Source organism: Lithobates pipiens, unplaced genomic scaffold (genome assembly GCF_037356315.1).
Source record: "Lithobates pipiens isolate NorthernLeopardFrog02 unplaced genomic scaffold, aLitPip1_a1.2 Scaffold_27, whole genome shotgun sequence".
NCBI classification, from domain to species: Eukaryota; Metazoa; Chordata; class Amphibia; order Anura; family Ranidae; genus Lithobates; species Lithobates pipiens.
Window position 1 is genome coordinate 114,650,976 of NW_027507788.1, and position 72,089 is coordinate 114,723,064.

Here is a 72,089-nt window from a genome sequence, read left to right on the forward strand (position 1 = left end):
AGGCATAAGGTACCATGTCACTGATGGCGCCATGGCTGCGACTGACCAGTTTGGTGATCTCCTCAAATGGCCGCAGAAGTCTGCATGTGTCGCGCATGAGCAGCCACTGGCGCGGTGAAAAAAAACCCAGCTCCCCAGAACCGTTTCTTTCGCAGAGTTCATACAGGTAGACGTTAACTGCACGTTTCTGCTGGAGCAGCCTATCAAGCATATAGAAGGTTGAGTTCCATCGCGTCGGGCAATCGCAAATAAGACGTCTGACCGGCAGATGGTGTCGCCGCTGAATGTCAGCAAGGCGAGCCATGGCCGTGTAAGATCTTCTGAAATGGGCCGAGATTTTCCTTGCCTGCCGCAAGATGTCCTGGACCCCAGGGTATTTGACAAGGAATCGCTGCACGACCAAGTTTAAGACGTGTGCCATGCACGGCACGTGCGTGATTTTGCCCTGTTTCAATGCGCTAAGCAGATTGGCACCGTTGTCACACACCACTTTACCAACTGTCAAATTGAGCGGTGTTAGCCACTCATCTGCCTGTGAACGCAAAGCTGAAAGGAGTGCCGGGCCAGTGTGGCTCTTTGCTTCCAGGCACAACAGACGCAGCACGGCATGGCAACGTCTCACCTGGCATGTGGAATAGGTTCTGGGGAGCTTGGGCGGTGCAGTGGAAGAGACGCTAGCAGCGGAAAAGGAGGAGGCAGCTGAGGAGGAGAGGGAGGAGGATGGAGTAGGAGGAGGAGAAGAAGAGTCAGGCCTGCATGCAATCCGTGGCGGTAAAACCAAATCTACACGGGTGCCACGGGTTACATGCTTGACGGCCGTCAGAAGGTTCACCCAGTGGGCAGTAAAACTGATATACCTTCCCTGCCCGTGTTTGCTAGACCACGTGTCTGTGGTCAGATGTATCTTGGCACCGACACTGTGTGCCAGAGATACATTCACTTGCCGCTGAACATGGCCATATAGCTCTGGGATGCCCTTCTCTGAGAAATACTTCCTTCCTGGGACCTTCCATTGTGGTGTTCCAATGGCCACAAATTTGCGAAAGGCCTCCGAGTCCACCAGTTTATATGGCAGTAGTTGGCGGGCTATGAGTTCTGACAAGCCAGCCGCCAACCGTTGGGCAAGAGGGTTATCCGGCGTCATCATTTTTTTACGCTCAAACATTAGGCCCACGGAAGCCTGCCTTTTTGCAGAAAAATGTGAGCTTGGCGTGATGGAAGGTGGAGTGGAGGACAATTGTGAGGAGAGAGGAGAAGGAGAAGTAGAAGACGAGGCTGGACGGTGAGAGCCTGCAGTGTGGCTTTGTGTGTTCCGTTGCTCCCACTGGGCTCGGTGATGGCTGCTCATGTGCCTTCTTAAGGCGGTCGTCCCTAGGTGAGTATTGGGCTTACCGCGACTAACGCGTTGACTGCAAAGATTGCAGATGGCAACGCTATTGTCAGCAGCGGACACGTTAAAAAAAGCCCACACTGCGGAGCCATGTGCCGGTGTCCTGGGAGCGCCAGATGTGACCGTACATGGTCGATGACTCGCTCCTGATACATTTGCAGTCTGCTTTGTCCCTGCTGTGCAATGTAAGTCATTGCTGCTTCTCCTCCCTATCTGCTGGTCCATATCTCCCTCTGAACTCCCCTCCTCTTCCTCTCTTGTGGGCACCCACGTGACATCACTAGACACGTCATCATCAACGTCACCTTCCCCACCGCTATAAGTAGAGATCTCGGAGTAGGCAGCAACACCGGGGACCAACCTCCTCCTTGGGCTGATCTGGGTACTGGCGTCAGACTGCTGAGTAGCGCTTGTTGCTACCTCCTCTTCCTGATCCAATACCAAGAGTGGCTGCGCATCAGAAATGTCCTCTTGATATGGATCGGAAAATAATTCCAGTGACTCAAGCGGAAGGTATGTGGTGGTGGTGGTGGTGGTCGTGTTGTTGGTGGTAGTGTCTTTGGGGGTGCACATAGCAGAGAGTGAAGAAGAGGGTGCAGATCGAGAGGATGAGGAGGGTGCAGAAGAGTAAGGCTGAGCGAGCCACTCAACCAAGTCTGGTGCATCCTTTAAAGTAATTGAACGCACCTTCTGCAACTTCCCACTTTGGCTCAAGCCTGTTGCTCCTGCCCTACCCCTACCACCCCTGCGGAAGGGCCTGCCTCTTCCTCTGCCTGTCATTTTTTAAATGACCCTGTGACAAAACTCTTAGTCCCTATACCGATGAAGGACTGCTGCAGTATAGGGCAGCGGTCAGCAGTGGTGCACGTCAACCCTATCTATTGTGGACCGATAGCGGTCCTTACAGAACAGCAGACTGTACCGCACTCAAGCCTATGTACCGTAGCACCCTATACCAAGTTACCAGTCCTTATAAGAACTTTTGTGGACCAAGCAGGTTGTGTATTAGTGTTTAGCAGACTGTACGTCAGTCCCTATACCGCTGAAGGACTGCTGCAGTATAGGGCAGCGGTCAGCAGTGGTGCACGTCAACCCTATCTATTGTGGACCGATAGCGGTCCTTACAGAACAGCAGACTGTACCGCACTCAAGCCTATGTACCGTAGCACCCTATACCAAGTTACCAGTCCTTATAAGAACTTTTGTGGACCAAGCAGGTTGTGTATTAGTGTTTAGCAGACTGTACGTCAGTCCCTATACCGCTGAAGGACTGCTGCAGTATAGGGCAGCGGTCAGCAGTGGTGCACGTCAACCCTATCTATTGTGGACCGATAGCGGTCCTTACAGAACAGCAGACTGTACCGCACTCAAGCCTATGTACCGTAGCACCCTATACCAAGTTACCAGTCCTTATAAGAACTTTTGTGGAACAAGCAGGTTGTGTGTTAGTGATTAGCAGACTGTACGTCAGTCCCTATACCGCTGAAGGACTGCTGCAGTATAGGTGAGCGGTCAGCAGTGGTGCACGTCAACCCTATCTATTGTGGACCTATAGCGGTCCTTACAGAACAGCAGACTGTACCGCACTCAAGCCTATGTACCGTAGCACCCTATACCAAGTTACCAGTCCTTATAAGAACTTTTGTGGACCAAGCAGGTTGTGTATTAGTGTTTAGCAGACTGTACGTCAGTCCCTATACCGCTGAAGGACTGCTGCAGTATAGGGCAGCGGTCAGCAGTGGTGCACGTCAACCCTATCTATTGTGGACCGATAGCGGTCCTTACAGAACAGCAGACTGTACCGCACTCAAGCCTATGTACCGTAGCACCCTATACCAAGTTACCAGTCCTTATAAGAACTTTTGTGGAACAAGCAGGTTGTGTGTTAGTGATTAGCAGACTGTACGTCAGTCCCTATACCGCTGAAGGACTGCTGCAGTATAGGGCAGCGGTCAGCAGTGGTGCACGTCAACCCTATCTATTGTGGACCGATAGCGGTCCTTACAGAACAGCAGACTGTACCGCACTCAAGCCTATGTACCGTAGCACCCTATACCAAGTTACCAGTCCTTATAAGAACTTTTGTGGACCAAGCAGGTTGTGTATTAGTGTTTAGCAGACTGTACGTCAGTCCCTATACCGCTGAAGGACTGCTGCAGTATAGGGCAGCGGTCAGCAGTGGTGCACGTCAACCCTATCTATTGTGGACCGATAGCGGTCCTTACAGAACAGCAGACTGTACCGCACTCAAGCCTATGTACCGTAGCACCCTATACCAAGTTACCAGTCCTTATAAGAACTTTTGTGGAACAAGCAGGTTGTGTGTTAGTGATTAGCAGACTGTACGTCAGTCCCTATACCGCTGAAGGACTGCTGCAGTATAGGGCAGCGGTCAGCAGTGGTGCACGTCAACCCTATCTATTGTGGACCGATAGCGGTCCTTACAGAACAGCAGACTGTACCGCACTCAAGCCTATGTACCGTAGCACCCTATACCAAGTTACCAGTCCTTATAAGAACTTTTGTGGACCAAGCAGGTTGTGTATTAGTGTTTAGCAGACTGTACGTCAGTCCCTATACCGCTGAAGGACTGCTGCAGTATAGGGCAGCGGTCAGCAGTGGTGCACGTCAACCCTATCTATTGTGGACCGATAGCGGTCCTTACAGAACAGCAGACTGTACCGCACTCAAGCCTATGTACCGTAGCACCCTATACCAAGTTACCAGTCCTTATAAGAACTTTTGTGGAACAAGCAGGTTGTGTGTTAGTGATTAGCAGACTGTACGTCAGTCCCTATACCGCTGAAGGACTGCTGCAGTATAGGGCAGCGGTCAGCAGTGGTGCACGTCAACCCTATCTATTGTGGACCGATAGCGGTCCTTACAGAACAGCAGACTGTACCGCACTCAAGCCTATGTACCGTAGCACCCTATACCAAGTTACCAGTCCTTATAAGAACTTTTGTGGAACAAGTGAGTTGTGAATGTTTAGCAGACTGCAGCAGAAGGGCAGCAGTCAAGTATAATATCCTTTCTATATTTGGAAGAAAGAATATTATACATGTACAAGCCTATTACTGTACCACTGATACCAGTCCTGAAAAGAACCTTTGTGGAACTAATAATAACAGCAAGTCTTTAAAATTACCCTCACTGCCTGACAACACTGCTTCCTTCCTGTCCCTATACAAATTGGCAAAAAAAGAGAACGATTAGTGGTTACTGGAACAGCTCTTTTGTGGACCTTGATAGTAACAGCTAATGATGATGATGATGATGATGATGATGAAAGACTAATCTGGCTGTCCCTGTAGCATACACCGTCCTTTCCCTTTCTCTAAACTAACAAAAGACACTCAGGCTGCTGCAAGAATCAGCAGCACAGCAAACCTATCAACACCTAACACCTATACCAGTCCTGAAAAGAACTTTTGTGTACCAAATAGCTAGTGGTTTATCTCTCCCTACTCCACACAGGAACCTGTCCCTATCGTAACAGAAGAAAGAATGTAAAATGGCCACCGGATCGGGTGTATTTATAGGTTAGGGGGAATGTACAAGTGTCCATGTGCTGTCATGTCTCAATTGGCTGTCCTGTATCACATGATAAACGTGTCACCAAAGGTTAAAGTTCTTGTATACATTAAACACGTAAGTCCGCCGCGGCGAACGACGGAAAAAGGCGTTCGAACGTGCGGACCGCGAATGTCGGAAATTCGCCGCGAAACGACCGCCGGGCGAAACGTTCGTCCATCACTACTCTTCAGCTCAACCACTTCTTTAATACGCTTCCAGCTCCGAGAAGGTTTACCAGACCTCTTACCATCTTTGAGAAATTTTGCTCAGAGGTTGGTGCAATGTCCCATACTTTATCAGCCAACTACGAACTATTAATGTTACCTAAGGAAGCAGAGTGTTTGAATTGTATCCGTGAATGGGAACAAGAGCTGGGTAAATCTTTTGATACAATACATTTACAACATATCCTTAAATTTACGCACAAATCTTCGATCCAATTTCAAAATTCTCACTAGGTGGTACAGAACACCAGTGAGATTGAAGAAAATCTTTCCTAACTCCTCCGATTTTTGCTGGAGGTGTCAGGAAGATAGAGGCACTATGCTACATATTTTTTGAAAATGCCCTAAACTAAAGAATTTCTAGACAGAGGTTAGACAAATTTCGCAATTTTTTTACGGCTTATACGATAGCAGAAGATCGGGCCTTTTTTCTTCTACATGCATCTTACATACCAGAAAAGCATATAAGGAATCTATTATTTGTCATCTTTTAGATGCTGCTAAGGCATGCGTTCCTTTGACATGGAAATTACTGTAAGCCCCAACAATAGGGATATGGTTGCGTAAGGTGAAGGACATTGCTAGACTAGAGGAACTGGTCCTCACTGCACAAAACCAGAAGGAGCGCTATACCAAAACTTAGTCTGGATGGAATGGCTTTCTGGCCACGGAGGGGACACCATGGTTTTCTTCCTAATTCCTTTTTTCCATTTGTTGGGCACACTTGGGGTGCATCTCCATGGGCAGACTGTTTTTTATTTTTTATTTTTTTGGGTAATATATAAGGGTATACAATTCTTTGGGATGGGTTCGGGACTATATGGGAGGCCGCATAGAGAGTTTTTTGCTAACTATATGGTAATGGTGTAGGAGGTAATATATGTTTTAAAATCTGAGATGATTAAATCTAATGATTTGTTATGTTTTTCTCCTGTATATGTTCTGGAAATGTCCTATGACTAAATAAATAATTAAATTAGGAAAAAAAAGAAATGTAATTTTGCTGTGGTACAGTTCTAAACACAGGAAAGATGCGCTACTAATATATTACTATATTAATAAGTAATTCTTAAAATCACTGCTCCTTCAAACTTTTTTTTGCATTGATACATGTTCTCTGGGGCGGGACCCGGGTCCCCAAACACTTTTTATGGCAATAAAATGCATATAAGCCTTTAAAATTAGCACTTTTAATTTTCACTTTCACAAATTTTTTGCCTGTTCGCAAGTTCTGGTGCAAACTGAACTATGGGATGTCCAGCTCATCCCTAATGTCTAACAACAGAAAAAAACATAGAACCTTTAGAAGCACATAATTAGGCTAGATCACATCTGTGCTGGATTCGGAATGCATGTAATCGCACGGATTTCTGCACCTGCATGCAGTCCAGTGGCGTACCTGGGGTATGGCAGCCATGTCAAGTGCCATAGGCGCCATGGGGGGGGTGGCAAAAAAGCCGGCCCCGCACAAAAAATAAAGTCTGACTGACCAACTCCTACCCTTCCTCTCGCGGCCACCTCCCGCACTAATCTAGCCCCCGGCACGGCGACTGGCTTGCTGGAGCGCGGCGCTGCCACAGCACACTTGCGACAGGCGCCCGGGCGTCCCCCATGATGGCCGATCACTTGGCTCTGGCCAGAGGGACCGCCCGGGTCGCCTACATCCCCATAGATTGACTAGCGGAGGTGGAGCCTAATGCTCCGCCTACCCTCCTCTGCATAGGGGCTTCAGCTTATCTTCTCGGGGGTCTTCCAGGTCTGTGTGACATGCTGGCACTGGTGCTGTGACGTGGAAGGAAGGAGAACATGGAGGCTGGAGACCAGGAGAAGAGAGAGGCATCAGTAGAGAGAAGAGAAACCATTGGAAACCCCCCCCAAGCAGCAGCAGCAGGTACTAGTACAGCAGCAGCACAATCTTGATCATCATCATGTGCATCATGTGTAAAGTCAGTGTACCAGTAACCAGCGCCAACTGCAAAGCAAATATAGTGCTCAATTTGGATTAAATAAATATGCTTATCTATAGATATCATAAAGTGTAATTAAGTGATGTGTGCAAGTAGTACCTGCTGTTGCACAACTCACTTTATTACACTGTATTTATGATATCTAGGGCTATGCATATTTATTTAATCCATATTGAGCACTATATTTTAATGGCTACTTGTTTCTGATTGGGCCTGGCACACACACACAATCGCACATGATGATGACTTAAACCTCTTTACCACCGAGCTGCCCCAGGCATCAGCGGTATTACCGTCATTTTAGCAGCACTATTCAGCCAAAAAGGGGTTAAAACCACCTGCAAAATGCCGACTTTTTGTGACACCCTGTCAGCGCAGCGCCCCACTGTGAAAGCACTAGGGTTTTCACACTAGCTTTGCAGCTGAGGCTTTTTTCCGGTGCTATGCTGGCACTATTTTTAGCGCTGTAGCGCCTGAAAAACACCTCCAGTGTGAAAGGGGTCTTAAAGTCATCATGTGCGATTCTGCATGTGTGCCAAGCAGACAGGGCTGACGCTACCACTAGGCAAACAAGGCAGCCTAGGGCACCCGGCCACTGGTGATCCTATTCCCTCTCTACCTCTGTACAGTGTCAGAGACGTTGGCGCAGCATTTACGGGTGCTATCTTTACTGCATTTATGGGTGCTGATGTTACTGTATTTATGGGTGCTGGCAAGGCCGCATTTATGGGTGCTGATGTTACCGCATTTATGGGGGCTGATATTACCGCATTTATGGGAGCTGATGTTACCGCATTCATGGGGGCTGTTACCGCATTTATGGGGGCTGATGTTACCGCATTTATGAGTGCTGATGTTACCACATTTATGGGGGCTGATGTTACCCCTTTTATGGGTGCTGATGTTACTGTATTTATGGGTGCTGATGTTACCGCATTTATGGGGGCTGATGTTACTGCATTTATGGGGTCTGATGTTACTGTATTTATGGATGCTGGTAAGGCTGCATTTATGGGTGCTGATGTTACCGCATTTATGGGGGCTGATGTTACTGTATTTATGGGTGCTGATGTTACTGTATTTGAGAGCCTCCATGGGTCAAGACAGACTCTGTGATCTTGCTCTGCTGATTGTAGAAAGAGAAGAAACAGAGAAACTGACTTTGAGCACATCATAGACCAGTTTGCATCAATGAAAGCGAGGAAGGTGCAGTTGTAAATTTTATGTAGTGCCAATCCATAATTTTTTAATTGGAAGATTAAAGAGTTTGACTTGTAGTTTTGTTAGTTTTTTTTTTTTATTAAGGTTATCTGAAAAATGGATTTCAAATGTTTTGACAGGGGCGCAGTTTCAGTTCTTGCCATGGGTGCCATTTTCACTAGATACGCCTCTGATGCAGTCGCACACACAACACTGTACAGAGAATGAGCGAGGGTGCTATTAACTCATAATACACCCAAACACACTGAAAGATGCAGCACGATTTTTCACACATAGAAAGGCATGGTGCAAAAGCACCATGCAATTTCCATGTGGCTGCATTTAAAAAAAGGTGCAGGTGCCGCATAGATGTGTACCTAGCCTTATGGACCATTCACAAATCAAGATTACATTTACTATGCTGAGTGTATAAAACACTGTTATTGTAATCATTAAAAATTATATCAATTTATCTGTCTATAATAATCCCCAAAAAGTTACAAACTATGACAGTTTAAAAGGACCTAGGGAATGACAATGGCACTAGATATTGCAGATTTAATTTTGCTATGAGCTTATATAAAGTTGAGCATAGACTATATACCAATATCTCATCCCTAATTAACACTCGGTTCACATATGAGCCACATGTGCCTCACAGTAGGGGTCCGGTGTGTGCTGGTTCATCGTTTCAGGTACGATTTCAGCACAAATTTTGGTCTGAATTCGGACCTAAAATGGACCAAAAGACGCACAAAGTTTTTGTGCAGAACGCACTGGGCTTGCTGTGGATATATGTGAACTGGCTCCATAGAGAGCCAGTCAAAATCTCCTGCTATTGAGAATTGGATGCAAGGATCCCCATCCAATTCGCAATAGTATGAACCCAGTCTTAAAGAATAAATATTAGAACTTTACTGGTACCAGAGGACAGTGAAACCAAAATTCATAAAAAAAAAATTTTATTATAAAAAATAAAAAAAAACATGTTGACTTATATTCATAAAATAATGAAATAGGTGCTTATTTGGCTGATACAGGCAATATATATAAAAAACTTCAACAATATTTATTTCCTAGTAATTCAAGAAGTCAATGAGTTTCACAAACATGGCTTCCTCAGGACCTCAATATATTGACTGCAAAGAAAAAATAGTTTAGCCAAGAGAAAAAAAGCATAGCAATCAGTTAAAAGTAAATAACATGCAACATTCTATACAACAAACATACTGTATCCATCTCGGACAACTTACATGCACCAATTAGAGCCCAGCAAAAGCTGGTGGTGTATCGACTAGTGCAAGGCTGCGGTATGCCACGTGGCGCACAACAACAGGGCCAAATACAAAATTGTGGGTAAATTGCACAAGAAGTTAGGTAACTGGCCTATCAATAAGGCTTAGCCTATATTCAAACAGAAAATAACAACAGAAGCTATGTCTCTTACTCAGTAAATAATCCCCAGAAAAAGGAGGAATCAGCATTAAGAGAGGATCACAGTACCAAGGTGTTCAATCCACTAAAAGCTGCTATGACCTGTGATACCAGACATATATAGAAAGTTTTTTTTTTTTTTTAAATCAGGTCCTTTATCAAGACTCCTATATAATAAAGGAGTAAATAGGTCTATACTAAGGGTTTATCAGTACCTGCAATTAATAATATGATTGATTCCAGATGACATAACAAGTGATATTGGTCTACCCCACAACATAGTTATTTCTATAGGTTCATATTCACAAATGTTTTGCAAGGATGAACACCATCTGGGGATAAAAACATATCCATTTGTGTCAATTAGCATCATATGGTCTGTAAGGGCCAGTCAACTCAATGGAAAGAAATGAACTATAATATACAAGCAAAACAGTGACTTTCCAATAAGGCCACACCAATAGATATCTAGCAACTGCATGGCAAATAGTGTGTAAGCGCCTCTTCATAGATTAAGCTGACTCACAGCCATAGATCACCTGGGGATCATAGTAGATATGTCTAAATACCACATTCTATGCAGCCAATCCACATGAGCAGATAAATAATCAGTCATGTAATCACACCAAAATACATTTACCCGATAAGCCTGCAGCAAAAGTATAGCACCATCCTACACTACTCCTTTGAAATGTCCCACGTTTAAAGGCATTTTGGCATGAAACCTGCAATTCAGTTACCATTACTCCTAATTCATGAGTGTCCTAACTTCATCTCCTGCAACATAATCAACTCACAGCACCCTGTATAGGAGAGGGCATCAGCCTCTCCCCTTAGGCATCTGCCCCAGCTCGATCCTCCCAAACACTTTCAAAAGGTAGAAATTGATGTCCTGGGTTTGGGCTTGAGTTTCAGTCCAGCCTCCAGGGCTGATAGCTTTGAGTTTTTTTAAGGACCTTAACCTCTTTGCTCGAAGATTGACATACCGCTATGATGAAGAAAGAAAAAAAAAAACAGGAAAAATAGAAAGAGAACAATGACAAAGCTTTACAGTAAGGCCGCGTACACACGCGGGGACTGTTCGCTCAACTTTGTCCGCTGAACAGTGTTTCGGCGGACAGTCCGCTCGTGTGTGGGCTTTCAGCGGACAGTTTCAGCGGACAGTCTGCTGAACAAAGTTTTTCGGAAATTCCGAAAAACTGTCCGCTGAAACTTTGTTTCAGCGAACAGTCCCCTCGTGTGTAGGCTTGTTCATCAAACTAAGTTCCGCGCATGCTCAGAAAGGATTTACACGCCGAAGTTTGCATTGCAGTGTATAGGACGTCGTTTTCTAGTCCCGTCGTACGTGCCGTTCTTGTCATCGCGCACGGTTTCAGCGGACTGTTCGTTCGTCGTGTGTGGCCAAGTCCGTCCATGCTAATTTTGAGCGGACTGTCCGCTGAAACTGTTTGACGGACAAAGTTGAGCGAACAGTCCCCGCGTGTGTACGCGGCCTTAGGGTTTTCCTAGCTCTAAAAGATCTTATGGATCTACTTGATAAAACTGAGTCAGCTGTGGGAAGCTCTGAGGCTTGTTCAGGGTTCTCCCCTCAAACACAGCCCCCCATTGAGCCTATTAAAATAAAGAAAAAGTCTACAAAATTTCCCCCTTTACAAACCAACCCTAATATTTGAACCTTTCTGTCTCAAACTACGTCTGAAATGAAAGCTACGTTTTGGAGCTTTTCCACACAATAATATATCTCCCAAACAACAGCAGGCAATAACCAGACTACAAAAGAATGATAATTTAAAGAGGGATTCCACCAAAAAAAAAATATTAAAAGCTAGCAGCTACAAATACTACAGCTGCTGACTTTTAATAAACGGACACTCACCTGTCCCGGGTTCCAGCGATGTCGGCAGCCGAGGCCGATCGATCGCTCGGCTCTCGGCTGCTGTCGCCACCATTCTAGGTGAGGGAATCAGGAAGTGAAGCGAATCGGCTTCACTTCCCGGTTCCCTACTGCGCATGGGCGAGCCGCGCCGCGCAATAGGAAATCTCCGTGCTGTCACTAGGACCCGTGTGTGTCCCAGCAGACAGCGCGGCAGGGCAGGAAATGGCGTAGACTCCCACGGGAGTCTATGCCCGGAAGTGGGTGAAAATACCTGTCTTTGACAGGTATCTCCACCCCCCTCCCCCCTGAAAGGTGTCAATTGTGACACCGGAGGGGGGGAGGGATCCGATCAGCGGAGGTTCCACTTTAGGGTGGAATCCCGCTTTAACAATCAAAATGGCAGACAAAGGTGGCAATGTTGTGATAAAAATGCAGATGTACAAAGATATGTGTTTAGATATTCTTTCCAGTAAGGATTGGTATGCCAAGATTTCAGAAGATAGAATCTTGGACTTTAACACTGAATTTGATGCTTTGATAAACAATTCATGTGGTAGAGCTGCACGATTCTGGCCAAAATTGTATAATCTTTCACATTATACAAAATTGGGCTAATTTTACTGATTCGTTCTTTTTTTTAAATTCAGTAAAGTATAATTTTTTCCCCAAAAATTACATTTGAATGACTGCTGCGCAAATGCAGTGTGACATAAAATAATAAAATATTGCAACAATCACCATTTTAGGGTCTCTACTAATATATATATATATATATATATATATATATATATATATATATATAATGTTTGCTGGTTCTAAGTAATTTTCTAGCAAAAAAAAATATTTTAACTTGAAACCAACAAATGTCATAAAAAAGTTTAGTGGTTAACAGGTTAAACTTCCCTCATTTACACTGTGTATTTCTTTGATCTAAAGGACAAATCATTACGATGTTTATACTTAGTTCCACTGCTAAAGAATGTTGTGATCTTTGGCAGACTACCCGTTTTTTCCCCTTTCTTTTGACGGCTGTCGGCTTCAGCAGAGCAGAGAGAATTCTCTACATAAAAAAGAATCGGGAAATACTTTGTCAAGATCACAAGGGGAAAAAAACGTGATAGCGATTCTTAACCACTTGAGACCCGCACTACGTCTATTGACGTCATGGGGTTTCGCTGGTTATATCTAAATGATGCCTGAGTCCACAGACATCATTCAGATATTGCCGTTTTCAGCCGGTGATTCCCTACACCATAAGAACGATCATAGCGGCTGTTCCGCCGCTTGATCGTTCTTACGGGCGGCGGGAGGGGACGCTCCCGCCGCCCTCCGGTGCTTCTACCGACTCACCGTTTCCATCGGACTAGATTGTCCCCGGAGTCTCTATGATCGTTCGGAGGCCGGGTGCGATGTTATGACGTCACGCCCGGCCTCGGTATTCAAATTAGCGGTGCCGATCTGGCTAGGAAGCCATGATCGTTTTTTTTTTTTTTTTATTATTCCCAGCCTAGAGGTGAGATATGGGGTCTTATTGACCCCATATTTCACTGTAAATAGGTCCGATCGTACCATATTCCTATTACAAGAGATGTTTACATTCCTTGTAATAGGAATAAAAGTCATCAATTTTTTTTTTTTTTTTTTTTAAGTGTAAAACTAAAAAAATAAAAATAAAATTAACAATAAAAAAAGAAAAAAATTTTAAGTGCCCCTGTCCCCGTGAGCTCGCACACAGAAGCGAACGCATACGTAAGTCCCGCCCACATATGAAAACGGTGTTTAAACCACACATGTGAGGTATCGCCACATAACGTTAGAGCGAGAGCAATAATTCTAGCCCTAGACCTCCTCTGTAACCCAAAACATGCAACCAGTAAAAAAAATTAAAGCGTCGCCTATGGGGATTTTTAAATACCAAAGTTTGGCGCCATTCCACGAGCGCGTGCAATTTTGAAGCGTGACATGTTGGGTATCTATTTACTCGGCGTATCCTCCTCTTTCACATTATGCAAAAAAATTGGGCTAATTTTACTGTTTTTTTTTTTTTTTTAAGCATGAAACTGTTTTTTTTCTGAAAAAAACGCGTTCGAAAAATTGCTGCGCAAATACCGTGCGAGATAAAAAGTTGCAATGACCGCCATTGTATTCTCTAGGGTCTTTGCTAAAAAAAACATATATAATGTTTGGGGGTTCTATGTAATTTTCTAGCAAAAAAATTAGGAATTTTACATGTAGGAGAGAAATGTCAGAATTGGTCTGGGTCTGAAGTGGTTAATGATTAATCGTGCAGCTCTAGCATATGGGAATGGAATTATTGATAGGGACATCTATGATGCTTTGGAAGTTCCTTATGCTAGGATTCCATTTTTCTATTCATTACCTAAAACCCACAAGGACATGACAAACCTGCCTGGCCATCCAATTATTTCAGGAATAGAAGCCAAGACAGAAAAAGGGAGCCGTCCAGTTGACACATTCTGACGACCCTGACAACATCATCTGATGAAGAAACACGGAGGAGTTGGAACGTGTGACGAGATTATGTGCTGGGATGCAGCAACCATCTTGTTGGTTTGAAATGCCGGTAGTTTCTACACACGCTGTTTTTACCATAAAAATTTGAGTTATACTCCTCTTGTTGCAATAAAGTTTTTTGCTGGGATGTCCGCACTATGAGGAGTGTTTTATCAATATTTATTTGAGAGTATCGTTGCTGTGGTGGCAGCATCAAATGATATCCATGAGGGCTGCTGGTGGAATTTATCCTTATATTGGCAACCATTACTTACTGATCTGTGTCCATTAAATTTTGCTGTGATGAAGGTGATACCCCTAAAGCAGAGGACTGCTGAGATTGCCATTGAATGATATTCATTGCCTTTATATCTCTACCTGAGGGTAAGAGTCAGTGAGATTGGGTAATGGACATGGTCTCCTTGCACAACTGATATACAATATAGGAAAACCTTCTTGAACATCTACAAACTCTCTGCTAAGCTTATAGACTTTATTTAATTTTAGCGCTGAACTTTCGTCATACATCCAGAATATGATGGATTTATTGAGAAAATTGCATAACATAACAATACCATCAGACAGTATATTAGTATCTATTAATGTGGAGGATTTATACTTTAGTATTCCCCATACTTTGGGAATCTCAGTGGTGGGGAATTTCCTAAATGAGATGGATATATTGGAAAGATCCTAAAGCGCCTTCATTGTGCGTTTTTTGCATCACATTCTCACTAAAATGTATTTACCTTTGATGGCTCCCACTACATTCAAGTGCAGGGGGTTGTGATGAGGACATTTTGTGCCCCATCGTATGCCAACCTGTACCTGGGGGGGTGGGAGTGAGTAGTATTTTTGTTATACCTGTCCAGCATCATGTGCTAGTACAGCTATATAGGCGATGTATTCATGGTGTGGAACTCCAGTGACACAGAGTTGCATGAGTTTATGAACCAATTTGCAGCCAATCTATGTAATCAAAAATTCACTATGCAAAGTGACACCATAACACTATCCTTTTTGACATTAATATATTTAAAAAATAAGATGGTACACTGAGCACGTGCTTATTTAGGAAACCCAATCCACGTGTCCAGTGCACATCCACAGACCCTATTTAGGAGCATACCTTAATCACAATACTTACGTATTAACCAAAATTGCTCTAGAGCTGAGGAATTTGAAAAAGAGTCCAAGCTTTTGAGGTACAGGCTGCTTCAGAAGGGATATACCAAAACCGAGAAACTCAGAAAAAGCATATAAGGAGGCCAAAAGAATTCTAGCCATGATTCATATTCTAGCCATCACCAGCTGGTAGACTAAGCCATAGGCAAACATTGGCACCTCCTAACCAGTGATCCTATCTAGAGGAAATACATAAAATAATATCCTCAACTCACATATAGAAAGGGCAGATCGCTAAAAGATCGACTGGTTTAAAGTCACTTTCAGGAGGCTTCTCCTATAATTGAGGCCAGAAAAGGCATGTATAAATTTGGTATATGTGAGTATTGCAATTGGATCCTGGAAGGACCATCATTTGTCTTGCCAAATGGATGCACGCTCAAGATAGAACACTATGTTGATTGCCAAACTCATTTACATTGTGTTCTGCAGGTGCAGGGCATTCTATGTCAGCAACACGATTAGAAACTTTTGGAGAAGAATATATGATCATATCTACTAAATTAGGAAGAATCTGCTATACACTCCGATAGGTAGATATGTGGCCCTACAAAATAAACACGATACACCTATGGTTCAATTTACTGTGTTGGAAAAAGTTCTGGTAGATCCAAGAGGAGGGAACTTTGATAGAAATTGATTGCATCGTGAGGCGGGGTGAAATTTTTATCTAATTGCCACCTTCCCACCAGGCTTCAATGATGCCTTGAGTTATAAGCCCTTTCTATGATAGGGGGTTTGTCACCCTTAGTCAAATTTCATTGACTGGGATTTGTCTTTGATATGCCCATGCTTTGATATTTCATATAATAGGATAAGTTTGTGAATTGTTAAATTTTTTTTGTAGTGATGTCATTTGTAACATAAAGTTAAGTATTTGATTGTAAAAATTGTTAATGTGACACAAATTGCTGCATACTGTACCTCTCTGGATAATGTGCACCTTTATTGTACCATATGCCCAAATGGTGTGCTGGTGATGCTGATGGCTGGTATGCTATGTGATGCAGATATATTGCATTTATGAGGTTCCCAGATATGGTTAAACATCTGGGGGTGGGAGTAATGTTTTGCTCCCTGTTCGGCCAAGGAGGAGTTAAGGTGGTTGGAATCATGGGAAAATCCATTTGTTTAGTGGGGATCCTTGTATTTGTGTGCCTCTGGTTTGTGGAGGTCTGCACTTTATTTATCTCTTAGGGAATGATTTTTTTCCCTTTGTCCCAGCTGTTTAGCCCTGTATGGCCCATGATTGATGCGCTCCTATTGGGTGCATCGTGTGTGAGCGGGGATATTGATGCTTGCACAGATGTGAGAGCATAGAGATTTATTGGAGCCTTTGTCACTGAGCCCTAGTTGGCTGACATACATTGTTCAGTCCCAGTGCATCTTATGGGTCAAGATTGTTAGGTACTGCGTACACACGCAGATGGTCCTATCTTGCGCAATCTCTGATGTTCCGCACATGACCTATACTGACCAAAGCCATTGATGCGGCCGGATGGCCTGCTATTGTCTGCTGATCGAGCCGGGACAGATGCCTGAAGGGAGAGGCTGACAGGGTGCTGTGAGTTAATTGTGTTGCAGAAAATGATGCCGGAGGACACATATGTCATGAATTAGGAGTAATGGTAATTGAGTTGCCGATTTTGTGCCAAAATGGCTTTAAATGTGGGGCATTTCCAAGGAGTAATGTTGGATGGTGCTATGCATTTGCTGCAGGCTTATCGGGTAAGTGTATTTTGGTGAGGTTATTAGGATGGATCATTTATATGCTCATGTAGATTGGCTGCATAGAATGGGGTATTTAGACATATCTACCATGAACCCCAGATGATCTATGGCTGTGGGGCAGCTTAATATATGCAGAGGCACTTACACACAATTTGGCACACAGCTGCTGGATATCTATTGGTTTGGCCTTATTGGTAAGTCACTGATTTGCTTGTAGATTATAGTTACTTTCTTTCCATTGAGTTGACTGGCCCTTACAGACCATATGATACTAATTGACATAAATGGATATGCTTTTATCCCCAGATGGTGTTTTTCCTTGTAATAGCTTTATGAATATGCACCTATAGGGCTGATTATATTGTGGGATAGACCAATATCGTTTGTTACGCCATCTGGAATCAATCACATTATTAATTGCAGGTACGGATAAACCCTTAGTATAGACCTGTTGACTCCTATATTATTTGGAAGGATTGATATATGACCTGATTTAAAAAAAAAAACATTCTATATATGTCTGTTATCACAGGTCGTATCAGCTCTTAGTGGATTTCACACCTTGGTATCGTAATCCTCTCTTAATGCCGATTCACCATTTTTCTTAGGATTATTTACTGAGTAAGTGCCATAGCCTTGGTTATTATTATTTTATGTATTTCCAATATAGGCTAAGCCTTATTGATAGGCCAATCACCTAGCTACTTGTGCTCCTTCATATATTTGGCCTTGTTGTTCTGAGCTACATGGCATATTGTAGCATTGTGCCATGCAATACACCACCAGCTTTCGCTGAGCTCTAATTGGTGCATGTAAGTTGTCCGAGATGGATACAGTATGTTTGCTATATAAGATGTTGCATGTTATTGACTTATAACTGATTGGTGTGCTTTTTTCTCTTGCATTGCCAATTTTTTCTTTGCAGTCAAGATATTGAAGTCCTGAAGAAGCAATGTTTGTAAAACACATCAACCTCTTGAATTACTAGCAAAGAAATATTTATCAAGTTTTATATATATGGCCTGTACCATCAAAATCAGCACATATTTAATGGTTTTATGAATATAAGTCAACAGGATTTTTAATTTTTTTGTAATAAATTTTTTTTAATGAATTTTAGTTTTACAGTCCTTCTCTGGTACCAGTAAAGTCCACAAGGTCCTAATATTTATTATTCATTTGCTATGAGCAATAATAGGTAAAGTTGATTGATGTTCACAATCATTAATATGAAATTGACATGGCAATCACTCCCTGTCATGAATCTTTCAGTATGTAGGAGGGGCGTTACGCCGGGTACTTAGAACAAGTCATTTGCCTAGCACATGGGTACCTTTACTTTTGCTGAGCACCATGTACACTTTAACAAATAAACTAGACTCTATGCATAACTTGTTAACTCTTACTCTTCATATCTGTGCACAGGCTGGGGACTTCTACGTTGCTGATCTGCTCTTGTGGCTATGGGATAAAACTGCTCATGGAGAGAGTGTTGATAACAACTTCTCCTGTAAGAGCCTATCCCACCTACCTGAATATGCCTAAAAATAGGCCACCTGCCCAACCTCTGTTACCCTTGGTAACTACTGTAGCTTCACTCTATATTAACTCTTTGTACTGATGTCTTCATACCCCAATGTGCTAGTGGCTGTAGGCTATGTGTGCCGGTTACTTGCATTACACCACTTTAGTAAATTCAGACCAGGCAAAGGCAGTTTCAAAAGCTTTACTGGAACTATGTGGAATTATATGGATCACAAGATAGCAGTTCAATATAAGATGCAGCCTTTTCCCAACATCCCTAACTACATGCTTGTGACTGCCCAGCATACCTGCACAGGAAAGAGTCCATTCTTGGCTGAGTCTCTGGTTGACATCTTCAAAGAAGCCTACAAGTCTGAACAATTCTCCTATAGATGGAAGGCTCCAGGACACAGGTTGGTAGCAGCTTTGCTGAAAACAGGACAGAAGCACTCGCCCACACCTTGCTGAGTGTCTGTGCATTTCCTTTCCATGCAACAGGCTGTGTTGTGGGACTACAGGGCTCAGCAGCCCCAGGCATGTTGGCATGCTCTCCAGGCAGGCAATCTCCAAGGAGGACAGTTAGAATGAGAAGGTAACTGAAGGCAGGGAAGGATAGAGCTCTCCGGGGGATGCTAGAGGATTGGGTTACATAGCAGCTGTCAGCCTGCCTTCTCCCATATGGCTGGACTTGTCTGGGCAGAACTACCTCCTAATTTTATATGCATAGGGAGGGGGTCAGAACCCAGCAGCAGCCCACCAAAAACAAAAACCCAGGAAATAAGTTATCCCTTTCCCACCTTGCTGGGCAGCAGCTAGCTAGCAAATATATAGTATGACACCCAATGAAACAGAAGTCTAATAATCATGTAGACTGTAAATTACTTTGTAATTAACAAAATATTTCTAAGTGAGCAATGGCTGGGATATTGTGGCAACCACATCCAACACAAATGATATTCCCAAAAACTAAATATGAAGGGGGGGGGGGGGGGTTATAGCTAGGTGTGACATTTCCATTGCTGTGTGTAGAATGGGGACCATGGATTTTCTAGACACAGAGTGCTGCTGAGCCAGCAAAGGAGGCACATGGACATTTCTAAAGATAGCATTATACTAGGCTGGGGATGGGAGCAGTTAGTTGCATGGTTGTTGGTGCATGGTTGCAGTCCAGTAAATTGCTGAACACAGAAACAATTCCAGAGGGGTCCTAAATTAGACAAAGCATATATACAGTATTGTTTTGTTTTTGTTTTTTTTGGTCACACATAAGCAAATTTCTTTCCCTGCTACATGCCCTCACATGCACATTCCGGTTAGTTACGTACTTTCATTTTCACCATGTCGATATTTCATGATAAGTAGAGAGATAGCTGGACAGTACATAACTGTGGTAATAAGCCTATCGTAGGCATTTAATTAAATTGATTAGATTTAGAATCATTATGTTATTCGGTTGATTGGAATGGAATAGGATCATCAGCCATTATGCCGTAAAGGCTCTTGCAAAAGCAATCAATTAAAATATAATACATAAGTTGTGAAATTCACTCTGTGCCCTGATTTTAGTGCATTCATAATTCTTTAACACAGTTTTTATTTTTTTTGCAGTTTGTGTCCAGTACGATCTGGAATTTTATTCTCCAGTGCAGATTTTTCTAGGTTCATGTTCTCCTGTGTCACTTCAGTGACAGTAATGAACCCTTTTTTCACAAGTGTAAATTACTTCTTTTTTTGCTTCCTCAAGAAATGACCTTATTATCTCTCTTTGCTCACAGATTATAGTGTGTGGACTATAGCTATATTTATACTCAAAGATAGTATCGCCTTTGGATCATCTCTTGCTTCCCTAGAAATTAACACTAACTCAGGTTTTCTTAATAACTCATGTTTTCTCATGTTAAGTTATTCGTTTAGTTGCCCTCTTTTGTAACCCCAGTAAATCTCAGAAAATGTCTAATGAGAAACCAGGTATACAACTGAAATGTATAACAGTGAGGTTGCCCACTGTTGATGTTATGCTATACTTTCCATCATGTAAATTTTATCTGTATGAACAGTCTAGACCAGCCTTTCTCAGCCCTTGTTGAGATGCAGAAGAATCCTTGAAATAAATTGAATGTCTCTTGCTAAATGATTACATCTCTAGTTTACAGTAAATTTGCATGGTCAGTAAACTGTGAATAAAATGAATACATAAAATAATAGGGAATGTAATGTATCTAGCATATTTGTCACCTAGAGCAGATAATTTTTTTTAACACTTCTATGCTCTTTAAGAAAAAAGTAACAATCATGAAATTTACTAAATATCAATTATGGTCATAAAACAAACAACTGTGATAAGTGTAGTGCCCCTTACATTGGTGGTCAGTTGAAAAGTGACTTCTACTTTCAAAATATTTTATTTTATAGTAAAGGCACTTACATACGTATAACAGTACATAAACTAACTGCAGCAGGGAGGGCCTGCTGTCACAATGTAAGTAATAAAAACAGGAGACATTAGTGAAAGACAGACAATATCAAAAGGGTACAGTCGGCATGCCCTTCCTCAACGAGGGGCTACATGAAAAAGAGGTAAACGGAGGGTGACCCCCCCGGGAGAGCCCACCGAATAGAACTATTAGGGGTAGCTCCCAGGAGCCCCCATCCCGACACCCCTAATAGGGAACTTGCTGTGCCAGGATGAGGGAGTATCCTCCCAGGCCCCTCCCTCTCAGAGGGATAAAGCAGTTGGAGGACCGTCTGCAGTGGGTACCGCAACATTAAATTGGACTGTATGGTGAACCTGTCAATTACAGCTCTGTTGAGCAAACCAAAAACTTAGAACGACTAGAAGGACAGAGAAAAGAAAAGAGGAGGAGAAGAGGAGAACAGAGGGGTAAGGGGAGGTAAGCTATGTCCTGAAAGGGTGAAAGGTTATAGCGGGGGAATGTTTCGCATTCAATGAAAGAGAGGGCGCTTTAGGGGTGAGGTCTGGTCACTAGGGGAGAGCCTGGGGGTACCCCAGGCAGCAGAGAGATTCCCAAGTAACGGGCCCAAGGGTCCCACACCTTTCGGAATTTAGGTGTGGTGTCTGACAGAATACCTGACAGTTTTTCTTGGGACATTATCCACGATATCTTCCTCTTAACTGCGAGGAAGGAGGGTTTGGGTTGCTTCCATGCGGAGGCAATCGCAATTTTGGCTCCTAATAGGATAAAATAAGTTAGTTTCTGAATGTTACCAGACATCAAAGGAACCGGGGTATTGAGTAACGCAACCTCTGGAGTTCTCGGAACCCGGCAGCCTGTGACTAAGTAAATCAAGTTGAAGATTTTAGTCCAGAACGAACGAAGTCTAGGGCATTCCCACCAGATGTGGATCATGGAGCCACGAAGTTGGCACCCCCTGAAACATAAGGGGTTAGCCGTGGGATACATTTTGGCTAGCCTGACTGGAGTGAGGTACCACCTGGTTATCAATTTGATGCTAGCCTCCATTAGTGAGGTGTTCTGGATCCCACGAAAGGATCTGGCTAGGGCCAGCTGCCAGGTTTCGAGACTGCCAGTGGTCTGGAGATCAGATTCCCAAGCCGTCATATAGGGGGATTTGCCCGTTGGGGAAGTGAGAGCCGCGTAGATCACTGAAATACCACCCCTCTGCTCCCCGATCCTGCCACACCAGGCTTCATATTCAGTAAAGGGAGGAGGAAGGGGTTTGTTTTTCCAAAGTGAGTTCAAGAAGTGAGATATTTGTTGGAAGCGGAACCTCTCTGTGTCTGGTAGCTCTAAGTGTTCGATACAATAAGCTAGGGAAATCGGACCCCTGGAATTGAAAAAGTGACCTATCCGGTATAGTCCCTTGTCCAACCACCATCTGAAGGCCTCAATGTTCAGACCAGGGGGGAAGTCATGATTACGGAACATGTGAGCAAGGAGTCTTAAAGTGGAGACTAGGGAAGGCTCTTTGCGAAGACCGTCCCATAGGGCGCAGGAGTGAGATAGGGATGGGGACATGATGGGCGGCCTGGCTTTGGGCGGGCACCATAATAGAAAATCTAGTGTAAAGGAGGGTACCGAACAGCGTTCTATGGACTGCCAATCCGGTTTCTCATATTTGGAGTAGATCGAGGAGATTTGGGCTAGGCGGGCTGCAAGGTAGTATTTGTGGAGGTTAGGCAGACCCAACCCCCCCCTGCGTCTGTGCAGGAAGAGCGTGTTTTGCGGTAGACGGTATCCCTTATTACCCCAGATATATTTCAGTATTTTGCTTTGTAGAGAGCAAAGGTGGTCCTTCCGAACTGGTATTGGCAGGGCTCGAAAATAGTAGAGGATTTTGGGGAGAAGGGTCATTTTTATGGAGTTAATCCGGCCAAGCCAGGATAGTTCGTGTTTAGACCATGAGGAGAGATCAGTTTCCAGCTGTCTGTATAATTTGGGGTAATTGTAGGCATACAACATCTCTATTTTAGGTGTAAGGGAGATACCCAAGTATTGGATGGCAGTGTCACTCCATTGGAACGGAAAGGATTGTTTGAGTGAGAGGACTTGGTGGGTGGGGAGAGAAATATTCAACGCCACAGACTTGGAGTAATTAACCCTCAAGCCTGAGACCTTGGCAAAGTCGTCCAATACCCGGGATAAGTTGGGCAGGGTTGTGAGGGGGGAAGTGAGGAACAACAGTATGTCGTCCGCGAAGAGTCCACATTTGTGCGTTTGACTACCGCATTGGACACCTCCAATGTCCATATTGTGGCGGACTGCGATCGCCAGTGTTTCAATGGCTATTGCAAATATGAGGGGGGACAGGGGGCACCCCTGTCTGGTCCCCCTGGTGATGGGAATTGGCTCAGAGAGGTATCCCTGCATTCGAATTTGGGCCCTCGGCTGGGAGTATAAGGCCCGTAATAAGCCCAGGAAGCGAGCCCCAAATCCCCACCTGTCAAAGAGCTGGAAGATGTACTGCCATGAGACCGAGTCGAAAGCCTTCTGAATATCTAAGGAAAGGAGGAAGCCAGATTGTCCGGGTCCCCCTTCCCAATTAGACTGCAAAATGGAGATAATATCAATCGCCCTCCGAATTTGATCGGGTCCCTGTCTGCCGGGGATAAAACCAACTTGGTCCTTGTGGACGTAGCGTCCGATAAAGGAGGCTAACCTATTGGCCATAACTTTCGTGAGAATTTTGAGATCATTATTAATAAGGGAAATCGGTCTGTAGTTGCTGACATCTTCCAAGTTCTTGCCAGGTTTGGGGATGACCGTGATATACGCCGTGTTAAGGTGGGGATCCAGGGGGTCTCCCTTAGCTTTATGATTACCGAGATTGGCCAGGTGAGGGGCTAGCGTGTTGGCAAAGGCTTTATAGTAAGGGATCGAAAGACCGTCGGGTCCAGGGGCGGAGCTTTTTTTAAGAGCCTTTATGACTTCCAGTATCTCCTCTGCCTGGAAGGGGGCTTCCATAACTTGTTTGTGAACGTCCGATAAGGCCGGGATGGGCAGTCCCTCCAAAAACTTTGGAAGGAGGTTATCTTTGGGAGGTGGGGAGCTACTGTAGAGAGAGGTGTAAAAGTTCTGAAAGGCATTCAGAACTGTAACCGGATTAGACGTGGGCGGGAGTCCTGCGCTTCTGATCCGAGGGAGGGTGCTCAGCTTGGTTCTAGGGGAGAGTCTATTAGCCAGGAGTGTGCCTATTTTGTCCGCCTGTGAGTAAAATTTGTGGCCAGACCACCTAACCGATTTTTCAGCTTTCGTGGTGAGGGCGAGATTGAGTTCTAAGCGAGTCTTGTCTAGTATGGAGGTGGGGGTGCGGAGGGGGTCCTTTTTGTGAAGAGCCCTGAGTTTAGAGTATTCCTCTTCTAGCTTCAGGATGGTTGATTGCCTTTCCCGTTTTATTTGAGAGCCTAATTGCATGAATTTTCCCCTAATATATGCTTTGTGCGCCGCCCACAGGGTTTCGGGGGAGACATCAGGAGTCGCATTAATAGAGAAATATTCCTGCAATGCTTTGTCGAGATCCATAACTCGTGATGGCTCCGAAAGGAGGGATTCATTTAACCTCCAATGCCTAGGGTGTCTCCCACTCGAACCCCCCAGGGCCGTCACAATAACCAGTGAGTGATCCGAGATCACTGTGTCAGTGATGGAGGCTTTGAGCTTCCTGGGAATGAGCGAGGAGGGGACAAGTATATGGTCTATGCGTGCATATGATTGGTGAGGCACTGAGAAGTGAGTGTAGTCTCTCTTTGTGGGGTTTAATTCCCGCCAGACATCGGATAACCCATGAGCGTGCAGCAATTTGGCGATCCGTAAGCTTGCCTTCGTGGGCCTGGTTAAGCGGGAACGTGAGGGGGAGGATTTATCAAGTCCTTGATCAAAGGCGACGTTAGAGTCCCCTCCGACAATAACCGTTCCCTCTAAAAGAGGTGCTAAGGTGCGCAGCAGGGATTCGAAGAATTTGGCCTGACCCGTGTTCGGGGCGTAGTAGGAGACCAAGGAGTAAAGTTGGTCCCCCACAGTGCCCTTTACAAGTAAATACCTGCCCTCCGGATCCGCTTTTTCAAAACTTTTATTGAATTTGCATGTTTTGGCAATCAAAATGGCTACCCCCCTGGTCTTGGATTCCGCGTTGGCTAAGAAGAACTGAGGGAAGTGGGCATGTAGGAACTTGGGACTATACCGGATAGGAAGGTGGGTTTCCTGAAGTAGAATTATATCTAGTTTCAGGGATTTGTAGTAATCAAGGGCTTTTCTCCGTTTGATGGGGGAATTAAGACCCTGAATGTTATGGGAGGCTATCTTGAGCCTAGCAGCCTGTGGATCAGCCATGGAGCAGAGGGGGAGCCCAGCATCTGAAAGCGACCTCACTTACCCAATCCATAGCGGGGCTCTCGGTAGGGGCATTGGGATCGGTGGCCCGAGGTTGTCTCCCAGGATACCATGTCGACTGGGTTGGCTCAGCCCAACCTGAGGAGAAAAAAAAAAAAAAAAAAAAAAAATATAGTGTCATGTAAACATTCAACGGGGGTAGCTTACCATCAAGGGGGGAGAGAGGGGGAGAAAGGGCAAGGAAAGAAAGGGTTCCTGAGAAGAGAAAGAGGAGATCAGGGCAGGAGACACCCCCCGAAATCCCAAGAAAAAACAATGAAGACAACCGACCCATAAGGTCAGAAGTCCCGACCCTCAGACGCCTGGGATAGGCCGAGGGAGGGAGAGTTACACATGTGGTCCCTCGCGGAACTGGGGACCCCTAGTCGGGTAACTACCCGAGCTGTGAAATCAACTTTAAATAGCAATAACATATAAGCAGCAATATACAAAAAAAGGAATTTTTCTTGAGGCACGGCTAAACATAATGTCTAGAAGACACTGGGGCTAAACAATGGATGCTGTTCTTTAGGCATAAGGTAGGATGGTATATCCAGGGGGGGTGCTGTGGAATGCAGCCCCCTGGGAAACCCTCAAAGCAACCTTAGGGCCCATTTCGAGGGGATGTAAAAAAATATGAGGGGTTACGGGCAGTCCAGTAGATGGACGAAGTACTGCATAGCGTCCCGGAATATTGGAGGCAATGGGGAGAAGGGTAGCACAAGGGTAGCACAAGTCCTAGGCAAGGGGAGGGCAAAAAGGGTTGGAGGGCCAAACTTTCAATGTTTGGGGAGCAGTCCTCCGGCCCTCTCCAGGACCTCGGACGGTCAGTCACAGAATGGAGAGTCTGAAAATGGGACTGGAAGTTGCTCAGGTGGGTGCATTATCCTTGACCTTCTTGGCTCTTCCGGAGGTCCACAACGGGGATTGTGGGCTGTTAGGAGTGGGTCGTTTGTTGGATCCTTGGCTAGGGTTAGAAGTGTCCATGTCAGCTTCTTGAGAAATGATTTTCAGCCTGGTGAGGAGCTTTTCCCCCTCGGGGAAAGTGGAGAAGGCAAAAGACTTCCCTTTGTCCGTGAACCTGACCGCAAATGGGAATGCCCATTTGTATTTTATGTCTTTTTGTGACATTGCAAGCAAGAGGGGTTTTAGAGCTCTCCGTCTCTGTATAGTGGAGGGGGAGAGGTCCGCAAAGATCTGAACCTGGTAACCCTGGTAATTGACGTGTTGCAGGGATCTGGCTCTCTTCATTACTTCTTCTTTCACCGAGAAGTGATGTGGCTTGGCCAGAACATCTCGCGGGGTGCCATCCTTCCTAGGGGGGCCGAGGGTTCTATGGACCCGGTCAAGTTCAAGCTTAGTAGCTGGGATGTCAGGGATTAGCTGTTGAATGAGGTCTTGCACCGCTCTGGACACATCAGTTATTGATTCTGGAAGCCCGCGAATTCTGACGTTATATCTGCGTGACCTATTTTCGAGGTCATCTATACGGGCCATGGCTATGTCCAATTGCTCCTGTACTGAGTAAATGTGCCTGGAGTTTTGGATGGATCTGGCTATGGTATCCTCCATTTTATGTTCGATCGTTTCGATCCGGGAGCCTAGGTTAATAAAATCAGCTTTCAATTCCCCCGTGATTTGCAAGGCAGTTTGGGAGAGGCCCCTCTCTAAAAGTTCAGAGAATTTGCCAAACAGGGCATCCATGTGGGAGACTGGGTCTGCATGAGCAGCCTCGTGGGGGGCCATGGCGGCCTGGGTAACCCTGTAGGTCCCCGCTGGGGAGGGGGAGAACTCCTGGATGGTGCGTTCCAGCAGAGAGACCGTGGAGGCCGGGGACGGTGTGGCTTCCTTGGGGAGACCCCTGGGGTTGCCTGGGGTGGCGTGGAGAGGAGGAAAGTCTGTATCTGACCTGAAATCCACTGTGCCTGCGGATCTGTGATCCTGAGACAGGAGCTGTGCTGCGGTGGCCATCTTGGATTTCTCCCTCACGTCCAATGAAGCGAACAGCGGGCCCAGATTGCGTTTAGCCAGTCCACCGGTCATTCAGAAATGTGCCCCAACACTTCGGGAGTCCGCCCCTATAGCTCGGGAAGCGGAAGGGTAGCCGTGTCGTGCGGTAGGGGTTCCGTCGTTCCGCGAGGTAGCGGAGCTTTAGATGATCGCGGCCATCTTGGAAGCCTCGCGCATGCGCACTGAAAAGTGACTTCTTATATTGGAAGTGTATGGTCCAAAGCATTGGTGACTAACAAGGATGAGCCGAACACCCCCTGGTCTGGTTCGCAGCAGAAAATGCGAGCAAAAAATTGTTCTAACACGTGAACGCCGTTAAAGTCTATGGGACACGAGCGTGAAAAATCAAAAGTGCTAAGTGTTTGGGGACCCGGGTCCTGCCCCATGGGACATGTATCAATGCAAAAAAAAGTTTTAAAAACTGCTGTTTTTTTCAGGAGCAGTGATTGTAATAATGCTTAAAGTAAAACAAGAAAAATGATATTCCTTTAAATATCATGCCATTTTCCAGTGTTTAGAACAATTCCAAAGCAAAATGACATTTCTAAAGGAAAAATGTAATTTAAAACTACTCACGGCTGTAATATATTGGCGGGTCCCGACAATATAGATGAAAATCAATGAAAAAAACGGCATGGGTTCCCCTCCCCAGTTCATTACCAGGCCTTTGGGTCTGGTATGGATATTGGTGGTACCAGAACACTGTAAGACCTCACAATTACTCTTGTGAGAACAGGAATGGGCCCTGCTGTGAAATACTATAACAAAAATTGTAATTACATGCCCCTGTTGAACAGGGGCAGAAAAATTGGGCCTTTGGTGGTGGTGGTACCAGAACACTGTAATATCAAAAATGACTATATATAAAATTATTATTACATGCCCCTGTTAAACAGGGGCAGACAAATTGGGCCTTTGGTGGTGGGGTTACCAGAACACTGTAAGCCTTCACAGTTACTCTTGGTGGGTGCAGGAATGGGCCCTGCTGTGAAATATTACAATTCTTGATATAATTACATGCCCCTGTTAAACAGGGGCAGAAAAATTGGGCCTTTGGTGGTGGTGGTGCCACAACAAGGTAAGCCCTCACAGTTACTCTTGTTGGGTGCAGGAATGGACCCTGCTGTGAAATATTATATCCAGAATTGTAATTACATGCCCCTGTTAACCTCCCTGGCGGTACGATTATTTCGGATTTTAGGTGCTAAAAGCGGTACCATTATTTTGCATGAAAATTTGGTGTTTTATATTGTAGTCCTGCAATTCTTAGGAATAACTCTCTTAAATCTGTCCAAACCAGAGTCTAGCAGACATCCCGGGTATGATAAAGTTTGAAAAATTAAATCATAAATTATAATATAATAAATAATTATAAATAATTGTACCAAATAATAATATAACAATAATAAAAATGATTCAATAATGTAATCAAATCAAAAACACTGAAATTTGCTCAGTTGCAGAATTGTCACTGTCATTACTTTTCAGTATTTGATGACGGATCTCCCCACAAATCGCTAGCGCTCAATTCTGCGAGTGATTCTAATTTATTATCGCTGTTTTCTAGCTGGTCTAAAATCATTTTTGATGTACAGTGACAGTTTTGGTTGCTATGGACAATCTCCAGTTTCCAGGCATAAAGAACAGTTTTTATTATATAAAACTGCATGCAGGACACTGGGCAGACCACTAGGGACAACGGGGATGTGAAATATTTACATACAGCAATGTAATCTGTAAGATTACATTATACTGTATGTTTACTGTTTGTTTCACTTTTTGAATTTGGCGCCGATCTCCGTGCCCGTGCGTCGCAACGCTCGCAGGGCACGGAGATCGGCGATGTGATGCATCGAGCGAGACACGGCTCGCTCGTACAGCGGGGAGACAACGCTGGATCCGAGGGAGAAGGTAAGTAAACCTCCTCCTGGATCCAGCGATGCAGTCCCAAGTCTGGCTCGGGGATACCGCTTTTGGTATGAAAAATCCACCCCGAGTCAGACTCGGGAATACCGTCAGGGGGGTTAAACAGGGGCAGAAAAATTGGGCCTTGGGTGGTGGTGGTGATGGTACCACAACGCTGTAACCCCTTACATACAGTCTTATTGGGTGCAGGAATGGACCCTGCTGTGAAATATTATATCAAGAATTGTAATTACATGCCCCTGTTAAACAGGGGCAGAAAAATTGGGCAGGAGCGTAGTCAGGTCACAGGCAGGCTTGGCAACAGGTAGGCAGATCAGATATGACAGCAGGCAGAGCGTAGTCGGGTCACAGACAGGTTTGGCAACAGGTAGGCAGATTGTGTATAACAGCATGCAGGAGAGAAGTCAGGGAGCAAGCCGGAACGATAATCAGGAATCAATACAGGGTAACAAGATTTCAGGTAAATGCTCTAGACCAAGCAGCAACCAGTCAGTACTGAGTTCTGTGTTTAAATAAGCCATCTGGCGCCAGTTCTGGTGATCGCGCATGTGCATCTACTGATTCTGTGTATACCTTGTCGGCACCTGGTGAGAGCATCAGCTGTATTCTGTGGACGAATTCCCTGACAGCCACACTTGATCTGCTGCACACGTGTCGAAAAAGATCCACACCAAGGAACTTTTAAAAGTCAGTGGGGAGTCAGCAGCAACCTGTACCTGCGGAGCTCTGCAGTGTGATGCAATAGGGTGGCTGCCCTTAAGATGCCCCCTAGAGGATATCCTACCTCATTGGAGTTGTGCCTCCTCCTCCTCTCAGGTACCCAAGTACAGTCAGTGACCTCATTGTCCCTCCCTCCTCATCACTGGAGCTAACTTGGCAGTATGCTGAAGCAGGGGGAACATGGCTGCCAGTTTCTTGTCCTTCTTGGACAACCCCTCTCTCTAGGCTCACGTTATTCCCTTCCTCTCCCTGGGAACCAACATTGGAGCCTTCAGATCTCCATGCATCCTCCAGCAGCACGTACCTGACACTGTGGTCAAATAATTCTGGGGACTCCTCGATGCATGATGGTGGGGCTACGGAACGAGTGACTGTAGACAAGGAGCCGGTGGAATAGGCCACTTTGGCAGCTGCGTTGGAGGGCAAAATCCTCTGAGCCTGGGTGACAGAGGATTAAAAGGATGAGGACGGCTTTGTTATCCACTCCACCAACTCTTCTGCATGTTCTGGCTCCAGAACATGGCCAGCAGCAGAAAAAAAGGACAAGCGTGCCCCATGGCCACCTGTAGAGGATGTATCATGTCCACGACCAGCACTGTTGACTGTAGACACAGTGGCTGCTTGCCCTCTTTTAGTGGCCTGTGAGCGTCTGCCTTCCTTAGTGGCCCTCCAGACATGATGTATATTTTGTTTTGCAACACCACACTACATTGTATTAAATACTGTGTACACCACCAGAAGTGTAGTAGAAACTGCACACACTGTATTATATACTGTGCACACCTTCTGCACTGTATTAGCAACTGCACTATGGCTGCACTGTATTGTGTACTGTGTACACCACCAGAAGTGTAGTAGAAACTGTACACACTGTATTAGATACTGTGTACACTGCCTGCACTGTATTAGAAACTGTACAATGGCTGCACTGTATTTTATACTGTGTACACCACCAGAAGTGCAGTAGACCATGTACACAATGATACTGTGTACACCGTCTGAAGTGTATTAGAAACAGTACACCAGAATGCACTTCCCGACCATCTGCCACAGTTCTACATTGTAGCTGTACATCGGCCCTTTAAGACGCTGTAGGAGGCGCGCAAGCTCGCAGCGTGTTCTCGGAGCCAATGCGAGTGCCCGGCGGGTGTGATGATCTGTGTGTGTGTAAACAGACAAATCCCAATTCTATCAGGGGAGAGGAGAAAGATCATGTGTTCAAACTAAGTATGAACACTGATCTCTCTCCTCCCCTAGTCAGTCCCATCCCCCCACTATTAGAACACACCTTGGGAACACAGTTAAACCCTTGATCACCGCCTAGTGTTAACCCCTTCCCTGCCAGAGGCATTTATACAGTAATCAGTGCATCTCTTTAGCACTGATCACCGTATAATTGTCAATGGTCCCAAAAATGTGTTAAAAGTGTCCAATTTGTTATATAGTGTGGGGCATGGACTTGGTCCCCCTGAGCCATGATTGGCCAAAGGCACCCTGCCTTTGGCCAATTATGTCTCTCTTAGCAGAGCGCGCTGTGATTGGCCAAAGCATGCAGGTCAAGTGCATGCTTTGGCCAATCATCATGACCAATCATCATACAGCAATGCACTGCGATCTCACAGTGCATTATGGAGCGTTCCGCTGCCCTCACATTTACCACAAATGCCTCATAATTTTCGCTCTCCGGTGAACAGACGAACACCCGATGTTCGAGTCGAACTTATGTTCAACCCGAACATCAAGCTCATCCCTAGTGACAATGGGAGAACAACAACTTATAATAAAGGCTAGTGGGAGAAGGACACTGTTGATCAGTGGGAAAAATATCCCATATCCCATAAAAAGATATACTGCATAAATGGTTACAGGGAATTAGCAACAGGAGCCAATGGCTCCCGCTGATCTCAACCAAGCCTGTGAGAGCTGGGAGAGGGAATAGGAGGTGTTGTAGATGTGCACATTGCTGGAACAAGATCAGGCTTAGGTGAATATTTAGGGGGGCTGCAAGGGAGAGGTGCACCTAAAAGTTTTTTTGCCTTATTGAAGAGAATGCATTATGGTAAAAAAAAAACTTTTACTATTACAACCTCTTTAAGTTGACCATACACATGACAATTTCATTGAGCAATCATACCTTCGAAACTTGGAAATTGCATAAGTTGATGTCACAAAATGGTGGTTTCAAGCGACCACAAGTAGATGGAATTGAAGTTGCCTTAAATGAACAGAGAAATTTGTTTTAGTCAGATTTGCTGTAGTTTTTTTCTGGTTTTGATTGATTTTGACTGAAGCTGTCTATTGTCCAGTTCTATTCAGAGGTTAATTTAAATCTTGGGTGGTATCTTATTTGGCTGCAATCAACCACTTTATATTGTATGTTCAATTCCCTTTCATTTGAAAGTGGTTGGAATTGTCTGACGTATGGCTAGCTTAAGATTCTGCCTATTTCAAGTGACCAGTTACAACTGAAGCCCATTCCACATACCTTATTCAGACAATATTTGAAAAAGAAAACATCAAATGCAAAATAAATACTATGATGTACTTTGGTGTGAAAAAATGTGGTAGGCAAGTCATGTGAATCCAAAATTAAGCCGCGTACACACGGGCGGACTGTATGGCCTACTTAGTCCGTCATACAATCCGACGGACAGTCCGTCATACTTTCGAATGAACGGACTTGACCACACACGGATGCACAAACAGTCAGTCGAAAGCTTGCGCGATGACGTGTACAGCAGGTACGACGGGACTAGACATAGGAAGTCCAATACACAGCAATGCACCCTTCCGCCGTGTAAATCCTTTCTGAGCATGCGCCATTCTTAGTCCGTCGAACTAGCCTACTCACGAGCGGATTGTCCGCTGAAACCAAAGTATGACGGACAGAATTATGGAAATTCCGAAATACTTAGTACGCCAGACTGCACGCTGAAAAAGTCAGCTGAAGCCCACACATGAGCGGACTGTCCGCTGAAATGTGTTTCGACTAAGTACGCCATACAGTCCGCCCGTGTGTACACGGCCTTAGAAGTGCTCAGATTTTACTTGATGCAATTTGTGGATGATGGTATGCAAGCATGTACTGGCCATCTGGACTACCGGGAGTTTTCCAGGAGGGCCAATGGCTCAGTGGGCCGGTCAGGCACATTTCTGGAGCCGCTCCTCACTTACAGTGAGTGATCGTGATTTCACTCCCGTCACCAAGGAGCAGCTGCTAGCACTTGCTGGAGAAAGGATTAGGCTTTCTGCTCCCTCCAGCCTGCAGAGAGATAGACAGCCGGCATACTTTCCTTCCTCTCTCCCCTTATCACTTGTCACTTATCACATGACCGGAGAGAGGAATGAGAAGCTACCTTCAGAATTGTGAGCACCCATGGGAGAGGGAGGAGAGGGGGGACACTCCGATGTAAGGGGGTGCTGATAGGGACACTCTGTTGTAATGGAGTCCTGATGGGACCACTCTGATGTGAGGGGGTGCTGATGGGCACACTCTGATGTAAGGGGGTGCTGATGGGGACACTGATGTAAGCGAGTGCTGATGGGGACGCTCTGATATAAGGGGGTGCTGATGGGGACACTCTGTTTTAAGGGAGTCCCGATGAAACCACTCTGATGTAGGGGGGTGCTGATGGGGACACTCTGATGTAAGGGGGTGCTGATAGGGACACTCTGATATAAGGGGAGTGCTGATGGGACCACTCTGATGTAAGGGGGTGCTGATGGGGACACTCTGATGTAAGGCGGTGCTGATGGGGGCACTCTGATGTAAGAGGGGTGTTGTTGGGGGCACTCTGATGTAAGGGGGTGCTGATGGGGACACTCTGATGTAAGGGGGTGCTGTTGGGGACACTCTGATATAAGGGGGGCACTGTTGGGGACACTCTGATGTAAGGGGGACTCTTTTGGGGACACTACAAATTCAAGTGGGCCGGTCCGGATGAAGTCCAGGGCCAAATTTTTGTCCCAATCCAGCCCTGGGGGTATGTATAGAAGGAAGAAATCATAGCTGATCATAGCTGATCTAAACACACAGTGCTAATTTTAGATGCAATAGACTAAAAGAAAACAATCCATTGTACACACCAGATCCAAAAGTGGGTTCTCAGGAACAAGAAGCAAGAAAATGATTCTAATCACAATACAGTGGCACCATTCAAAAACCTATAAATTACAACATTTAATTAATTAGTAATTACACCTCAATGCCTTGATTTAAATAAATGCTCCATGATTGTTGTTACGTTGTTGGTTATGCCATAACTTGTTTTTCACGTTTGTCAAATTAGTTTTGCATTGTTCTTTCAAACGAATGAAAATGAGTTTAACACTTGGTGGATTGAACAGATTTATGAGAATAATGTTATAACTTGTTTTTTAAAGTGTCGATGGAGCCAGATTTGATCCAGATACAAAATAAGAAAATTAAAAAGAAAAAAAAAAAAGATTACACCAAACAAAATTTTTAAAAAAATGCGTGGGGTCCCCCTAAATCCCATACCAGGCCCTTCAGGTCTGGTATGAATTTTAAGGGGAACCTCGCCCCATAATTTTTTTTAAAATGGTATGGGGTCCCCCAAAAATCCATATCAAACCGGATAATGGTCCATACCTGACCCTTATCTGGGGGAACGGATAAAAACTGTCTCTTGTGTTTATTAAAATTTTTGTCATGTTTTTTGTGAAATGGTAGGGGTACCCCATTACCAGTTCACATGGGGGGGCTGGGATCTGGGGTCCCCTTATTAAAGATTCTGATAACCTCCCCTGCAGACCCCCACAATCACTGGGCAAGGGTTGTGTGGATGAGGCTCTTCTACCCATCAACATGGGACAAGGTGCTTTGGGGCTACCCCAAAGCACCCTCCCAATGTTGAGGGCATGTGGCCTGGTACAGTTCAGGAGGGGGGGTCTGCTCTCTCGTCCCCCTCTTTTCCTGCAGCCTGCCAAGTTGCGTGCTCGCATAAGGGCCTGGTATGGATTTTTGGGGGGCCCCACGCCATTTTTTTTTTTTTTAAATGGTGCAGGTTCCCCTTAAAATTAATACCAGACCTGAAGGGCCTGGTATTCAATTTAGGGGGACCCCCACATATATTTTTTTTAATTTTGGTTCAGGGTTCCCCTGTGGGGAAATCCCCATGCCGTTTTTATCAATGAACTTTTATGTGTATTGCGGACCGACAATTCATTGTAGCCACAAGTAGTTTTAAATTACTTTTTTTCCTTTAGAAACGTCATTTTGCTGTCAGACTGTTCTAAACACAGGAAACATGTGCCCCTTTACAGGCATACTATAGACTCCCCCAGGTATGAAATTTAAAGGAATATTACACTTTTATTGTTTCACTTTAAGCCTTATTAAAATCACTGCTCCCGAAAAAACTGACCTTTTTAAAACTTTTTTTTGCATTGATACATGTCCCCCTGGGGCAGGACCCAGGTCCCCAAACACTTTTTATGACAATGCCATGCATATAAGCCTTTAAAATTAGCACTTTTGATTTCTCCCATAGACTTTTAAAAGGGTGTTCCACGGCTTTCGAATTTGCCACGAACACCCAAAATTGTTCGCTATTCGGCGAACAGCCAAACAGCCATGAGTTCGACTTGAACATAAAGCTCATCCCTGGTCTCCAGACTTAAATCCTATTGAACATCTGTGGGGCATCCTCAAACAGCAGCTGGAGGAGTGCAAGGTCTCTAATGTCTACCAGCTCTGTGATGTTGTCATGGAGGAGTGGAAGAGGACTCCAGTGGCAACCTGTGAAGCTCTGGAGAACTCCATGACCAAGAGGGTTAAGGCAGTGCTGGAAAATAATGGTGGCCACACAAAATATTGACACTTTGGGCCCAATTTGGACATTCCCATTTAGAGGTGTACTCACTTTTTGTTGACAGCAGTTTAGACATTAATGGCTGTGTGTTGAGTTATTTTGAGGAAACAACAAATGTACACTGTTATACAAGCTGTACTCTCACTACTTTACATTGTATTAAAGTGTAATTTCTTCATTGTCGTCACATGAAAAGATATAAAATATTTACAAAAATGTTAGAGGTGTGCTCACTTTTGTGAGATACTATATATGGAAGCCATTTTACTGCCAAAGGATTTGCATTTCTGTCTATTCTGTGCTGTGATTAACAAAACCCTATCTCATAGCACAATCAGGTGGAAGACACAACGTATCATTAGGAAATTCAGTGGTGTTATCTCTTCACTCTAATGCCGCGTACAGACGATCAGACGTTCCGACAACCAAACCGTGGATTGTTGGCTGAAACTTCTCTTGCATACACACGGTCGTTCAAATGTTTTTGGAAATTCCGATTGGCTAGAAAGCTCTGACGTACAACACGTATGACGGGACTAGAAAAAGGAAGTTCAATAGCCAGTGCGCCACCCTTTGGGCTCCTTCTGCTAATCTAGTGTTAGTAGAAGTTTGGTGAGAGACCATTCGCACTTTTCAGCCTTGTGCTTTTCCTATCGTTACTGCTCTTCAGTTTGTGCTTGCGGGTTTGTATCTGGTTTTCAGTGCGTGCAGTCTGTTTGCATCTGGTTTTCAGTGCATGCTATTTCTAGTACGTATCTAATTTTCAGTGCATTCTTGTCTGCTCGTTTCTGATTTTCAGCGCATTCTTCTCAGGTTCTTTCTGATTTTCAGTGCGTTCTGTTAGTTCGTTCTGACCAGCCGACCGTTTTGAAGCAATGTTGTGGTTAAGTACTCGTCATAGAGTTCATGCTATGCGAGGGCCTGGTGTTGGCGTTCTTACTTTGACCCAAGCCCAGTCCATGAACAGGGGAAGAGGAGTTCATGCACGAAGAATTGGTTGCTCCAGCGTGACCAATTCTGGCACATGCCTTTGCTGTGGAGATCCGTGAGAATAATCCTGATGATTTCAGGAATTATCTCCAGATGACGGACCTGTTTTTCACCATCTGTTGGCTTTGCTGTCCCCTTATATTACCAAGCAGGACACCTGCATGCGGCAAGCCATCACTCCTGAACAAAGGCTAGTCACCACCTTGGGGTACTTGGTGACAGGGAGAAGTCTGCAGGACATCAAGTTCCCGACAGGCATCTCCCCCCAGGCTCTGGGTTTAATTATTCCAGAGACCTGTTCTGCCATCATTTAGGTTCTGCAGAAGGACTATTTTAGGGTAAGTTTTCTCCTTTTCACATAAAGCCTGAAGAAGGGACACGCATGTCCCGAACGCGAGCTCCTCCCCGCTACCCTGGAATTGACGCCGATCCCCGCCAGCGCTGGTGTCTAGTGTTTGCACTCCTCAATCACTGGAAACATCGTATCCAGTGGTGTTTCCGGACCTGGGACCATCCACACCGCTTATTCCTTTGCCGGATTTACAGCTGATGGCCTGTCCTCTCTGACAGCAACTGGCGGATGCTAAAACTATTACAATGTTAAAATGCCCACCTATGTACCACTTTTGTGAGTGTATTGATTTTATAAATTTTATTAAAATGTATTAAAATTCTATAAGTTTTCCCCTTTAACATCACATTCTATGTATTTAATATTTGCTAATGTATTGTAATTATTTCATTATTCCCTAATTACCATGAATGTAATATGCTGTGAATGTCCCCTTTATCCTCATGCATGCTTGATTTTTTTTTACGGTCCTTTTTTGTCCTTCATATTTGCCTTCACTAATCTCCCCAGCATGCTATCCTGGAGCCATACACACCTAGCCTAGTCACATAACAATGTATTTTCTCAGCTCCATAGTAGTATTTTACCCTAAACACCCCTAAAATGTGTACAAATGTTATTGTTGTCCTTAAATGCAGGCAGGGTGCAAGAGGCTTTTTTTATGGGGGCCCAAACTCATCGGCTAAGTCAGCCGATACCAACCCAACTCATACACACTATACCTACCTCTTTTGTGGTCATATTTATGGATGAATTCACCAAAGCACAAATACTTTCAAATGATACTGTTTAAAGTTTTGTTCTCCTATTATCTTGATGGGTAATTGCAGAATGTAAAAATGTGCTTCAATTTGGACAGTGTGTATTCATATTTTTGTATTATGACACTTCTTACCTGTCCAGTGGGCTGCCAATAGTGTAAGCAAGGAGGGGCTGGCCAAAGAAACACACATTATTTATGCATTCAGTTTTCAATGAAGTGGAGCGGGTTACCTGTCCAAAACATCCCCCCCCCCCTAAAATTTTGAAATGAGCCATCAGAGGGGTGAGGAATTTGATAAGTGGACCGTATATTTTTTACTTTAAATACTCCTTAAAATAAATGTTTTATACTTATGTTGGCCAAGAATGGTTGTGTCTAATCTGCTTGCAATGTTATGTGCAAAAGTACTATTTTTTTTTGTTTCACTCCACAGTTTTCTTCAATGCCACAGAAAAGGCAGACTGTGGCTTCCTAATTTGCTCAGCGGTGAGACTTTCCCAACTGCGGAGGGGCAATTGATGGGAAATATGTACACATCGTCCCACCCCCCCAACTCGGGGTCATACTATTATAATTACAAGGGGGTTAATAGTATTGTGATGTTGGTGGTGTTGGTGACATATGAGTTTCTCTATGTGAACGTGGGGAAGAATGGCCGGATGTCAGATGGTGGAGTCATCGCCCAGACCGAGTTCTTCGGATGGCTCCAGAGTGGTGGCTTGGGCTTGCCACCTGCAGAGGACAACATGACTAGTCTTCCATTCGTCTTTGTCGCTGATGAAGCATTTGGGCTGGGTGATCACCTCATACAGCCATTCCCGATGCAGAACCTCACCCCAGACCAGAGGATTTTTAACTACCCTCTTGCCAGAGCCAGAAGAGTGGTGGAGAATGCTTTCAAGGGTAATGGCCAGCCGGTTAAGCCTGTTCCTGACGCCAATCAACATGGCGGAATATAAACGAAACCATATAATACTTGCATGCTGCATTCTACACAACTTTCTCAGGTGAAATGATACAAACTTTGCAGCCTCAGTTGGGCCTGGGGCCGAATTTCCAGAACAAACAACAACCCTGATGGCGCTTGAAGCTGGCCGCCCTGGCTTGCCCCGCCAAAGTGCCCGTGAGGTCCGTCAAAAATATATGGAATACATTGCGGGTAGGAGGGGCCATTGATATGCCAGCAAATGTTTGACAAACCTTTTTAAAATAAAAATGTTGTTTAAAATTAAAGAATATTTCATTTGATTTACTGCTTGTGCTTCTTTTAGCTGTCACCTAGGTTCTCCAATGGGATTTTCTTTTTGGCCATTTTCTTCAACAGTGCAAACGTAATTTAGTTGATACATGAGGTGACAATCTCTTCTTCAGCTATTATGTTGTGGGTCTGCTACACACACAATGTTTTTGTTGTTAATGTATGTAATGCATTAATGATAAAAACACATCCTTTTCAGTACCATGCAGTAGCCTGATTGGGGCAAATTTTAGAGCACAATGGGGGTTATTTACTAAAGGCAAATCCACTTTGCACTACAAATGCACTTGAAAGTTCACTGAAACAGCACTGAAAGTGCACTTGTAGTGCAAAATGGATTTGCTTTTTAGTAAATAACCCCTATTGTCACTGTAAATACCAAATGACTCCAAAAACTGGTATTGAGTAGGTATGGGCCGAACAATTTTCCTTTAAATTTCATACCTGGTGGGTGTCCCCCCTCTTTTCCTGTGGCCTGCCAGGTTGCATGCTCGGATAAGGGTCTGGTATCGATTTTTGGAGGGACCCCACACCTTTTTTTTTATTTGGCACAGGTTTTTTTTTAATTTTGGTGCAGGGTTCCCTTAATATACATACTAGACCTGAAGGGCCTGGTATGGAATTTGGGGGGACCCCCCATGCATTTTTTTTTAATTTTGGTTTTGGGGTTCCCCTGTGGGGGAATCCCAAGCCGTTTTTATCAATGAACTTTTATGCGTATTGCCTGGACCAACAATTCATTCTAGCCGCGAGTAGTTTTAAACTAAATTTTTTCCTTTAGAAATGTAATTTTGCTGTCAGACTGTTCTAAACACGGGAAACATGCGCCACTTTATAGGCATACTATAGAAACCCCCAGGTACAAACTTTAAAGGAATATTACACTTTTATTGTTTCACTTTATGCATTATTAAAATCGCTGCTCCAGAAAAAATGGCTGTTTTTAAAACTTTTTTCCATTGATACATGTCCCCTTGGGCAGGACCCAGGTCCCCAAACACTTTTTATGACAATAACTTGCATATTAACCTTTAAAATTAGCACTTTTGCCGCGAACACCCCAAACTGTTCACTATTCAGAGAACAGGCGAACAGCCAATGTTCGATCAAACTCATGTTCAACCCGAACATAAAGCCCATCCCTTATATTGAGTATTAAAAGATGAAGCCACACTTTGTTGAGTAGAAAACATTGTACTCAAAGCACATTCACATGTGCATTAGAAAAGGGTTTTTGTACAAACCAACATATTTGTTGTATAACATTTTTAGGTTTGACAGTACAAATAGCCTTTTTGGGTTAAACAGGCATGTTTCAAACCATAAACATACACAACTCAGGAACTTACAAAGTTCAACTTTGACAAAGTGAAGGCAATATCAGACATTAGTATGTCCAAACTGTGTTGATATTGCCTTCATCAGATGGAGTGATGTCCCCCCCTGTGAAAGCCAAATTTTGAAGATGCACACAAATTGGGAGTCAAAATGTGTATTTCCCTCCTGATCCCATACCTAAAGTCAATATGTGCTAGGTCCCATCATGGAGGATCAATGGATGTTTTTCGTGGGTGAAGCCCCTTCCTCTCATCTACTTTAGTTGCGAAGAAAGGGTTGCACCCCAAAACACATACCTTGATATTCCGTGATGGCAGATAGCACATGTTGACACACTGTGTGCATCTTCAAAATTTGGTTTTCTAAAAAATATTTAAAATGTGTGAAAATAATAAAAATACAAACAATCTAGAAGAATTTTGGGGTGTTTTAGATTCTGCCTAAAACATCAATGATGTTTTTGAGTCTTTTTTCCACATCATTGAAGTCTTCCTTGATCTTCTGTAAATCATGATTGCACATGCACACCATGATCTCCTTGATGAGGATATGTGCACTCGCACTTGTGAAATGAAATTCTTCTTGCACAACATCCACATCACCTAAAATAAAAATGCACCATGTATTATAAATATGCAGGCATACATCTATTACCTGAGGCTGTGGTCTCAGACACTCACCTTTTGTGGTCACTATTTCGCCCACTTCATAATCCTCTCCTTCCTCCATATCCAGAGGTTGTGGTGTTGTGAGTTCCCCTTCTTTAAAAATAGGTATACTTAGCACACAGATTTTAGAGGCCAGACATAGGAATATGAAACATTGCTTGAAGTGTCGTGCAATTGTCTGTTTTGGCAGAGTTCCGAGCTGAAAACATGATTTGCCTTTCGAAAGCTGGAATAATTAATTTTTTGTGCAAGTTTCACAGATGGAAACATCCCTTGTATCCACTGGAGCACCTGTGTGGGACACCCTAAAAAGTTTGTTCTGGTGTCCCACACTAGTGCTCCTGCATCCAGATGTGTAAACAGCTGCTGAGTGTCCTCTCCTTACACTGAATCAAGTTGGCATTGCATTCTAAACCCATCTAAACAACAATGTAATAAACTTCTTTTAATACAAATAGGCATGAACAAATGTAGTTAACCTGCATCTGTCAAAAACATTGTATTAGTGGGAAAACGAACAATGTTTACTACAAACGATTACTGTGCCCACGAACCTCAAACTTGCCATTTTAAACTGTATACCAGTAAACAAAAGCACATGGAACAGCACAAATGTAATAATAATAGGAAAACACAACACTTTACTTTTTTGCATCACTCTCTTGAGTCTTCTGTACTGATCCTGCTCAATCAAATTGAGGCCTGAATATTGTTTCCTCAGTTGATCCTTGGATCGCCGTACCCCAAAATTCTTCTGCAGAATTTTCACAACTTTAGCCATGATCTTGGCCTTTCTCGCATTTGGATTTAGGTAAGGTCCATGCTTCCCTTCATAGTCGGCCCTCTTCAAGATGTCCACCATCACCACCATCTCGCCAAAGGACATATTAGAGGCCTTAAATCTCCTGGATAGGGATGTTTGTGGCTCCGGGCTTTCGTTGTCCTCGTTGTTGCTGCTCTCCTCTGCATGCACTTGTACTTTCTTCATCATGTGCTCTCCCACTGCATTGAAGGGGCAGGGAATATACTAGAAAGAAAGTCAGGGGTGGGCAGAGTTTCATGCATGTGCAGTGTATATAAAGCGTAACACGCGTGCATCGTACGTATGATCTGTGAGCAGAAGACCATGATAACGAAGGTACAGTTTGAACTTGGGGCATCAGTGGTCTATACTGCTTCTAGATTGAGGCCTATATTGGGACAAGATTAGGAGAGTTTAGCCTGACATTAGAGTTTGTCTTATGTTGTGTCTTGCAGAGAAAATGGATCGATTCAATGATCACGACTTCCTCCCCCAATTCTTTGATATGTACAGAGAGCTGCCCTGTGTGTGTCAGGTGAAACACCCATTTATACTAATAAAAGAAAGAGGCAGGCAGCACTGGATCAATTGCTAGAATTGGTGGTGAAGCCACAGGTCCTCACAGCAAACATCAACTATTTGAAGGCCAAAATTGGTGGCCTGAGGAGCACATATAATAGGGAGCACAAGAAGGTCCAGGATTCCATAAGATCAGAAGCAGCAGCAGATAACGTTTATGTCCCCAGGCTGTGGTACTATGACAGACTGCCTTTTTTGTCAGACCAGACTGAAATCAGGCCATCATTCTCAACCCTTCCTTCCACTCATCCTCAGATGAGACTTCAGAAGTCCAACCTGGGCCTTCCACCCAGGAAGAAGATGTGGAGGAGCCCAGCTTGAGTCAGGTATAGCATTGTTTAATATATTTCTAAAAATTGTGTTTGATTGATGAACAATAAACTAAAAATATGTCCTATTTTCATACACAGGAAAGCCTCAGCCAGGAGGAGGCTGTGGAAAGTGGCAGCCAGGAGGTGGTGGGGGAAAGTGGCAGCCAGGAGGTGGCCGGGCTAGGTAGCCTGACTGAATCCCAGTTTCCTCCCCTCCGCCTTCCAACAAATTGTACCAGGAAGGGGAGGAAAATGGGGGAGTCAGTCTTTCATTGATTCGGGAGTCTACTGTAGCCCTCAGAACCACCCCCAATATTCAAGAGGCCTATGCCTGCATGGTAGCCAGCAAAATGCAGGAAATGGAGGTGGGCCAATGCCTCTTTTGTGAGGAAGTGATCTAACTGGCCCTAAATAAGGGGTTTAGGGGTGAACTAACAAGCAAACCATCTGTGTGAGTTGGACCATCCTCCTCCTCCTCCACCTCCTGCCACAACTCCAACACCAGAGCCACAGCCCAGAAGCAAGCATGGAAGGAAGCATGTAAGGAAGACAAGAGAGTGATGGCCTGGGTTCAGTCTGGTGTGACAAAAGACGCAGGCTGTTGTAAGTCCACAGCCTCATGACATAAATGTCATCTGCTGCTGCTCCCGATCTCACAGAGTCCAGGACCGTATTGTGCTCCCTATTAAATGGACTCCTCTGGCTACCAATTTTCCTGCCAAATAATTGATGTGGGCCCTGGGGTACAAAGGCTTTGCCAATTTCAGCAGTTTAGCCAGCATTGCCTTCCTCTTTATTTTGTTATGACCCCTAATAAATACCTAGTTTATTTTCAAAAAAACATGGCTATGTATCTTAGTTCAAAAAGGACAGTTTGTTTGTGAGTAGGCAGGTACATTTCAAAAAGACAATGTGAAATTAGCAAGGGACGCCAACACGAACCAATCTCTTTGAGGTTAAAAAATACAAGATAATAATGGTGTTGTGGTAACTTATAACTTATACACAATATTATGAAGATCACTAGTAAAAAAAAAACAGAGGATCTTGATAATTTTTTTTAAAAAAAAGTAGATCACTAGAAAAATAAATAAAACATTATTCTGGAGATCTGGCAAAAAAATTAAAAAAAGATTATTCATGAGATCACGAGAAATAATAAAGAAATCAGTTTGTCAGAACTCTGTGTGTGAATATCAGCAGAAAAACAACTTTATTATTCTAACATTCTAAAGAAGAAGAGAATGCGCTGCATTAAAAGATTAAAAACTTTGCAGCATGACGAATGTGCTATCTCCATTATGAACGCTAGTTTTACCAGACCGAGTGCTTCCGTCTTGTACTTGATTCAGAGCATGAGTGGAATTTTGTGCATCGCAATTGTGTACACATGTTCGGAATTTACGACAATGGATTTTGTTGTCAGAAAATTTGAAAACCAGCTCTCAAATTTTGTTGGTCGGAAATTCTGGCAAAAAATGTCTGATGGAGCCTACACATGGTTGGAAGTAGACAGTGACACTCATTCTAATAACCTGGCGGCCCCAAGGGATTCCCTTAAAGTGGTTGTTAAGTTACATACCTACATTAATTGTATCCTCTCTGTTTTATAAAGTACTGTGGTGTGTTTTTTTAAGTTTTAATGCTAAATACCTTTTCTCACACCGCCACTCTGTGGTCAGGCGATCTCCCTCCACTCTCCTTCCCTGATCTAAGGAGAGCAATGGGAGGAGCTGAGATTCCCCTCTGATGTCAACTGGCCCACAGAGGGAGGTCACGTGACCACAGAGCGGTGCTTTCACAGGAGGTATTTAGGATTATAATTTTAAAAAACTGACCCACAGTATTGTAGATCTTCCTAAAACAGAGGGAGCACAAGTAATGAGATTATGTATTGTAGCGGAAATGGAGAGGGGAGGGTCGGGAAGCAGATCAGCTCTCACACACAGACTGAGCTGACAGGCAGGAAGGGAGGGGAAGAGGGAGAGACTGCAGGCTGATAAGGGACATAAACTGACCACAGTATTATGGATCAGCAGCCATTAAGGGGGACACAGGAACAGGCAGGATCAACCAGGTATTTTAGAGCAAATTATACTGCCACAGCACTATGCTGTTATTAATGCTTTAAAGAAACAGAAGGTTTTCTTTAAAATTTGCAGAGATTTTTTTCACTTCCTCTTTTGGCTATGGGACAGGAAGTGAAGGTAAATCTCCCCAATGGGACACAGATGGTAAAAATAAATTCTTGCAGGGGTTATAACATTCCGTACTATTTCCCAAATATAAAAAAAAAGTTTTGCCTAATGATATCTGCTAGTTCTGCTTTAATAATGTATCATTGTTTTATATGTCTGCTTGTAGTTCAGAAAACTGCCCTAGTGTAAACCTTAAAGTGTATCTATGGTCAAAATGTCAAATAATATATTAATTTCTACATTATATCACACATTTCACAGAGCTTTCCTTCTGAACTACAAAGATGCTGCAAGGAGGAGTTTCATGAGGTGGAGTCAGTACAAGAATGACTGCTTGCAGGCAGCTAGGTACCATGGGATATGTAGTCCTTAGAAAATGAAAGTAAACAGCGAGGGAGAAGCTGCAAAGCATGCAGGAAATCAAGGAAATCGTGGAAAGAGAAGGCCAGCAGACAATATTTGATTGTCAAACATAGCATTTGTATTGCTATTACAATGCTGATGTTATAAAAGAAAAGTGTATGTTGTGACCATAGATATTCTTTTAATAACCACCAGTAAAGTAGCAATCACTGTGGGAGGGTATGAAACCTACTGTTCACTGTACAAATGGTCTGCCAACTAATGAAATATTGCTGGAGACATTTCTTAGAAATGTCATGAAAAACTGTGGAAAACAAATAGAGAACGTGGGACTTTCCTATCTTAAGGCAGAATCTAAGACTGCACAGTCTCCATTCTCCCTGATGGCCAACAGAACCTTATCATAATGAAGTCTGCTTATTTTCCACAAACAAGGTGTCAACTTGGGGTTGAAGCAATATACCAGTGGATTGATTATGATCCTTATTTTATAGCGCAAAGTAAGTGTTATATTGATTTTGCCATGGAGAAAAGTGTGACTGATAAAAAAAAAATCCCTCAGAGTCTTAATTTAATTCCTACAGTTTCAGTTATATATAACCGGCTTTAAATTAACATGAACCTTGTGGTATAATGCAAGGTCTTCTTAAAATTTGCAGGCCCCCTTTCCCTGTAAAAATTGCTGGCTGATATTATGCTCAGAAGGTACCTGTAAAGAAAAAAAATTATTTTATTCTTACCTTACCCCTTGACATCATGACGTCACTATCCTTTTGAGGAGGTTCTTGTAGAAAAATTAGTACCTGAATTTTGATGATAAGACACTCTATACACTCTATGAATGACAGCTTGCATGATTTACCCTAGTCTATAGTCTTCAGAATCTTGCCAGAAGGATTCCCCTCACTCCCTACACTACTGAATTAACCATCTTTGATATTCATTCATGTTGAGCACAGTACACACATAGGGTTTATTTACTAAAGGAAAATCCACTTTTCACTGCAAGTGCACTTGAAAGTAAAGTCGCTGTAGATCCGAGGGGGACATGCAAGGAAAATAAAAAACAGCATTTTAACTTGCACATGATTGGATGATAAAATCAGCAGAGCTTCCCCTCATTTCAGATCAACCCTTTAGATTTAGAGTGACTGCACTTCCAAGTGCACTTTCAGTGCAAAGTGAATTTGCCTTTCGTAAATAACCCCCATAGTATCTTAATCTTTTTCATAAAGTAAAACAATTGGGACTGGCTAATAGGAGATTATAATACAGATCTATGAATGAAAATGAGTGTGACCTCTGTAGTGAATTGCTATAGGTAAAAATCATTAGAGACTTGTACTATCATCCAGGAATCTAGAAATAAAGGGATTGGGAGCCTAGTGCCAAACCAGGCTGCCACAAAGATATGGAGGGAATTGGACTATCGCGGTACAGTAAAGCAATATAATTTTAATTGTATAACAAATATATAAAAAATACAAAAGATTTTTATTGGTGCAGGAAACATAATCAATTACAGATTAAAACATGATAACAGTTCATATATATCACCAGAATAATTTAACCCCAGAAGGGGAGAATCACAGTGGGACAATTGATCACAGATGACATCTCTCTCAACTTGTTTCACGGACAATAGCTGCTTCATCAGGAGGGTATCTGTAATTTAATTAGCAGATTGATTAGAGAACAATATAGCTGCCTGAAGGCATACGCAATAAAGAACTTATAATACAGCATAATAATTGAACAAAGTATTTATGTAGATAGAGGGCGAGGAGGAGCAAGGCAGCTTACCCATGTCCTGGCAGGCACCAGGCGCAAGGCACCATCATCAAGGGCTCCCCCGTGGCGACTTAGGGGAGCTACCAATCATGATGAACTGGAATCTGGGTAAATAAAACAGGGCAAGAAGAATAGGTATGCTGTGGACTTGCAAAACCACAAAATAGTGGACAAGTGAAAAATTGTGAATGGAGTAGTGAAGCGGGATATAGGACTGGGATCGGAGGTGAGAATTATATAGAAAGGGTAAATTGAATTGTGGTGAGAAAATAGGCAATGTGAAAATTAAAAAAAGTGTGACTTAAAAACATGTAATAATGAATAAGTGAATTTAAAAAATGTGTGAATGTGGAGTGAGAAGAGTATTGAAAGAGGAGCGTGGTGGATGTGGGGAGTGAAGGGATGGGGAATAAGAGGGGGAGGAGAAAGTGAAGCAAGAAAAAAGGAAAAAGGCCAAAGGAAAGGCCAGTGGGGGGCAGAAGGGGCAAGACCAAGCAGGGAGGAATTAAGAAGAAGAGAGAGGGAGAGGGAAGGGAAGGAGAAGTGGAGAACGGGAGAGCAAAGAAACAAGGGAAGGGGAGAGAGGAAAAAAAGGGAGGAAGAGGAAATGGAAATGGGAGGTGATAGTCAGTCAAAAGAGAGTGAAACCAACTGAAATATTAGGTGAGTAAGGGACACAGCATGTACCCGGTAAAAAGATGTAAAAAGCTTAGGGGTCCCAGGAAAGGCAATCCCACTGAGGGAGATGGTACCAATGTGCAGCCACAGCATATAGCACTACAGACAAATGGCAAAGGGTGGAGGCATGTCAAGGTATATCCAACCATGCCAAAGTCACCTATAGGGAAAATTAATGTAGGGGGTGCTGCAACATGGCTGCAATGAAGCTATGTATTCCCAGGCTACTTACTGAGGGCTGACTGAAGCACACAATCCAGGGTTCCCAAGTCCAGAGCATCAGTACACAGGCAGATGCCTATTATTTGTAGTTCCAGACCAAGTGACGTAGAATACAGGCCGGTGATCGAAGGCGTGTGACGTCAGAAAGTCAGAGCTCCCTCACAGCGCATGAGCGGGGTGATCGCGCCTATGGCCGAAGGGACAGAGTCCCCTCCAGGACCAATGCAAAAGGAGGAGGCAGCCCCGTACCAGAGACCGATCCCTCCACCAGGGAGCCCACCAGGCCACCACGGAAGGACGCACAGGTGGAGCTCCCGACACAAGCATCTGTCATAAGGTGACAGAAGGAAAGAAAACAACAAGGCTCAAATATAGTGAACAATCAAGGGAATAATTAACAATAAAGAATCTATAAGGATTGAAAATAGAGATATATATAAATATAATATAACATGAGGTAGATATGATTAGTATATTGGGATTGGATGAATACCCTATAAAGCCAGTGCAGCCCTAGTAAAATCATGACAGAGGCCCAAAAGGTAGAAAGGGGGCCAGGGGCTGAAAAACATGATGGGGTGCACCATGTTATTGATTGGGTGGTTAGCCTGTAATATGGTAACAGAGTCTGTCTGGCACAACCTTTGGACATTGGTGGTGAATGGTTGTATCAAGGCTAAATGTTGCAAAAAATTTGAGGGTAGTTATATGTAATGTAAGATCTACTAATGATAACCTCTGAGAGCCAATGCCCCCTGGGTGTTTATGCATTAGTCTGCGATTAGACCCCAACTTCCTCTGAATCATGGGTGCCACAAACCAGAGGCACTTGATTGTAACAAAAAAGTATGTGGCACTTATGATTCAGTTGAGGAAAAAGCAAGCTTATGCATGTACACCCAGGACAGATTGTCTAAAGGGAAGTTCCAAGTTCACCATCTGTGTCAGTCCACAGGTGTGGATTTCGATGCTCACTTGCAATATTGTTACCCAAGTATACAATCCATGGACAGACTTCAGGAGCACTCATAGCATTAATCTTTCTGCATTGTAACACAAAAGCATAGGCAAAGTTTAAAACACATCTACAATGACCATTTTTTTATGCAATAAACATGCTTTTTTTGCAGGCAATTGGGTAACTCAATGTAACGACACCCAAGTATGAAAGGGGTTAAAGCCATTTAGGACATTCCATTTCTGAACACAAAGGCAGCTACTGAACACTCCAGCCAAACAAGAAACCCATACGAATAATTCTTCCCCCCAAGTATGAGACAAGGCTCTGTACATAGGGTCAAGTAGAAATCAGACTCTTTTATTAGAACCAGAATACGATCTTATATACAGTAGAAGAGGAGGCCCCCCCTCCTGCTCATATTACTCTAACAATACAACTGTAACCAGAAACAGAATTAACATGAACTAATTACCTAACCCCTTAAAGCAGCCGATGTGACTCCGGACCCTCCTGGGCATTGTATGATTAATCAGGATTTCACTACAGGTCAGACTGTTTGTCACCGAGCTTCACACATTAGTATAAACACAGGACACCTTATCACAATAGCAGGAGCTAATTCCAATTAACAATACAAACAGTGATCTCCCCCCCTTCTCAGCCTAGTAGGCAACAACTATAGTAGGAGTAGACTGTCTGGCTCCTACCCAGCTCTAGAGGCCAATGTGATCAGCTCTCTCAACTAACACTGAGTTCAGAATCAAACAAACCAAGAATAGTCTTTACATATACCCATGGAGATATTGTGGATAAATATTACTGTCCCATTTTAGTAATCCAGGATATATTTTCTCAGTCACCCTATGCCCAAAAGTGACTCCCATCACACCCCACTACTGGTGTCAGCCTATTTAATTCATACAGAGAGTATCAGATTGAACATCTCTACCCAGGAGTAATCAATAACCCACAGCTAACTTTTCACTATATACTGTATATGCACAATACATTATCCTTAAAATAACTGAAACCAAATAGTATATAGAGAATGACCTCTTTAAAGGAAATGCATTTGATTACTTGTTATCATTTAACCCTAATGGATGAATGGTTTCTGTACAGGATATCAGTCTTACCTCCTCCTTTAATAAGATCTTACATCTAACACCTCCATGTGTCATTAAATTTTTTGTTTTTAATCCCATAACTTTTCCTTTTTTATAACAAGTAAACATTTTATTGAGCTTGCTGAAAATTTTTAATTTTTAACAGGAACATATGAAGGTACATAGTATTCCTCGGGTACAGTAAAACTATACCATAGTAAGATCATATACAGATGGCAGATAATGTAAACGTATACTAAGGAAGAGAGACTTCAGGAATATCTAGGAGGCAGCCCAGACTGGCCATAGGGCACACTGGGCCACATGTCCTTGTGGGGTGCAAGGCAGCTGTGGCAGCTGGGTTGCTCCTTGAGCCCATGCAGCTTATTCAGCCTTTCTGTTCAGCTGTTGGGGGCAAAAATTACACATCAGCTCACCTGTGACCACGAAGGGGGAGGAGCTGGAGGAGACCCCATGGCCTAATGTTGGGATAGGTGTCATTGCTGCCGCCTGCCAAAGACACTATGAGCTGGACCGGAGAGAAGGTGAGTGCCAGACTGCTGTTAAAAAAAAATTTGATTTTTAACTCTGATGAGATGATGCTTTGGTGTGCTGTGTCTTTATTTTACATTTTGCTATCCTCTGTTCAGTATGTGCAATAGCCTCTAGCAACCAGTCAGTAAGCAGTAATGATGTGCAGTTACCTCTAGCAACCAATTCCACTCACTGATTGGCTGCTAGAGGTTACTGTACATCATTACCATTCACTATTGATGTGCACTAACCTCTAGCAACCAACCAGTGAGCTATAACAATGTGTGGTAACCTGTATCAACCAGTGAGTGGTAATGATGGGCAATACCCTCTAGCAATCAATCAGTGAGCGGTAAGGATTTGCAGTAACCGATAGGGACCAATCAGCAAACAGAAATGATGTGCCATTTTTAAAATATAAAAGCATTTAATCACACAATCTTGTGATTGAATGCTTTTAACCACTTTCAGACTGGACCATTTTGCTGGCTTAAGACCAGACCACTTTTTGCGATTTGGCACTGCATCGCTTTAACTGACAATTGCGCGGTTGTGCGACGTGGCTCCCAAACAAAATTGACATCCTTTTTTTCCACAAATAGACCTTTCTTTTGGGGGTATTTGATCACCCCTGCGGTTTTTATTTTTTGCGCTATAAACAAAAATAGAACGACAATTTTGAAAAAAAACACATTATTTTTTAATTTTTGTTATAATAAATATCCCCCAAAAATATCGAAAAAAAAAATTTCCCTCAGTTTAGGCCGATACATATTCTTCTACATATTTTTGGTAAAAAAAAAAAAATCACAATAAGCGATTATTGATTGGTTTGCGCAAAAGTTATAGCGTTTACAAAATAGGGGATAGTTTTATGGCATTTTTGTAAAAAAAAATTTTTTTACTGGTAATGGCGGCGATCAGCGATTTTTATTGTGACTGCGACATTATGGTGGACACATCGGACATTTTTGACACATTTTTTGGGACCATTGTCATTCATACAGCAACCAGTGATATACAAATGCACGGATTACTGGGTAAATGACACTGGCAGTAAAGGGGTTAACCAGGGGGTGGCAGTGTAGGGGTTAAGTGTTCCTAGAGGGCGTGTTACTAACTGTCGGGGGCTGGGCTTTGTGTTAGTGAACACTGATCTCTGCTCCAATCACATGGAGCAGAGATCAGTGTCACTTGTTACTAGGCAGAACAGGGAGATGCTGTTTACAATGGCATCTCCCCGTTCAGCCGCCATGTGAAACGATCGCGGGTATCCTTGCGGCGATCAAGTCTGCGGGACCCGCGACCGGACTCACGGGGGGCCCTGAACGGCACGTGAGTGTGCCGCCGGCAGCGCGCACGTGATGGCAGAGCGGCATATAGAAATGGACGTACCTGTACGCCAATTTGCCTGCCCGTGCCATTCTGCCAATGTACATCGGCGTGCACCAGTCGGGAAGTGGTTAAAGATCCCAGATCTCTCGATAAATGTACCTGTCAAATGCCTATTGCTGTCACATGGGATGTTTACTTTCTTTCTTTGTGACAGCAATAAAAGTGATCAATTTTTTATTTTTAAAGTGTCCAAAAAATCTAAAGTGCCCCATCCCCCTGTGCTTGAGTGCAAAGGCAAATGTATGCATCGGTCCACAAGTACGCAAATAACGATCACCCCACGTATGTGAGGTATCACTGTAAATGCCAGTTAATGGGCAGTAATTTTAGCACCAGACCTCCTCTGGACATATAAAGTGGTAACCTGTAAATTCTTTTAAAGCGCCTCCGATGGATAGTTGAATGTATGTGGTTGGTCACTGTTGCACGGGCCTGCGCAATTTTAAAGTGTGACATGTTTGGTATACATTTACTCAGCGTTACATCACCTTTTATATTTTACAACGAAATTGCAAAACCCACTAATTTATTCTCTTGGGCCTCTGCATTAAAAAAATAAAAAAAATAAAAATTATATATATATATATATATATATATGTCCGGGCCTGCTAGAAGGGACTATGAAAGGAGGGGAAGGAAAAAAGGGGGTGGGGGAAATAAGGAGTGGAGGTGGTACTGGATGTTCAGCTCTGGGGGAAGAGAAATGAACAATCAACAGGCCCATACAGCAAGCACAGCAAGTTACAGTGTTATATTTCTAGCTTTTACCCATGCCTCCCAAATTTTGGTAATGGTTATGCCCCAGATAGGAAAATTTATAAAGTGGTAAGACTTTATTTACCATGGATCTCCACTGTTGCTACGTGGGAATTTATAAAGTATAGTTTTCTTAGCATAATAGTGAAAAAAAAGGTGTGCTGTTCCTGAAAATGTAAGTTATGTAACCAAAAAGAATTGACAAACTAAATGTCATATGAAAAGCAACTGTTATACGAAAAGTGATAAAGTGCTGGTGCAAAAAAAAGGCTAATCTCATGAATCAATTATACATGCCGTACACCTTTGATGAATCCAGGAAAAAGCACAAAATGCTAATGTGAAAATTGTGAAAATTGTATACTGTCCCTTTCAATAAAATGTATATGATGTACACATGGAATGAATCAACAAATTACACAATCCTAAATGCAAATGCAAACATATATAAAAGTGCTAGTGCTGATAGTGAAAGAAGTGAAAATGATCACAATTCACATGTAAATATAAAGTCTATGGAAGAGGTGCCCAGTGCTGCAGACCACTAAATCACTCCAAAAGTGCTCAGTTGGGCAAAGGTGCTCCTAAATGTAGCCAGATTATCTCTTACCAGAACAAATGGATCTTGTTTACAAGATCGAAAACAGTCCAAGTAGTATCTCCATAACAATCTACTAATAGCTTATTTCCTCACGACACTCACTTCTTAAGGAGAGAATCACTCAGAACAGCAACATATGAGGTATAGGGAGAAGCCTCTTAGTGTGAATCAAACAAGCATGTTTATTAAGTAAGATAAAAGATGCACTTACAATAAGGTCAAAATTTTCTAGCAGTGTATAACAAGCCAGCAGCGGTATCATCCATCCATCAGCCACGGTAACATTGCATGCTGTCTCCGCCTGGCACTTTTCCCCAAAAATGGCGTCTTCTGGGATTGGAGGATATAATTTGCACCATTTCAACCCAATCCACATTTTCAGAATTTATTGGTTACCGCAGTTCACGTTTTTTTTTTTTAAAGTAGATCGGTGCAAAATACACATTTTTTTTTTAGTTTTGGGATTACTTCCTAGCATAATACGCTGTATAAAAGAGAAACAACTTTTTATGAAGTGTGGTATCAATAGTGTCACATATTCCTAACAATAGCAACAGTGAATCCATGGGGACTGTCAGTTCACCCACTGTACCCACACCACTGCTCATTACCACTCATCAATCAGCTCCAGATCCACCTACAATGAGACAGAAGCATCTCCCAAGTGCCATTGGCCTAAAGGGAAATTTCCTCCTCCAGGGTACCGACAACTACTCCACCAACCCCAACAAAGGGCATAACAAGTATGGCAAGTGGCTCTATAGTGAGAACAAAAAAGACGGTGACAATGGGCAGCCATGTTTTGTCCTGCTAAGTAGATTAAAAGATAGGAGAAAGCACATCCCCAGTGCGAATCGTAGCTGTGGGTGAGGCATAAAGGTACTGCAACCAAGAGATACATTGAGAGCCAAATCCAAACCTCAGAAGGAATGTCCACAAATATATCAATTCAACTGAATCAAAGACCTTCTCCAAGTCCAAGAAGGCATTCGCCCTAGGGGAGGACTGTGAGGACACGGAGGAAGCCAGAATAGTGAACAGCCTTCGAAGGTTGATATCTGTGCCCTTGCCAGGGATAAAACCAGACTGGTCACTATAAATTAACAGGGTGGTCAGAAGCATCTCAGGCATTCTGGGGGCCAACGCATCTGGAACTTGTAAATCTTAGATGGAAGGCCATCTGTTCCAGGAGTTTTCCCCCCGACTATAATGAGTAAATTGCTTATTGAACCTCCTACAGAGTGATGGGGGTGTTTAAACATTGTTGAAATTCAAGAGTGAAGGTAAAACCATGCAAAATCTAGGGGCTCTGGCTGCAGAGTGGAGCTCCACCGTTGACAGGAAGCATGTGGCCTTCACAACTCCACCTTCATGCCAACTAACAGGGCCAAGATTGAGACACACATGGATCTCCATGCAAAAAAAAATGTTTTACGGTTCAATGGTATGTCGATATTAAACCTCCATCTTCTTGAAAATCATACATTATTGAATAAAAGCAGTTATGGACAGTGTCTAGTGGCAGAACATTGCATCCACATCCCTACTTGGTTTGGGTGTCAGTATTAAGATACATGGGTATGTGGATTAATATGACATTTGTAATAAATGAAGATACATGCTTTTTGGAATTAATGTCAAATGTCTCTTTCTTGTAACTTCATATATATGCTTTGGATATAGCCCTGAGGAAGCAGTGACTACAACTGTGAAACGCGTTGGCTGTATAATATGCTCTAGCATCAATTGTTCTGCTTTTATTAATTTTGGTCATTTGATGTACCATAAATGTTGTTTTTAATCTATGAAGTCTCTTTGTAATAAAATAAATGTCTTTCTAAACTATGTGTTTTGATATGCTTACTCTTGACAGAATTACGCATCTTGTAAAGTTTCAATTAGTCATTAGGGACAGGTCTTCGATCTGTCCTTTCTTTGTTTTTGTTTTTTTAAATCATACATGTTATAGTCCAAATATTATCCACTTAACGATCGCTGGCCGTAGGATGAGAGGCGCTGTAGGCAAAGCAATGTGCTGGTATGTCACTGCCTTAGAACGCTTGTATGTTCACCGCCACCCAGCTCTTGCTGAGATTGTACACAGCAGGAGCCTGTCAGTAAGTTCTAGCCAATGATTCACACCCGGGACCAGCTGATTGGCTGTGTCCAATCACAGCCCAGAACTCTGTGTTGGGTTGTGTACAGAGGGAGTAATCTGTCAGTGATCATTAGTATAAAGCAGCACACTGTGCACACATTACACCTAGTTAACCACTTCCCGAACCGGCGCACGACTATGTACATTGGTAGAATGGCATGGACAGGCATATGGGCATACAGGTACGTCCCTTTAAGAATGCCGCCATGCCATTGCGTGCACGCTGGTCGGGACACCCCGTGAGTCTGGTCGTGGGTCCCATGGACTCGATCACCGTGGGGATACCCACGATCATCTCACGGGGAGGCTGAACGGGGAGATGCCCTTCATCGCCCTAAATGTTAACCACTTCCCAGCCAGTATCATATTTTTAGCACTAATGGTAATAAGTGGAAATGCCACCAACCAGCGCAGATGAAAGACTTATGTAATTAAATCTATGTATTATCAACATATAGGAGCAGCATGTTATAATGAAGATAAATGTGAAAAAAGAATTAAGTAAATTCATTGAAACCGCGCTCTCTATAAAAGTGCAAGTGCAAATAAATGCTAATGTTGTATGAACCTCAAACTTGACAATTTACAAGTTTCTCAACTTTAAAGTCCAAGTGTGGAATCAACAAACACAAAAATCCATGAAGCAAAACAATCAAAAAATCTGAAAAATGAAAAAATGAAAAAGTGAAAAACTGAAAAAATGAAAAAGACCCACTGTAATGTGAAATAAAGTGTTCAAATAAACAGTTCAAATTAGCAATTTCTGGATAAAATCTTCATATATTCAGCAATCAAAGAAATGTCTTCCACCATCATCACCAGCCACACATCCTACCCACCAGAATCCAATGCTCCCCATTACAGGTAGTCAAAAACGCTATGATGAAAGGTGCCAGTAGAAGATCTCACAACCGCCGCTCAATCCAAATGCTGTGTGGTCAGGATTTCTTTGGACATATGCATGTACTCGGTGGACATATTGCGGAGACCTCAATGTCGGATTGGTCCTACCAAACCATCAATGCCATAAGTTTCCCTTTCCCCTTTTTTAACTTATGGCATATAGCAACTTTCAATTGGTAAGTTCCTTTCGCAAGTTCCTTCCAAAAGTGCTGCTGTGCTAACAAACACACAATGCTGTAAACAGGTGCACAAAAGATCCACACTCCCCCCCTTATGGTTGAATTCACCAGATCCAATGGACCCCCAAGCAGTACCGCAGGTCCATCTAGCTTAATATGGTGAGCGGGGAGATGAAAAACTGCAACTCCTGCGTGTTTTTGGGCAAAAACATATGGAAAAAGAGCCAGCATAGTGAAGTACATCTTGTTTAATTCATTAAAATGAATCTTTGCTGGGGCGTGTCCAAGATGTCAGCGTGAGCAGACATGCTTCTCAGAGCTCTGCAGCTCCAGCGATCCTGATATCCATTTAACCGGGTGACCTGATGCCGACCAAAAACCACGGTGAATTCCTTCTCGACCGGCCGGTCGAGGTAAAGGAGGAAAAAAAATGAAATCTCCCCCCCGAATATACCGCTGGAGACCAGCCCTACCAGATGGAGGCCTAGTGAGCAGACCCCTCGTACCAACATGGCCTCACAAACAGACACACAGAAGGGGCCTGCTGCTTCTGGCATCCCGGAGTGGCCCTGACATCCAAATTGAAGAGGTACAGATGGATGTGTGCCTCATCAGGCAGGACCTGAATAAAGTCCGCTCCAGGCTGACGGTGGCTGAGCATTGAGTGGGTCTGGTAGAAGACGAGGTAGGAGATAACACTGGAGCGATCTGCACTTTACAATCACGGGTGAAATTGTTCGAACACTGTGTTTGCAGAGGAGCTGCTCCGCTCCCTACTCCCGGCGGCCCACCTGTCCCCCTACCTCACGGTAGAGAGAGCCCACAGACTTCCACCACAACCTGGCCCACAAGGCTCTCCTCCCCGCACTTTTATCATGCGTCTTCTTAACTTTAGGGACCGGATGAGCTGCTTGGAGCTGCTAGAGCGGCGGGGGAGCTGACATACAGAAATAATCGCCTGATGCTGTTCCCGGACTTCTCCGTTGAGACTCAAATGCTCCAGCGCTCATTTGAGGCCATTAAAGCATGCCTCCGCACTAAGGGGATCAAATATAGTGTGCTTTTCCCTGCCAAGCTGCGGGTGATCGACTGGGAAACAGTCAGTTTTTTCACCCTCTCCAAGGGAGGCTGCAAGCTGGCCGGAAACTGTGCCCCCCGCAGGGGTGAAATCCAACAGAGCTACAGTTATTCTGCTTGTTCTTCTAGATGGCTATGTTCCTTGGATTAAACAGGCTAAAACTTTAAGACATGCATTGTACACTACACTGTGGTAATATACTGAACCTTGGCTGACTAATGCTTTCAACAGATGTGTCTTCCTGCTAATAGTCTGTTAGCAGCATGCAACTACAGATTATACAACCTAATGTTTTCTGCTGGACTCTCATACGGAGGTGCCCCATTGGCAGGTGGCTGCCTGACTTTGCACATACTGAGGTAAAGGAAATCTCTCTCTATTTGCTATCATGGCGTTGGCTGCTATCCTTTCCACTGGCGGCTAAGTCTGTTCTTATGTTACGCGCTGACAGCTAGCCCCCTCTATTTTGTTAGGTTATCATAATTCTATCTGTTGGAATGGTAACAAGTAAGTTTGAAGCCCCTGGCAAGTCCAGGTGAATTACATGACTCGGTTAAAACATTATAGCAGCATCTCTCAGGTACTCTGTCTGCTCCCTCACCTCGAGTTTTTTGTTTAACCCCTTTTTCCTCCCATTAAATTTGCTGTTGGGGCACAGGAGATCCTGAACTGCTGACACTTGGTGAATACACGCACACCTCCCAGACGTTGGTTGCCTTTGGGCAGGTTAATTTGGGAAATATGCAGTCTTACCTTGGGTGGGACCTTTGGGGTGGGGGGGAGGGGAAGGTTGGCCATTGCTGACCAAGTTTCGCTTACAATGTTGGAATTTATTTACAGTTTTAAATTTGAAATGTTTCTGTTATGTTTATTGTTTGTTCCTTTATGGTATGATTGTCTTGTTGTTGTCGGTACATACAGTGCGGGGGGGGGGGGGGGCGTGGATGACCAATGCTGACTGGTTGATCCCTAGAGGGAGTGGAGTATCTTTGCATACAGATCACCATAAATGTCAAATTAGCACTCTCACACTACAATGGTCCAGATATCTGTGATTTTGCGGAATGTGCGGGGATTGAATTCTGCTCATAAGAGGTCCCTGGTGTTCAACTATTTAAGGAAATACTCTCCGCACATCTGTGTTTTACAGGAGAGCCATCTCCTGGGTTCTCGAATCTTGAGACTTAAAAAGGCTTGGGTGGGATCTCATTATCATACAACGTACTCCACTTACTATAGGGGAGTCAGCATACTGATACAGAAGCAGCTGCCCTTTCAGCTCTTGGGTATCAGGACGGACCCTGGGGGCAAGTATGTTGTTCTCCACGCACTGATTGCCGACAACACATGTGTCCTGTTAGGGCTGTACCTCCCTCCCCCGGCCGATCTGACTTTACTATACACAATTAGGCAGATGGTGATCAACTATGGGGTGGAGGATATGGACAGACTTCACTCTGTGTCTTGTTGGGAGCCAGGTTTGACAGACTGGGCTGCTTCTTTCGCCCTGACAGATGTATGGCGCCACTTCAATCCCAGTACTAGGCAATTCACCTGTCACTCCACCACATTCAAAACCTTATCCCGTATTGACATGATATATGCATCACATTCTATACTTAAGAAGGTCACTAATGTTGATATCTTGTCATGGGGAATCTCAGAACTTTCCCCCTTACTTCTCCAGGTATCTTTTGGGCCTCCTGGGAGAGGTTGTGGATGCTCTCTAGATATAGGATTGAGGATGAAGGAATCCAGGAATCAGTGCAGGAGGGTCTGTGCAACTATTGGCTGGATAACGCTGACACTGCTACTCCTCTGGTCACCTGGGATGACTTCAAGGCTTGGAACAGGGGAGAGTACATGGCACATATATCTGCAGCTCGCAAGAAATCTATGCACTCTCTAGAGGGGTAAGAGGAAGAAGCCAGGATAAAAGAGGAAGCATATGTGGCACACCCCGACCAGGTCACTTATGGTGCATGGCAGTTCACTCTGCGACAATTATCTTTGTACAGAGTGGAGGGGACACAGAAATCACTTCTTTCCACAGCTCAAAAAATATTGATGGCATGGTTGGCCAAGGGACAGTTCACTATCAGTCATATTGCCGGAGTCAGAAACCCGGAAGGGGTATTGTTGAAATCACCTAGTGACATTAACTGCAGATTCACACAATACTACCAACATCTGTATTCCTCCAGGGTGGATTACTCTCCTCAGGAATTATCCGAGTACTTAGCTTAGGTTCTTCTCCCGACTCTTGGTGACGAGGCATGCACAAACTTGGAGGCTGATATCACCCTGGAGGAGGTCCAGACTGCTACATCTCAGCTCCAGGCAGGGAAAACTCCAGGGGCCGATGGTTTACCAATGGAATTTTACTCCCAACATCAGGACTTACTGGCTCCTCGGCTAGTAGCACTGTTTGCCCAGTTTTTTGAGTTAGAGGCACTCCCTGATTCCATGTCTGAGACAGTGGTCTTGGTTCCTAAACCAGGCAGGGATCCCGAGGACTGCTCCTTCTACAGACCAAATTCCCTCCTAAACGTTGACGCTAAGATTTTGGCGAAAATATTGACTAATAGGTTGTCGGGGGTTTTGGAGGAGGTGGTCCACCCGGATTTATGCCTGGGAAGGGAACCGACATCAACCTCCGCCGCCTCTTTCTTAATATGTCTGTAACGCGTGAAAACAGTGGGAAGCGATTCATCGCCTCCTTAGATGCGGAGAAAGCATTTGACTCAGTGGAATGGGTCTTCTTGTGAGAGGCACTGAACAGGTTTGGTTTCAGTCCTAGATTTCTCAGGTGGCTACATATACTATACTGGGTGCCCATGGCTCGGATCCGAAACAATGACAGGCTGTCGGCGCCCTTTGCATTACAGAGGGGCACAAGTCAGGGCTATCCATTATCCCCGGCCCTGTTTGTGCTTGCACTTGAACCCCTGGCAAACCTAATTTGGAATTTAGACTGGGTGAGGGGACTGAGGGTGGGTTTCCTGGAGGAGAAATTTTCTCTCTAAGCGAATGACACTTTATTGTATCTGCATGACGCGGGCGAGTCACTGGAAGCAGCGCTAGAGATATTTGACAGAATCAGTAGATTCTCAGGAATACGTATTAATTGGTCTAAATGGAACATTTTCCCTCTAGATCATCAGGCCCATGACCCTGATATAGAGATACCGCTGTGCTGGGTTGATCAATTCAGGTACTTGGGTATCCAGGTTAGAAGGAAACTGACAAGCTTTATAGATCTGAATCTGCAACCGATCATAACTCAACTTCGGACTAGGTGAGCCTTTTTTGGCCTCATTCCCCCTAAATCTTATGGGTCGCATAAATATTTTGAAGATGCTGTTTCTCTCCAAATTTATATATGCTCTGCCTGGATACCCAACTCCTTCTTTGCAGAGCTAGACAAATGTGTGGGCTCATTCATTTGGGGGAGCGACCCCCAGACTGGCTAGATCAACTTTAAATCTTTCTGTCCATTACAGGGGGTTGGCTCTGCCAAACTACCGAACCTACTATTGGGCGGCCGTGCTGGTCACGATGAGGTGGTGGTATGTTCTCTCCAAGAGTGTGTTTAGAAGCAGCTATTCACGGATCGATCTGAGAGTTGGGTAACTTAGTTTATAGGGGACATAGGGCATACGACAACCTCCCACAACCTACCAGAACAACCCTTCAGGCTTGGACAGTGGCTAGACGGGGACTTCTCCGCCCTCAGAACTGGTCTCCCTTCTGCCCTCTATGGGGGAACCCTAACCTCCCACAACTTAGGAAAATCCCAGAGCCACACCTCTGGGCTAGGTACGGCATCAAAATGCTCAGAGATATTATGTCCCTCCGAACTAAATACCACTTACCAGGGTGGATGTACTTTAGGTACCTCCAGCTATGCCAAGCCACTCGGGCACAATTCCCGACAATACCCAGACTAACTATGGACCCTATAGAGGAATTGCTGGCCCAAGAGAAACTGCAGAAGCCCTTATCCACTCTATACCTTGACTAAAATAGACAGAATCTGGGATAAGTGGAAAATAGACATGCCTGACCTGGACAGAGAAGATTGGGATGACTGCTTAGCTGATAGTACTTCTTTGCTAATCTCTTCAAAGGAAAAGCGGATACAGGTCAAGTTCCTTCACAGGGTCTATTATACCCTCAGAGGCTTCATAAAGTTTACCCACAGAGATAACAGGACTGTCCCTGGTGCCAGAATGGTGTAGGCTCATACTTCCATATGTTTTGATGTTTTGGAGCTGTCCCAGGACTGCCAGATACTGGGCTGAGTTGGTGGACACTGTCAATGGTCGCCTTCAACTAAATTTTCCTGTGTCCCCGGAGCTAGCACTTATGGGAATTCAGGGCAGTGATCAGAGGCCACGATACACTAAGCTGCTTCTGACCTACCTTTTCTTCTATGCGAAGAGGGAAATTGTATTGCAATGGAATGCTCCCTCTCCCCCCATGGTAGAATCCTGGGAGAAATCAATAAATGCTGTGCTTCTACTTTATGAGTTAACATACCCAAACAGGAATTGCCCCAAGAAATTCAATAAAATATGGCAGCCATGGACAGCGTAGGTAGGAGTAAATAACTGACTGAAGGGTCATACACATAGGGATGTAATGCTAACCCTGGGCCCTCTCGACCTTTGAGAACAGGGGGAATCTCACGCAATGGTTGTGTATTGTTGTATTATTATTGTACTGATTATCTTCTGTACAAAGCTTACCTGTACTGTATGTTTTTTTTTTTGTTTGTTTTGATTTGGTCCGTTTTGGACAAATGTTGTATCATGATTGGATTATATGTCTCAATAAAGCGCCTAGAAGCAATTCAGTTTGCATTGTGCGCTATACAAGTATTTAATTCATTCATTCATAAAGGAACATTCTGAAAGTTAAAAATCAATCTTTATAAAGTTCCAATCTTTAAAACAATCTTTACAAGGTTGCAAAGTAGAGGGCAAATGGATAAGATATCAATTATTAGTCCATTTGGTGCAGAAATCAATTGGTTCCTATTGTCACGATCAGGGGTCAGGCTCGAAGACCAATTGCTATAGCAGTTGCAGGACTACCACTTACCAGCAGGATAGGAACACAGGCAGTCACCCTGGCAGATGACACAGGCTCACCTGAGCTCCAGATGGTGGAAATGGATTTAGCTGCGTGTTAATACCAGGTCGCGGTCCTCAGGATCGCCCCACCAGGAGGTGAGCAAGCCGGGGTTCAGTAGCGGATGAGCAGGTAAGGATCAAACAGAAGCGTAGTCAGTAAGCAAGCCAAAAGGTCCATAGGAGGATTTTTGAGGAGTGGGTCATTCACATACCCTTCCTTGAGGAGACTCAAGAGTGCTTTAGAACTTGTGGCACCTAGAAAGTTCTTTTGAGGCAGGACTGTGTATTCAGAGTTGTTTTCCTGGAGAGGTCCAGACAACATTTGTGATAAGGCATCAGCCTTACCATTCCTTGACCCAGGTCGATATGAGATAATAAAATTGAACCTGGAAAAGAACAATGACCAATGTGATTGTCTAGAAGACAATCTCTTGGCAGAACGAATGAATTCCAGATTCTTATGATCTGTGAGAACAGTCACAGGATGCTTAGCGCCTTCCAGCAAATGCCTCCATTCAGAAAATGCTTCCTTAATTGCCAGTAACTCCTTATTCCCAATATCATAATTTCTTTCGGCTGAAGACATTAAACGAGAGAAGTAAGAGCGAGGATGAAGCTGCATCTTTTCACCACGTCGTTGAGAGAGGATAGCTCCCACAGCAGAGTCCGAAGCATCCACTTCCACTATAAAAGGTTATTCAGGATTGGAATGTACCAATACTGGTGAAGAAGTAAAAAGAGTTTTTAACTTTCCAAAAGCAGCCTGTGCCTCAGATGACCACACAAAGGGCACCCCTTTCTTTGTTAGTTGGGTAATTGGAGCTATCACCTTAGAGAAGTTCCTTATGAATTTTCTGTAAAAGTTGGCAAACCCGACAAATCTTTGGATTTCCTTAATGTTTCCAGGGGCAGGCCAATCTACCACTGCTTTAATCTTCTCGGGATCCATGCTCACTCCATCTGGAGAAATAATATACCCTAAGAACTGTATCTGGGCTTGTTCAAACTCACACTTCTCCAGTTTGATGTAAAGTCGATTCTGCCTTAATCTTTCAAAGACCGTGCAAACATGCCTGCGGTGCTCTTCCAGGTTATCGGAAAAGATAAGGATGTCATCCAGATATTCAATGACAAATTGGTCCTACAGATCTCAAAAAACATCATTTATGAAGTGTTGAAAGGTCGCTGGGGCATTGCAGAGACCAAAAGGCATGACCAAGGACTCAAAATGTCCATATCTGGTTCTAAAGACAGTTTTCCATTCGTCTCCTGGACGAATACGGACCAGGTTATATGCCCCCCGTAGGTCAAGTCTTGTAAATCCTTTGGCAGAACAAAGTCTTTCCAGCATTTCCGAGATCAATGGGAGTGGATAACGGTTTTTAATAGTGACCTTATTTATGTGCCTGTAATCAATGCATGGACGCAAGGTGGAGTCTTTCTTTTCAACAAAGAATAGGGCTGCTCCTGCAGGAGATGTTGAGTGTCTAATAAAACCCTTCTCCAAATTTTCATCAAGCCACTCCCTGAGCACTTTTAATTCAGGTTCTGACAGATTAAAAAGGCAGACGAAGGGTATTTCAGCCCCTGGGAGCAGCTCAATGGGGCAATCATATGGGCAGTGAGGAGGTAATATATCATGGCATGGTATTGTGGAGGCAAGTTGTGATATGACTGGATAGTTACCACACCAACTTGCAATTCCTTGACCAGTGGAGAACTTGCTTGGTAAGATTCCCTACAGTGTTCCTTGCAGTGGGAAGATGTAAAATCTATGGTCCATGTTCCCCAGTTGATAGAGGGATTGTGAGTGGAGAACCAAGGAATGCCCAAAATGATGGGAAATTTGGGTGATGTGATCAACTAAAAGCTACTGGTCTCATGATGGTCAGCCTCAAACTGGGTTACCAGAGGAACCATTTTATGGGTAACAGGTCCTGAGGATAAGGGCGAACCATCAACCGTCTCCATCTCAATAGGAGCAGATGTATTTCTGGCTTGAATGTTATTGCGGTGGGCAAACTCTATGTCCATAAAGTTTCCTCCAGCCCCAGAGTCCAGCATAGCAGAGCAGGGGATTTCACGGCCCTCAGAAATAAGCTTAATAGGGATGACAAAATGAGACAGTGGAGAATTTACTTTATTTTCTTCGAGAATCAATGGGGAGATAGACTGGGTAATAGAGTTGATTTGTTCAGGCAGGATCACATCAGTCGCCACAATTGTTTTTCTAACCTTGTTAGGACAGTTAACTGCGTAATGCCCAGAGTCTCCATAATATAGACAGAGGTTCTCCGAACGTCTTCTTTCTTTCTCCTGAAAAGAAAGGGATCTCTTAATTGCATCAACCTGCATAGGTTCAGCTGTGTCAGAGTCTGGAGAAACTCTTGGATCCTTCTGAACAAATTGACTAGCAGGGAAACGCAAGCCACCATTACTTCCAAACATTCCCATCCTCTCCTTCCTCCTTTCTGTAAGCCTCTGATCAACTCGGATACATAGTTGGATGAAGGCTTCAAGATCATTAGGAGTCTCTACTCTGGCAAGCTCATTTTTACCTGTTCAGAAAGCCCTTGGCGGAACTGACTTTTTTGCGCTGCTGGGTTCCAAGTGGTATCTGCCATCCAGCGTCTGAATTCAGCTGTGTATTCAGCAACAGAGCGTTTGCCCTGCCGTAAACTATGCAACTTTGCTTCAGCCGTAGAGCAGCTGTTGGGATCATCAAAAACTTGATTCATTGCATCCTCGAAAGTCTGGAAATTATTCAGCATGGCACTGTCTTGTTCGATATAGGGGGAGGCCCAGGCTAGAGCTTCCCCAGTCAGGAGGTTGATAACAAACATTACCTTCTGTCTTTCAGAAATGAATGCAGTGGGTCGCATTTGGAAATAGATGTGACACTGGTTAAGAAAACCTCTGTAATGGTGGTGGTCGCCATTAGACTTGGGTGGGTGAGGCATATGTGCGTTAGTATCATCTTGGGAACGTAGATCCAGCAATTGTTTTGTCAGAGCACGGATCTCTTCGTGCTGGTCCTTCACCACACCTTCCAGTACAGAGAATTTTTCTTGGTAAGTGACACCGAACTCCTGCAGCTCTGCAATTTGCTGCCTGAACGGAGCCACAGCATTTGCTATAGTGGCCTCCATGTTTTGGGCCAGAATATTCTGTCACGATCAGGGGTCAGGCTCAAAGACCAATTGCTATAGCAGTTGCAGGACTACCACTAACCAGCAGGATAGGAACACAGGCAGTCACCCTGGCAGATGACACAGGCTCACCTGAGGTGCGGAGTCTAAGTACTAACCGGTTTTCACCAGAGATCCAGATGGTGGAGATGGATTTAGCTGCGTGTTAGTACCAGGGTGTAGTCCTCAGGATCGCCCCACCAGGAGGTGAGCAAGCCGGGGTTCAGTAGCAGATGAGCAGGTAAGGATCAAACAGAAGCGTGGTCAGTAAGCAAGCCAAAAGGTCGGTAACGAGTTGTTGCAGGTTGGGATCAGGCAGAAGCGTAGTCGTGGAACAAGCCAAGGGTAAGAATAAGCAGTAGCAAATATAAATGGCAGCAGGGAAGACAGGAGCAAGATACAGGCTGGAGATAGCACAATATTCTGGCAAGGAGGAAGTGCAGAGACATGGCTTATATCAGGAAGTTCATGGGAGGAGCAAAGAGTTCAAGGTTCAGTTGAAATCAAGATACAAGGCAGGGTTGTCTAAAGGATCTGACAAAGCAGTGTCCAGCATCTCAGATAGGTCAGAGAGAAGATTCATTACCAGACACAGCTGAGGTCCCAGGTTCAAGTCCAGGTCCTGACACTTATGAAGTAACCGCAGAACAGACGCTCTTGCGCGCCCCCGGGGGAGTACGGCGATCATGGCTGCGCCGTGTTCCTAGGACACGGGTTGACCCTGATCTCTGTAAAGGCTATTTACATGTCACGTAACTAGTGGATGAGCCCGATCTGCAGGGGGTAGCCTCTTTTGCAACTCTGCCTCGAGGCCCCCTGGTAGAATGAACAGGAGGCACAGGAATCAAGAGTGGCACAAGTGCCTGGCAGGATCAACAGCAGGAGGTTGGTCTGGAGTTTAGGAAACACTGTATGAAAGGATCTCCGACAGAAACTAGACAGCAGACTGGAAACTGGAACCAGGACACTGAAACTGGACCACAGACTGGAGCTGGACAGCAGGTTGGAAGCAGGAACTAGGATACTGGAGCTGGACAGCAGACTGGAAGCTGGAACCAGGATGCTGGAACTGGAGGGTCAAACAAGCCGGGTTGGTAATCAGGCAGAAGGTAAGGTACTAAAGGAGCAGGCAGAAGAGAAGTCAGACAAGCCGGGGTCAGATGCAGGCAGATGACTGGGATTGACGGAAGCAAGCCGCGTAAAGTACTGGAACAGGTTTTCAGAAATCAAGACACACATAACGCTGTAGAGCAGACAGCAAAGTCCCAGTGTGAAAGTCTGGTTTAAATAGCCCACCCGGTGTTAATGGGCACGCGTGTGCGATTGCACAACAGCACGCTCAGGACACCTGTTTCTGGCAGGATCTTCTTGACATTACCTATGTGATCGGCTGTGTCCAAATGCGGAAGTGCTGGTAATCGGATCTCATCGCCTCACACTCAGCATCTCCTCCCAGGGGGCACCTGGACAGGTAATCAGGGCCCTGATTACAGTAAAACAGAACAAAAATATTACAGCGCACAAATGCAAAACTAACATTTAACTCCAGCAAGGCTTTTTAAAAACACCTAGACATTTTCAAAAAAACATTATCAAAAAATATGGGGATTTGATTACATCATATTGCTATACGGTGCTTAAGCCCACTTACTGCGACAAAGTGCCCCATGATTAGTGGGTCCTACGCTATCCATAGACTAGGAGATCCTGCTTCTCTGAACCATGGGAGCTATACTCCTCTATATGGGAGAACATGAGGTTTCCACCATGACACAGGTGGTCACTAATGAGAGGTACTTACTGAGGGAGTGGGATGCTCCACCCAACAGGATTTGGTCAGAATCCATACAATAGACAAACAAGATATTTGGGGGGCACACCCTAAAAAAATGCATAAAGATGGTGCTGCCATAAGACCATACAACAGAACAAAAATATTACAGCGCACACATGCAAAACTAACATTTACATCCAGCAAGGCTATCTTGTTTGTCTGATTACAGTAAAGCCCCCCAGTGCCACCAATCAGTACCCATCAGTGATGCCAATCAGTGCCCATCAGTGATGCCAGTCAGTGCTGCCTTTCAGTGCCTGCTCATCAGTGCTGCCCTTCAATGCCACCAATCAGTACCCATCAGTGACACCAATCAGTATCCATTGGTGATGCCAGTCAGTGCTGCTTATCAGTAGTGATGGACGAACTTCTGACGGGACGTTTCACGAACGCGAACCGTGAACGCGGCCAAAAGGTCGCGAACCGCAAAGTTTGCGGCAGACCCCATTGACTTTAATGGCAGGCAAACCTTAAAAACCTACAGGTCATATTTTCAGCCACAAAATACTTACTAGCTGTGCACACATAGTCCCACCACATGGATACTGACATAACAAAAGTATTAAGTGAATCTGGGATCGACAACGACAAGCATTCTTTTTTTATCTGTGAAATTTTGACAATTCAGGAGCGCATGAAGGCCATGGAGGAGAGGCAAAGTCAGGGCAGGCTATGAAGGGGGTTCAGGAGATAATTGAGCCCATCCCTCTGACCGGCCCTTACCCCCACCTGTGCAGGGCTCCACTGCGGTGGTCCAGAGGTGCCAGTGCAGTGCTGATCCTCAGCCATGGTGCTGGCACTGCCTGCTGATTGGCTTCTCCGCAGCTATCTCCCTCACTGTCTGAAACCAGCACAGTGATAGAGACTGACCACTGACACCAGCACCGTGATAGAGACCACTGACACCAGCACCGTGATAGAGAGCACTGACACCAGCACCATGATAGAGAGCACTGACACCAGCACTGAGATAGAGAGCACTGACATCAGCACCGAGATAGAGAGCACTGACACCAGCACCCTTATGGAGAGAGCACTGACACAAGCACCGTGATAGAAAGCACTGACACCAGCACTGTGATAGAGAGCACTGACACCAGCACCGAGATAGAGAGCACTGATACCAGCACCGAGATAGAGAGCACTGATACCAGCACCGAGATAGAGAGCACTGACACCAGCACCGAGATAGAGAGCACTGACACCAGCACCGAGATCTTGTGGGCACCCACGTGACATCACTAGACACGTCATCATCGACGTCACCTTCCCCACCGCTATAATTAGAGATCTCGGAGTAGGCAGCAACACCGGGGACCAACTTCCTCCTTGGGCTAATCTGGGTACTGTCATCAGACTGCCGAGTGGTGGTTTTTGCTACCTCCTCTTCCTGATCCAATGCCAAGAGTGGTTGCGCATCAGCAATGTATTGTGATGGATTGGAAAATAATTCCTGTGACTCAAGGGTATATGGTGGTGGTGGTGGTGTTGGTGGTAGTCTCTTTGGGGGTGCACACAGCAGAGAGTGAAGAATAGGGTGCAGATCGAAAGGATGAGGAGGGTGCAGAAGTGAGCCACTCAACCAAGTCTGGTGCGTAATTTGACGTAATCGCACCTTCTGCAATTTCCCACTTTGGCTCAAGCCTGTTGCTCCTGCCCTAACCCTACCACCCCTGCTGAAGGGCCTGCCTCTTCCTCTGCATGTCATTTTTTAAATGACCCTGTGACAAAAGTCTCTAGAGAAGTGCAGTATGTATGTGGAAGAAGGTATATAAAACCCCGCTGTAATTTTTGGGGGCCACTGGTCTATCACACCAGTTATAATACTTTTTTAAAATTGCGTTTGTCACTCTTTGTAGTATCGCTGCAGAACTGCTCAGCAGTCACAATGCTGCACAGGGGAAATGCACTATACTATGCTTTCTATATGTGCAAGTATTTTATACGTGTATTACACCCCTATATATATATATATATATACACACCAAATAGTACACCTATACCAGTCCATAAAAGGACCTTTGTGGACCTAGTAGCTAGTGATTTGCAGACTGTCCTTCAGTCCCTACACTGATAAAAGACAGCTGCAGAATCGGTCAGTACTCAGCTCAGCAGTCAAGTATAATAGGTTTTCTATATTTGAAAGAAAGTATATTATACGTGTACAACCCTATATACTGTACACCTATACCAGTCCTTAAAAGGACCTTTGTGGACCTAATAGTAATAGCTAGTGATTAAACTGACTGTCCCTGCTCCACACAGCGTCCTGTCCCTACACTGACAAGAGACAGCTGCAGAATCGGTCAGCAGTGCACTCAGCAATCAGCAGCACAGCAGTCAGCAGCAGTGCACCAGAACCCTATATACTGTACATCTATACCAGCATCCTCTGGGACTGTGACATCATAATGGGCGGGGACATCATCCGGTGATGTTCCTATTTAAGTCGCCGCATGTCCTGTCATTGTGACCAGAGACAGCGACGAGACAACATCTCCAGAAGAGAAGAAGAGAAGAGAAGAACAGAAGACAGCGGCGACAGAAGACCGGGCCACCGCTTGTAAAAGAGCTTGAAGAAGGCGCGGTGGCCTGGCAAGAAGAACCGAAGAGGGGGACAAGACCCCCGAAGTCGGAAGAAGAGGGCGGCGGTGAAGAAGAAAGCCGGGCTCCTCTGCTAGTAAAAGAGCTAGCAGAAGATAGCGGAGGAGTCCAGCGAGAAGACCCCCGAAGACGGAAGAAGACCCCCGGAGATGTGCAATAAACTATTTTAACCCTTGTGTGTTGTGTGTTTTTTTTTTTACATTTTTTTCCCACGTGAATGGGTAGGGGTACATTGTACCCCATACTCATTCACATAGGGTGGGGGGCCGGGATCTGGGAGCCCCCTTATTATTCCGATAAGCCCCCCGCCCGCAGACCCCGACAACCAATGGCCAGGGTTGTCGGGAAGAGGCCCTTGTCCTCATCAACATGGGGACAAGGTGCTTTGGGGTGGGGGGGGGCGCGGCCCCCCTTCCCCAAGGCACAGCCCCATGTTGAGGGCACAAGGCCGGGAACGGCTCAGGAGGAGGGGGGCCGCTCGCTCGTCCCCACCCCCTTTCCTGGCCGGCCGGGTAGCGTGCTCGGATAAAGGTCTGGTATGGATCTGGGGGGACTCCCACTCAGTTTTTTCGGCGTAGGGGGTTCCCCTTAAAATCCATTCCAGACCTAAGGGCCTGTTATGCTCTCGGAGGGGGAACCCACGCCAAATTTTTTATTTTTTTTATATTTGGCGTGGAGTTCTCTTTTGAGAGCTGATAATTCTGTGAGAGTCACCTCCGTATAGACGGAGAGCCGACTTGGAGGTGATCTTCATTGAAATCAATGGGTACCAGTCGCCTACAAGTCAGATAGAAGTAGTACAGGAGCCTTTTCTGAAGTCAGAGCGACTTCAGTAGTGTGCATTAAGACAGCTCTTATTCACTTACATTGATTTTTACATGTAGCGCGACTCAAGGCGACTAGGGGCGACCTGAAGTCGGATCTGATTCGCCCCTGTGTGAATCGGCTCTCAATGTGTGTCGTTTGTAGGTTGTTCACTTTGCTTTAATTGTCTGTGCTACATTATTTGCAAAATCTTTCTCAAGATGTTGTGACTAATGTTTTTAAATTCTTAATAGATATCCATCTGTGGGCGTGGCCCTTTTAACTCCTGTTAATTTCCAATGAAAAATGGTCAGACCTCAAAAACCATATTCTGTCTCAAATTAACATACATTTGTTTTTTTGCTTTTCTTGCTCTTTTCCAAGTGCTGTTTTGTTGACCAATAAAATTTGTAGCAAACTGTTATGTTTTATGTGTTTTGTTACGTTTTATGCAACAGCTGCAGCTTAACTAGGCTGATTGGCATGGCAAAATAAAAAAAAAGTGTGTTTTGACTGTAAGCTACTTTTCCTGTTGCCTTCATGGTAACGTATGCATGGATTGTGCATATGGTGCCATG